We start from the raw sequence: 72,089 nt of genomic DNA on the forward strand, positions 1-72,089 counted from the left end.
CGCAGTTCAATACAAAGGGAAGTATCTCTTTCCGGCATATTTTTAAATGAAGTCGAGATCTGATTGTACAACCCTTACTTCCATTTCCAACCAACAAATGAGAGGTATGCATTGTGAATGATACAAAACCTCCAAAGTTGTCACACCAACCTCCTTGTGCCAACAATATCACAGACAAAATTCCGACAAGTGAAGTAAACACTTCCAACTGTCCATGAAAATCTAGGATATACGCCTCAAACATATCCTGTATGGTTTAATTTAATCTCTTGATTAATTCCTCCATCTATAGATATGAAGTAGAGCTGCTGCTCCAAAATCTTCATAAAGCTCATTTGAAATAGCACTTTGCATCCACTAATATGGACATCCACATGCTATAACACCACTATCACTGAACTATAGAACTACTATGAAGTTCTAAAATAAGCATTACTCAAATTTATGTCCTCAAGCGATCTTTCTCAATCCACCACTCTGATTCCATATGAAAAATTGAAATTCCAAATCAATGTCGATCCTTCCCACCGACCGTCACTCCTGTTTAGTTCAACTTCCATATTTGTTATAGGAAGTGACTAAAGATTCCTATGATATCCGATGATCAACTTTCCACATTTGTAGCAGATTTTACACTTAGGGCAATTATATACACATCCCAATCCGTACCTGTTCACCAAAACTGACATTTAATGTCGTGATGTACCTTCTAACCATTTGGGTGTACCAAGAAAAATTATAGCCCGACCGTCATATCACTATTTGCAGAAACTACTAACTCTCTTCTAGTACCTTAAACTCCTTCTCTAGGGTCAGCTCCAATATTTAAAATTGACCTCCTGAACTACCTTGGTAATAACAAGTGTTATTATTACACCTGCTATACATTCAACTAATAACTCATCAACGAACCGAAAGATTTAAATATCTTATCGATTGTTAAGAACATCCACTTCCATAATTGCTTCCACCAGTCGGAACTTGATATAAAGTGTGAATCACCACTTCTATCTATCTAAACCGTCTCGTGATCCATTCTAATCGTATGAACTAAAGTCCTACCAGTTCGAAATAGACAAGAACTAAGTTGACCTAACTTATCAGTCAACCAATATCCCATCCAGAATCATGACCCTTGTGCGAAGTCAGCAATTTCTCAACTAAATCCGTGGAAAATGTTTCTCATTTCCACTTCAATATAGGGAATAGCTGTAAATGATCTAGTGATCTCTGATGGTCCATCTCGACTATCTAATAAAAATTACAATGGGAGACAAAATCACTATGTCCCCCCTCCTGCCTGTCCTCCAAACGTCTGTTTTATACCGTGAAGCATCATGTTTCCACTAGGATAAATAAAGAACTAAGAGTTGTGAAACTCAGTCCTTGCATCCTCCATCCAATTTGTTGATAGAAAGTACCGTTAGTCTGGTACCACCAGCTTTCGTCTGTACCCAACGTTTAAATTAAAGCATCTTCAAAAGCGAATTCTGTAACTAAATCTATCCACTACTGATCCGTGATAAACTTGCCGATATTGAAAATCAATCGGTAATTCCATTTATCAATAGTCAACTATGACTTTAACTCAACAAAAGTCAACAGACTATGACCTTTCCATACATACCATGCACCTCATCTTTATATAAATGTTTGGTCTCACCATCTTGTCTTTGACACACCCTGCTTCTTTAAGACAAGTTAATAACAATCCGACTTCTTTGTCTAACTTCAAAAGAATATGAAATCTTTCCATTCTCTACATAAGTCATCAATTTCCTTGCAACAGCTAATTGTTGCAAATTGTGACTAATAAAAATAATTCCATATTATTTATGAAAATGAAAAGACTTAGTTTCCTCATTCTTGTGCAACACCGGCAAATTCCTCCTAATGACACACCCTCTTGAATAAATTCTTGATTAAGAATTTACTGATGAATATTTATTTAGTCTTCTATCCTCACTCGGTGTCATTCCAATTAGTACTTAATCCAGTACTAAATCCTCCTTCCGACTTGGTAACAACTTCTGAAATTTTCAAAAAGATGTTCAGCAAATCCAGCACCTTTGATATATCATCATGGCGTTACAGTGATCTTTATTTACCACTACCTCATGCATACCGAAACATTAACAATCACCAATATCATGGCGTTGTAATATGATATGAATCCATACCTAACGTAAAGTATATCAAACTAATCGTTCTAGATTGTTTGACTCGTAGTGATTGTTTAATTATCCCATCCCAAAACACACCATAATGACACATGTCCAGGTCCAATAGATTGGCTAGATTTATGTGTATCTACCAAATCCTACGACCGTATGCTCACAAATCTAGCGTAAATAGCGCTATTACACCATGTTATTAAAACAATAATTGGCTGATCACACACTTATGTCCCCAACTAAACCACATACGAAATCCCGAGTAATTAACAAAAAAAAAAAAAAAAAAACATGTATGATAAACACAATAAAACAAAATATATTCCTACTTAGGATATCGTTCTTTCTAGAAAAGAAAGTCTCCTTTGAAATCAATAAATAATCATCCAACCTCAAAACATATTCTTTAAAACATAGCTTAAAAATATAAATGTTTGCCTACGCAAATACCAAGGGCTCAACCCTCATCCTTCTTATATGCGGAATGTAAACTGTCTAACTTGGCTTTTTAAAGCGAATTAGAACGTCACAACATAATACCAATGCCCTCTTGTATATGATTTAAAAATTATGTATTTCATTCTGATAAGAACACATCCGATCCCCAAACTCCTGAACAATACTTCTTATATACCTCTTTTAGAGATGATAAGAAAGCTTAATTATTTGTAGATTGATCAACCCCAATTCTACTAATAACATTCGCTATACTACTAACAATTCAGATCACCTTGCAAGATCACTATCTTCAAGATTTAGTACCCTCTCTATTGGATGCACATAAATCTCCTCCATTAAGATCCTCTTCGGCTCCTACTACTCGCTTGTCTCCTTTTTGAGATCAACTGAAGTTATGTTGGCCCTGATATGCGGTGACCTATCACGTACACCTAAATCCTTCCTTGACTTATACTTTTAAAGTAACGCCAAACGAACCTAAACCATCGATTCCTAACACTGCCTTTTGGCAACGAAATCGATAACGTACTCCTTTACTCCTTTGGGTCTTTATCGCTTTCGCTTTGAACCCATCCTTTTCTTAGTGCTAACCATTCTATAACTACAGAATATAATTGACATTTGCTCCTCCTAACAAACCGTAAATAGAGTACAACAAATCCTAATACGGGTTCTAAGTTTTAAGAGACGCAACGCGGAAGTCACATGACGAAAGACATTCCTAAGGACACTTGAACCTAGAGTGCTCTGATACCAACTGTGATACCCCCGGATTTTCGAATGCGGGTTGGCTAGGCCCATGCCCAAATACTCGGGGATATCAAAACAAATCGATAATAAACGAACACAGAGTACAAAAGAATAAAGAAAAATAAATAAAATGCTGATAATAAACTAAAATGATAATCTAATAATAAATCTCAGAATATATTACCATTAATTAATAAACTCTTCTGATACAATTGATCCTCTAAAATACAACTCGGGAATCCATACTGTGTGGACCCCTAGAAAATCCAAACTAAACAAATGACAGCAATAACTGTCTAAATCAAGAAACTGAATCATAAAGGAACTCCTATGCAGCATCGGAAGAATGAAGTAGACTGATCCCCGCTCAGCACGAGCAACCTCTACTCCTGACGAACACCTGAAAAATAATGGTGAGTCAGACACACAAACAAGTTCTACTCTACTACAGTCCAAGTAGAGATCCGATACACGTATACATCCTAGTCAATCCAACAGTAACTAGTAGTCCGTATATATATATATACACACTAAAGGAACCTCACTAGACTATAGGGTTGTCTCAACCTGAATAGTAGGCAACATGCAAAACGCACATATAGTGGGCATGAGTACCTAGACCTACCAGGGTACACAGCTACACTATATCTAGCTACACATCCCTGGCGATATATGCACCCTAACCACTGATCCTGAGACTCAAACTCATATCATGGCATCATACTTATATATATAAAATCTAGTGACCATCCTATTCAGTATAAATTAATCCTCCATAAGTCATTCAACTTGTTCAGCTGACCTGACTTGAATATAAGTAGGACTTAACATTTTAGTTAATCCATTCCCTTATATAATAAATTAATCCTCCATAAGTCATTCAACTTGTTCAGCTGACCTGACTTGAATATAAGTATGACTTAACATTTTAGTTAATCCATTCCCTTATATAAAATAGGTAGGACTTAACTGATAAGTTAATCCGTTCCTAGAATGCCACCGTCCCATACTGGTGCATTAAACCACACAATCCAACAATTAATGTAACCATTAAGGAAATACATCAAACAATCCAGAAATAACTATGATAATATGATATCAAGTTATCACAAAATAAGAATGACTTATTATTTATTTAAGTTTCCTATATCATATGTCTTACATAAACTGATTCTTATACATATGATGATATTTTATTATACCGTCAAATAAGCATTCTCTATATCCAATTCATCCTACACATTTAATCTCAATTGTTAAAAAATATTAAAAGATTAAATTCATTCGTTTGTTTAAAACATTCAAATAGCAAGTATCATTATGATTGAGTCTATTTAAATTTATTTAAACCCAAACCTAGTTCCTATTTAATGTTCAGGAATCCTAGGCATGTTTCTGCATTCCATCATTCCACAGATATGAAAAATACATAATGTAAACATATAAAAATTCACACCGGAAATCAAATCAAAATCATGCATTTATTAATTCATAACACAAGAACAGATATGACCAATTTTATAAAACATGTGTTCTAATCCAATTAAACATGCATAATTATTTAATTTTATGTGTTTAATAAATCCCGAAATTTCTTAGGCATGCATAGAAACACAAATCAAAGGGAAAGAGATAAAAGAAGAACTTACCTTAAACTTTTGAATCGAAAATTAAACTTCTTCTTCCTTAATCTTATCTCTACATGATTTTTTCGAAAGTTAAACTTCTTCTTCCTTGATCTTCTCTCTACAGGGTTTTTTTTTCCTCCTTCCCTCTCTAACTCTCTTTCTCTCTCTCTAGAATATATCACGTGAATATTTCTAACACCCTTTTACAACCTATAGCTATCTTTTTATAGGCTAAATAAAATAACCCTAACCCTTTTCCCAATCCAAGTCAACTTAAAAAAAAATAAATATTAAAATATTAAAAAGGTAAGTAAAATATGTAACGTATATAATTTATGTATATGTTTATTAAATAAATAAATTATACACATCCCATTATTTATTAATGGATTATCCAATAATATTTAAGTTACCATAATATTTTAAAGTAACTTAAAATATAACACGTATCAAATCTATGTATATTTTTATTATTTAAATATAAAACATATACATCAGATTAAATATTACTACCCAAGTTACCATAAAAGTAATTAATTAATTACTTTTCCTTTTATATATATTAAAAAGGTAAGTAAAATATGTTACGTATATAATTTATGTATATGTTTATTAATTAAATAAATTATACACATTCTATTATATATTAATGGATTATCCAATAATACTTAAGTTACCATAATATTATAAAGTAACTTAAAACATAACACGTATCAAATCTATGTATATTTTTATTATTTAAATATAAAACATATACATTAGATTAAATATTACTACCTAAGTTACCATAAAAGTAATTAATAAATTACTTTCCTTTTTATATATGTATATAATATATATCTATATATATACATATACAATTATTCATAGGTAATAATCGATACACATCCAACTTCCTATCCAAGTAATCCATAGGACCCAATTGGTTGGCCCATTACTACTAACCATAACCATAAAAGAAAAATAAAATAAAATAATAAAAGAAAAGAAAACATTTAATTTACAATTAATCAAAACACCATTTAAGCACATAATCTAATTAAACAATTAACACATAGACAAATACAAATAATACCTAGACACATAATCAAATAATCAAGTAATACCTAATTCAATTAAACACATAAGCAATTAGTCAAATAATCAATTAAATAATTAAAAATACAATTAAAACAAGTAAATAAATACTGAGACTATCCTTTTAAAATTAAGGGTATTACAGGCCCCCCCAAACTTGGGATTAACTGTGGTCTTGAAATTTGGCACTCGGATAAACTCATCAGATAACAAAAAGGGATAATCAGTGCACAGTGGACATGCAAGTGTAAATGAAATAAAACAGTGAGAGGGGTATAAGGGTGGTCCTGAAAATCGGGTAGCACTCTCTCACTGAAGTTACTGTGATGCACCTGATGAAGTCAAATATACAGATATGAGAATATAATATATGACAACCATAATAAAAAGCATGCATAAATAGAAAATAAAGTACTGGAACATCAAAAGATCTAAGCCGACAGACCGGCTGTAAAAATAATAGTACTATACAGTGACAAAAGTAAAGTATCAATAGTAGAGAAGGATCATGAAAAGATAGAAGAAACTGGAATCTCAGGAAGATGAGGCAGGACGGGCAGGTCGGGCTCCGCGGATATCTTTGGATAGATCTCGGAACATAGTCGCGACATCCGTACGAAAGGTAGCAAAATCAGCTCTGTGGGCCGTAAGATCAGCTCGTATAGCAACAACAGCATACTCAAGAGTCTGCAGGCGTACTCTAAAGCCGGGGGTCTGATCTAGAGCCTCAGGTATAGAAGAGTCAGAAGAATGAAAATCCTGAGTCTGCTCCTGCTCGTGAATGGGCGACCCAGCTGGAGAATGCTGCTCTGTGTCATCTGCAGGTCGCTCCAAATCAATATCTATATGCTCGGCAGCTGGATCGACTGGTACATCGTCCGCTGCGGGATCTGCTGCTGCCGCCTCAGCTGCTGCCTCTGCCTCCTCAGTCTCTAGCTCCTCTGCAGCCACTACTGCGTGGTGCTGTAGTCTAGTAATGATGGCATTGTAGCTCTTGTCCCAGTCTTTATTCAAGAAGTGACAGGAACCTCTCTCAGGGTGCTCCCGAGGATGAATAGGGTAGCGCTGGTTAATCAGAATCTGGGTGATGAGGTGGCCAAAGGGGAGAGACTTAGCCCGTCCGGGCTTCTCCTTGCTGATATACTCGTCAAATAGCTTCCTCATCACGCTCCAAATGAGCGCGGGAATAGATACGCAGTGGCCTGTGTAGAATGCGTAGAGGGCTGTCAAATAGTCTCCTCTCCGCTGGATCTTGTGCCCGGCCATATATATATTCCGAAAAAGAACGGAATCGAAGAACCATAGGTCATCTGGAAGGAATGTGCGGGTGGCGAAAGTCTCGCCATCGGCATAGTGACCTGTAAGAAATACTGCCATGTCGGTATAAGAGGGCCTGTATAGCCTCAGATATAGCTCCTGTAGCTCTGGAGGGCATCTGTGTGGACAATGGCAAGAGCGGGCTAGCGAGTCCACAGTGATAGTGATCTGATGGCCATCTATAGTAGTGATCAGCTCTGCTGTGGTACGCGGGGATGGTCGAAGGTTCTGGAAGAACAATCGTACTAACTGCGGGTAGACTGGCTCTGTAACTGGGGCAAGAATAGCTGCAAGGCCCCTCTGAATAACGTCGTGGTAAGCTGATCGGGTCAGCACCGATCTGGAGAAAAAGTCTGTGTCGAACACCGACTCATGGTCTACTGCCATATGTGCATATCTAGGCGCGGGCCTATCACGCTCCTGAGCTGGCTTAGCTGGCTGGCATGGTGGAGATGGTACTAGTGAATGCTCAGCTCTAGCATGTGGTGGAGATGGTGATGGTGTAAATGCAGGCTGAGCTATAGAGGTGGATGGAATATGAGCATCCTCAGCCTCATGAGCAGGTGACTAAGGTGGAGTAAGCTGTACTGGCTCCTCCTGTGCATGAGAAGGCTCTGTTGGCTCCTCTATCCGTGGTCTGATATGTCTCTGAGGCCCGTGTTGCCTTTTGGCAACAGTCTTGCGCTTAGTCATAGCCTGAAATTTAAAAACTTGCAAGGGGAGTCAGTGCCAGAATTAAGAATTAAAAGCACAAACTAGAAAGATGCATGTCAAATAACATAGACAAAACATATATGACATGTATTTATGCAAGTGACAAGATATGAAACATGCTAAACAATGTAAGTATGAAATGTATCCAATGTGGAATATCACAGGCATTGAGCATATATGAGATAGTATGAACATAAGGCATGATGAATGAAGTGTGTGTATGAGATATGTAAAGTTCGATCGATCATAAAAAGGTTTGAGATCGATCTCAAAACTTCGATCGATCTAAGATATGAGTTCGATTGATCTCTCAAGATCAATCTGAGATTGAAGTTCGATCGATCGAACTGTGCGAAGGTGAAAACTCAAAGGTCACAGATCTGTGACTTTGGAAGCATAGGGGCCACACAAATAAGGTCGTGGGCCCACCAACACAACAAATCATCAATTACCATCACCCAAACAAGGCCAATACTCCCAAAATCGAATCTAAATAAACAAATATATATAAAAAGCATATACACATATATACATATATAAACTCAGTGTCTCGAAGCTCATCAATGGCAAATTTATTATGAAAATGGCATGGATTGAACATGTAAAGCATCTATGTATAAAATCTAAGCTTAAAAACCTAAATGAAGCCTCGGATCTTACCTCAACTGAAGAGAGAAGTGGAGATGAAGAGGGAGTGAGATTCGGGGTGAGCTTGAAGTCGCCGGAGGTGTCACCGGAAATGAGGAAGATGGAGAGTGCACAGTGGCGATGACAAAAGAGAGAAGGGGGGTTAGAGTTTGAGAAAGTTGGATCGATCTCTGTAATCGATCTCACAACTCTCGATTTCTATTTTAAAAAATATACCCGATAGAGTTCGATCGATCGAACCTCAACTGAGATCGATCAAACTTTGTCTTTTCTCTTTCCTTTTTTTAATTGAATAAACAATAATAATTAAAAACTAAATAAACTAAAATATTTTTGTATTTTTGAAAACTTTTTGAAAAATAAAATAAAATAAAATAAAAATGAAAATATTTTTGGATTTTTGAAATTTGAAAAGTCAAAATAAAGTCAAAATAATGAAATGAAGAACTGAGATCGATCAGAATAAGAGTTCGATCGATCAGACAGAGAGTAAGAATATGCAGGTTTACGGCTCAGAAAATTGGCTAAGTGTTGGAACTTGAGATTGATCGAACTTGAATATTCGATCGATCGAAGAACTTCAGATCGATCTTGAAATGTTTTCGATCGATGAGTTATAGAGCTGAAATATGTAGGTTGATGCAGGCTCAAAATTTTCTAAGTGTTGGATTATGAGATTGATCAAACTTTAATGTTGAATCGATCGAAGGTCTCCTGATTGATCTAAAAATAAGTTTGAACGATGGGACAGAGAAATGATTTGGATGCAGGTGGATGTATGTCGAAATTTTTTCTAAGTGTTGGATGCAGGTGGGAGTTCGATCGATCGAACTCTTATTTGAGATCGATCGAACTTATGCAAAATGCTCAATCACAACATAAAAATCATGCAATCCTAATCAAAGTTCCTATCAATGTATATAAACCAAAAACAAGTATCTAGACTTCGCAAGAAATTAAATTTAAGATAGAAATAAGGGAGGAATATGGTTTTGACACCCTACGAAATGTCGTTGCTAGTCTTTAACGTTTTTAGCAAGACGTTGGGCTCTTTTAGCCCGGATCAAAGATCTTATAATGCATCCCCTCCTTGTTGGGGTGATAGATGCTTTAAACTCCACCCAACAAATGGTTCTTTGAAGAACTTGTTGGATTAAGCTCAAAAGAAACTTTTGATCATTTGTCTATGCAATCACAACCTTTGGGCTTCCATGCCCTTTCAAAGCAAGAATTTGAAGTAACACTTTGAGAATGCAAGGTTGAAGATGATCCCTTTGAAGTTTTGGTCTTTCACAAAAGCTCACTTCCTTGACATTGAAGATCATGACATTTATCTACAACATTAACCTCTCCTTCATATTTGTCAAATGAATTAGGTGTGGGATTGAAGATATTCAACTTCACCTTCATGTGGCCAAATGAGATCTTCATTATCCCCGTCCTACAATTGATGTTGGCATTAGCGGTTGCCAAGAAAGGACGGCCAAGGATAACAGGAATTTGACTTTTAGGATTGGGGACCGGTTCCGTGTTTATGATAACGAAATCAATCGGGAAGAAGAATTTATTAATTTTAATCAACACATCCTCAATGACACCCCTAGGCTTCTTGATAGATCGGTTGGCAAGTTGTAAAACTACTGATGTCGGTTTTAATTCACCTAGGCCCAATTTGACATAAACCGAGTATGGAATAAGGTTAACACTTGCTCCTAAGTCAAGAAGCGCCCGATTAATGATATGATTACCAATGATGCATGAAGTAGTAGGTGAACCGGGGTCCTTAAACTTTGGCAAAGTGTTATGTTGCAAAATTGAGCTTACTTGCTCGGTTAAAACCACTTTCCTTGGTGCTTGGCTCTTGTTCTTCCACTTTTGGGTGCACAAGTTTTTCAAGAATTTGGCATAAGCCGGAATTTGCTTGATTGCATCTAGGATTGGAAGATTGACTTTTACTTGCCTAAACATTTCCATAATTTCATTGGTTTTTGCCTTTTGTTTTTCCTTCGAAATGGACCCTCTTAAGGCATCCGGAAATGGAACTTTTTCAAACACTTTTTCAGAATTTTCTTTGAACTCTCTTCAACACAAGAAGTTTTCAAATCACTTTGTTTCAAATCATTTTTCAGCAAAACTTTTTCAACATCATTTTTTTGCAAATCTTTCTTCAAATCATTTTGAAAATTATTCTTCAAATCACATTTCGAAGTTTTCTCATTCACAAGATCATGTATATGTAATGAATGAGGAATGGAATGTGAAACGGGACGGTTGACAACTTGAGGTTGCACCGGTTCACTCTCTTCATTGGACATTTCAACTTGATTGTCCACAATCTTACCACTCCGCAAGGTAGTCACCGCATTAACATGTTCAATGGTGTGGCCTTCCAATGAGGAATGGGTTTCCACAACACATTGTTGCTTAGGTGGGGCATTAATAGGCATCTTTCCCTTCTCTCTTGCATTAAGAGTGCTTGCTATTTGCCCTACTTGGGTTTCTAGCTTTGCAATAGATTGAGAGTGAGAATGAAGCGATTGAGTGTTAGCCTCTAAATTGCCCAAAGCATTTAAAACTTTTTCTTCAAATGTGGGACTTATAGTATTTTCTTGGGAATAAAATTGGTTGGGAAAATGTGAATTAGCAAATTGATTCCCTTGTGAATTATAAGGTCTATAACCTTGGGATCTTTGGTTTTGAAGTGGAGGTGGAATGTACTTCCCTTAAAAACCGCCTTGGGAAGGGTTTGAGCCCTCTCCTTGGTTTTTCCAAGAGAAATTCGGATGATTTTTCCAACTTGGATTATAATGAGTACCATAAGGATTGTTCCTTTGGTTCACAAAAGTTGCATTGACTTGTTCATTACGTTCATTTTGCACTTATCCATGAGGACAATGAGAAGTAGAATGAAGAACACTAGAGCAAGTCATATATGTTTCATTTGATGCACGATGAGAATGGTTAGGGAAGGAAGATACTTGGTTCGTCAAGTTTTGGTTAATCAAAAATTGATCAAACCTTTGAGATAAAGACTTCATTTTAGCGGCTATTTCATTTGAATGGTCGACTTGATGTAAGCCAACACTCTTCCTATCTTGTGAATTTCTACCATTTTTGGATGATAATGTTCTATGCAAAGAATTTTCACTCATGCTCTCATAAAGATGCTACACGTCATCCTCATGCCTATCAATGTATGAGCCACCCATGGAAGCATCAACCATACCCTTATAATTGTTCGATAAGCTCTCAAAGAAATATTGAACAAATTGCCATTTGGGCATGTCATGATGTGGACACTTCCTAAGCAACTCATTGAAGCGTTCCCATGCCTCATGAAACGTTTCTCCATCCCCATATGTAAATTCTCTAATTGAAGTTCTCATAGCATTGGTTTTTGAAATCGGATAGTACTTCTTCAAGAACTTTTGTTGCATTTCTGCCCAAGAAGTGATTGAAAAAGGCCTAAGATTGTTAAACCAATACTTTGCCTTGTCTTTTAAGGTGAATGGAAAAAGTTTGAGTCTTAAGACCTCTTTTGGCATGTCCGTATATTTTACGGTGGAACATACTTCAAGAAACTTATCCAAATGATTGTAAGGTTCTTCACTTGGAAGTCCATGATAGTTAGGAAGCATTTGAATGGTTTGTGGCTTAATTTTATAATGATGTGCTCTAAATGGAGGCAATTGGATGCATGTAGGTGCATTATACTCATTAGGCACATAATGGTCTCTTAAAGCAAGAGGTGGATTAGCTACTTGAGGTGCAACATGAACATCTTGGTTTTGAATTCCTTGATTGATGATGGAAGGTTGTGGAGCATACATTGCCCTTGGCATTCCATATGGAGCTTGGCCTTCTTGTTGTTGTGGTTGGTGAATGAATGGCCTAGGCATGCTTAATGGTGCTTGAATGTTCTCATGATGCACATTTGGGTGAAGGATACCTTGTTGGTCTATGTGACCAAGGTCCTCAACATGATCATCATTATAGTCATCCATTGATAGATTGGTTCTATTTGAACTTCCTTTTCCCCTAGGATTTCTAACGATGGATTCAAGATGCAAATCTAAAGGGACAAGAATGGGTTTCAATGAACGACGTCCATACATGCACAATGCAAAACACAACAAGCACAAAGAATGACAAACACTTCAACTTCACAACAATTTTAATGAAACTTCCTCCACAAACACTTAACCCATACTCCTATGCTTTAACAATAATGATACAAAGAACAATTAAAAGCAAGCCTCCACGTGAGTCGACGATTTAACTAAGGGATTGAGTAAAGAAAGTCTCACAAAGGTCCTTTAGCACTTCAACTCCAAATTTAAAGCTTAGCTTAGCAAATTTTTTAGATTTTTAGCATTTTTCCTTGCTTGCTTAGCTCTTTTGCCTGGATGCTTCTTTGCTTGGCTCCTAGCTCAATGTTCCCTGTCAAAGATGAACAAACACAATAAGTAATCTAAAGAAAAATAAAAACAAAGTAAAGACACGATCAAAAGAGTACTAATTCCTAATTGATTCCACAAATACGACGTTGCCAAATCAATTCAATCCTCGGCAACGGCGCCAAAAACTATGGTGTGTCGCCGCACCACAAGCTTAAGAGTGTGCATTAAGGCGAGGGCCAAGTTTTACATTTATAGAAGCCACTACTACCTTTCACTATAAATATAGCTAGGGCGAGTAGGGATCGTCCCAAGGGATTGTGAGGGTCAAACAAGGTTGTGGAATCGCTATTAGGGCTAGTAGGTCGAGTGATCAAACAATTGGTTGGTTGGTTGATTAGACTAGAGAGCAATCAAATTAAACTAAGTGATAACAAAAGAATGCTACTAAGAGCAAATAAGAGAGAAAAGAGTCTTGGGGTTTAGAGATCACCACCAAGCAATGCATTTCTATACCATTGACAAGTGACTAATGAGGGCAAATGGTGTGTTGCAATATTGTGTGTGTGTGTGTGTGTTTGGTTGATTCAACAAGCAAAGATGACTAGTTAAGCATGTATTGTCTAAACATTATGTGAAAGGCATAATATATCTAAGCAATGAAGCATATATTGTCTAAACAACATGTGAAAGGCACAATAGATCAAAACAAGTCGTTAATCCTTTCATTAAGCTCACAATCCAAATACAACACAAGGTTAGAGACATATGCAACTTGCATTCAAAAGCATGGATCATCAAACAACAAGTATGGATTGTCTTCCCATTTAACATTACACTACAACTACACTACTAGCATGAAAATAAACTAAGGCAGAGGCACAATCTATCAAGGAATAAGTATGAACCATCAAGAAAATCACAAGAGCATTCTATTAAGCACTATGTTTTGACAATCTCTAAATCTATGGCATCAATACACATAAACATGCATCAATAACACAAAATCTAGAGACAAGCACATGAATATCTATTCTGACATACATAGACATATGGATAGAATGAAATGATCAATTGAAAGCATTTAACCACATAAATCATTGAACAATTAAGATCTATATATATCAAAGTGTCAAAACATTAATTACAACACTAATCCCTCAATAATACACAAGATTAAGATATAGAAAGCATGCTTGGGGCTAACTCTAGCCCCAAGAGGATGTCTAGCCACTCATGGTGATGTTGCTCCAACTCTCAAGGGCTAACTCCATGGAAGAAATCTGCTCCTTGTTGATGAAGAACTCCAATGGTGTCTCTAGCCTCCTCCTCCTCTAAGCTTGATCTCCAAGAGATGATATGATATAATATTGGTTCCCCCTTATAAAAAGCAATCCTTATCCTTATATAGGTAGGTCAAATGACACCCAAAAATGAGCTGGGGTCGTGCACACAATATTCCCTAATGATTGGATAAAGGACAACTTTTAATGAGCTGAAAATTTAACTTTTTCGCATTGGAGGAAGTTCGATCGATCGAACCTTGGACTTGGATCGATCGAACTTTGCTGAGATCGATCGAAGCTTACTCTCCAAGAGATGATATGATATGATATTGGCTCCCCCTTGTAAAAAGCAATCCTTATCCTTATATAGGTAGGTCAAATGACACCCAAAAATGAGCTGGGGTCGTGCACATAATATTCCCTAATGATTGGATAAAGGACAACTTTCAATGAGCTGAAAATTTAACTTTTTCGCACTGGAAGAAGTTCGATTGAACGAACCTTGAACTTGGATCGATCGAAATTTGCTGAGATCCATCGAACTTAGGCTGGATCGATCTTCATTGGTGGCGCTTTTTGGATAAAGACAAATCTGAGATATTTTGAAGATATTTTTGGGAAAAGGACAAAAGTGGTTGGTAGGGTGATACAACTAGATAAGATCAATCATTTGGATAAGGACAAAACAGTTCGATCGATCGAAGAATGATGTTGGATCGATCGAACTTTTGAGATCTCGAAAAATGTCATCATGACTCTGATCCATCTTGAAGTGCTGAGATCGATCATGTTGGATCAATCGAACTTTGATCTGAGATCGATCGAAGATGTTGATTTCCACCTTTTTCTTCCTTTTGCTTCCACTTGGCTCATTTCTTTGATTCATCCCAGAATTGCTTCAATTAAGCTCTTATTTGACTGAGTTAGCTTATTTTCGGGATAAGTGTCTGACAATGGAAATAATATGAAATCAATCTAAAATGGTAAAGTAAGATAGATAAAGGTACTAGAATGTCTAAGCTTAAGGGGTTTAAATACCCACTTTTCAGCGCTCATCACCATGCATATATGCAGAACTCAATGTACCTATGCCTTGGAAAATTTTTGGAGGTTTTTGCAGAAATCGAGTAGGGCGCGACCAATGAAAACCTCACCCAGGACGCTACACTCCTATTGGATGATGTTCAGAGGCTCGAGGTTCCGGTTTCATGGCTGCGAAGACGATTATTTGGGGTTGAGAAGTGCTTGCAGCAGCGACTGCTCACACTACGCCTTCAAGAAGTACGGGCTCGTATTAGCAAATTAGAGGGGGAGCTCGCACAAGAGCGAGAGAGCTTGGAAGTATTGATAGCGTACTCACGGGAGCTCGATAATGATTACTCGTTGTTGTCATTATATAGGGATTAGACTTGTAGATTACTCTTTTGATTATTGATGTAAATGAGTCAAAGACTCCATAATTGTAATCGAACAACCTTGAATGAAAAGAAAATTTGTGATTATTCCACTCTTGGTTTTGTTATTATTGTTGTTGTTTTTTTTTTTTTTTTAAGAACTTGAGTCATGTACCAAGCTGAATAAAACCAGTAACTTTCATTCAGGATAGCCAAGTTTAACAAAAGTAAGGCTTGAGCCAAACATTATGAATGGGGCTATGATCAGAGCCCTCGAGTATGCAATAGCCACTATCACTAGATGTTTTGACAATATTTAAGCCCTGGCATCGCTCCAGGCCCTCAAACCTCGAAAGATCAAATCTCGAGCACTCTAAACCCTGGCATCGCTCCAGGCCCTCAAGCCTCGAAAGATTAAATCTCGAGCACTCTAAGCCCTGGCATCGTTCCAGGCCCTCAAGCCTCGAAAGATCAAATCTCAAGTACTCTAAGCCCTTGCATCGCTCTAGGCCCTCAAGTCTCGAAAGATCAAATCTCGAGCGCTCTAAGCCCTGACATCGCCCTAGGCCCAGTAAGACTCGAGAAGCCGATCTTCGAGCATTCCAAATCCTGGTGCCACACCAGGCCCATCAAGTCTCGAGAGATCGACTCTCGAGTATCCCGAATCCTGGTGTTAGGCCAGATGATGCTGTCCTGAAAGATCGGAGCTCCTTAGCACGAGATGAGGTAGGAACTTTGTGTTATAGGAATCCATGTTTGGGAAACTTAGGAGGATCTTGGATTGGTGGATGAGAAGTCAAGAAGTGCCTTCGCTCTCGGCAAGGCCCAATTAACAAGATGATGGGAGTATACACGTTGTGGCAGCAAACCTTAAAATCACAATTAATGTTGTGTCAGGCTTGACCAACCAACGGCCAAGCAACATTTAATGCCTCTGATTAGGGGAGAAGTGACATGGCAACATGGGACAAGGCTCGAGGAAATGATTAGACCCTTCAGCCCCCTAAATCTTCAGGATTATTCACGTAATCCGGATTGGGGGTGATGCATGCGAGGAACCATGCATAGAGGGGACCATTGGATAATGACCAATGGAATCTTGATCTATAAATGGCACTATTCTATGAAGAAAAAACAAGCTCTCCTGAACAAAAGAAAAGCTGTCATACTGTATACTCGCCCTACCACCATCTTGATCTAGTTAGTTGGTCTTCTTCTCCTCCTCCTACACTGAGCATCTCATCTGTTTTCCTTCGTATTTGTGTTCCTGATATCCCTTTTTATTGCTATTTTATTACCTAGTAAAAAAGAACCCGTACATTTTGGCGACTCCGCTGGGGATATCAGTGCAAGCAGATGGAATCACAGGATATGCCGACTCACAATTTAGAGCCCTCTGTTGGGGGTGGTGGCAGCGTTCCTTTTCAATCCCAAGCACCGTCACATGCTTCCAATGCTCGTGCACCACATATCACAATGCCGGAAAGTTCAGCGGCCCCTTCTGTTCATGAGGAGTTGTTGCAGTCCAACCGTGATCTTAACGACTGCCTTGATAGGTTGGAAGCCTTGATCATGCAGAGTGCATGAGCCAAGACTGTTTCTCCTACTAGAGTGGCCCTTCCTAAGCATGACCAGCCAGGTAGTTCGTGTATTCAAGTGTCACCGCTATGGTATCAGCCGACGCAAGCCCAAGCAGCCCCAAAGCCCACCCCAGTTCAAACAGTTCCACCGGCAAACCCCTCCCCGGAATATGTCACTGAATCTATGCTACGTGATTTTTCCATGGAACATGCCCCATCGGCTGCACGTGCGTTAGTTTTGCGTACGGAGCCTCCGTACCCAAAAAGCCTGGCTCAGACACTATAATACCCCTAGTTTTCAAATTGATAGAATTGAAAATTTAGTTTTGTTTTTCATTGATTAATTAACGTAGTTATGTGACTTAGTTGTCTTTGTTTTTTTTTTTTTTTTTTTTAAAATTGATTAATTGTGTTTGCTTAATTGATTTAATTAATATCCTGGAATTTAATTTATTTGTTTAAGTGCATTTTTAGTGTTTAACTGTTTAATTGAATGCTATTATTTGGATGCATTGATGAATTATTTTAATTGTTTTGTTTCCTTAATTGAATTAAGTGTTGCATTTATTTGTTAATTTTTTTAGTTAATTGGATTTTGTTTTATTGGTTATTTGATATAATTGTATTAATTATATTAATTAGTTAAATACGTTAGTTGGAGTTCTTGTTTAATGAATTATATGGTTGTTAAGTATTAACGTATTATTAGGGTTTTATATAGCCGACTTAGGGTTGGTGTAGAATTAAACTTAGGGTTTAATGACGCCCTATATAAATTGCATTATACGTATGATTAGGGTTACAAACAAAACCCTATTCACGCATACAATGAGATAGAGAGACACAGAGAAGCAGAGAGCGGGAACTTGAGAGCTTGCAGAGAGGTTCAAGGAGGTTGTAACGGAGTGCTTCTGGGTTAAACCAAGAGTGCCGGAGGTGTAGAACAATAGTCGACAACGTTGATGGAAAACTTAGAGACGACAGTTTCAGTTTTCTAACCGGAAATTAGAGGCAAGTCTTGCTCTTACTCTTTCCTTTTAATTCGTATTCTGTGCATGCCTAGTTAGACCCGAGGGACTTAATAAAGGCTAAAACAGTTGTAAACAAACTTATTAACATGTTTTATGTATATACAAATCTGGTTTAGTACTCGTGAATTAACTGTTTTGCTTAATTGTGATACTCTGTTTTTTCTGTAGTTTATGGTTAAGTTTAGTTTAAACTGAGGTTTGTAAATTTTATGTTGGATGCCTTGTAACTAATCCAGGAGTGAGTTTAAACCCTAAAACAAGATCTTAAAACAGTTTTGATTTTTTTTTTTTACTAAATAAATCTGTTGTAAGTTGCTTAAAGTTGCTATCGGAAATTCTGTAATCGTTGCTTCAAAACTTGTGTCTAATTCAGATCATGGTTGCATATCAGTGGGTTAGGATTAATTTAGGACAAAGATTGAACCTTAAAACAACTATTAAGAACATTACAGAGGTCTAGGAAAACACCGGAGTTGGAGAAGAAGACACAGAAGCAGTCGACGGCGTCTAAGGGAGTGAGAGCAAGCTCAAAAAGGGGAAAGAGCCGGCTCTGTAACCCTTAGAGCCGGCTCCCTAATGTTGGAGCTGGCTCTTGGCAGCCTTAGAGCCGGCTCTTAGGGCCATAGAGCCGGCTCAATCAACCAAAGAGTAGGCTCCATTTTTCTAGAGCCTGCTCTTATCCAGTTTTTGCATTTCTGTGAGGTTTTGGGGCGTGTTTGGGCTACATAGTGTTTTCAAAAGCTGTTTAAAGGCTATTGTAAGGTGTAATTAAATGTTAGGGACTTATGTTAAAGTTAAAAGCACTTAGTACAGTAGTGGATTAAGGAAATGAGTAAGGAACAGATCAAAGAAATGTCTATACGTTGCACTGTTTAACTAAGGAAATTAATTACCGGAACTTAGCAAATTGTTGGTATATGAATTAATTATATTTAATCATATTTTCCACCATGTAATGAATGTAGTGAATTATCTGTAAATTCAACTATGATTGGTTTGGAATGAATGGGTACTTAAGGGCTGTTAAAAGGTATCAGCTTATGCACTGTATGTAGAATTTAAATACTATGAAATATTTTAGCTATTTAAATTGTTAGAGTATGATAATTAGGTTCTGAAGTGAATACCTAATGTTGATATGTATGTATGAATTCATATTGGTGCATAGTTTGGAGGATGGCAGTTAATTATATAGTGTTGTTTTAGTAACTATGCTATGTTGGAGGATTTGTTAGTTTTAGATATTGGAGCTTAATAAGGTTGTTAAATATGATTTGAATATATATAATAAATCATATGTCCATAGTATTGTAAGTATAGTGAATTAACTAAAATTATCTATGCTTAGCTTGGGTGAAATTGATACTTAAAATATTTATTCACTGTATCAATTCATGGACTATGATGGAGTATGTGAATGCTTGAATTTATTGTAGCACTTTACATTATTGGAATTAGATTTTAGGCCCGTAATGAATGCCTAATATTTATGTATATGCATTAAATTATCTTGTGCATATTCTAGAGTGTGGTTGATGACTACTTAATATTGTATGGTCAACTGTGTTAACTGGAGGATTGTATGTACCGGTATGGGACGGTGACATATTAGGTATGGATTAGTTCAAACACTAAATCCTACCTAAATTGGAATGAGTTGGATTAATCATAAAAATGTTAAGTCCTACTTATACGGATGTATATATATGAACCGGTATGGGACGGTGTTATATTGGGGATGACTTAGCACAAAATACTAAGACCTATCTAAATTGGATTAAGGTATGGATTAACCATAAAGGTTAAGTCCATCACCTATATGTGTCATATCAATTGTGAATTGAAAGACTTACTACAGTTTCAGGATGGAGTGTTTACATATATCAGACCCCTACATAGATGGCTGATATTTGGTATTGGGAGTAGCGACTTTATATATATATTCTATGTGCCGTGGTATGAGCTTGAGTCTCAGGACCATGGTTAGGGCGCGTATATCGCCTAGTATGGATAACTGAACATATGTGTTGTTCCTTGGTAGGTCTAGGTACTCATGCCCACCTTAGGGTGCGTATTCGCATGTTGCCTTCTATTCAGGCTGAGATAGACCTACTGGACTAGCGAACGTCCTATAGTGTGTACTATATATACATATATGGACTACTCTAGATATTGTTGAGTCTTCCTAGGATGTATCTGTGTATCGGATTACTGTTTGGATCGTAGAAGATCAGGACTTGCATGTAAGCCTGACCCACTCTATTATTTTTTCAGGTGTTCGAAAGTACCAGGCTTAGAGCTTGATCGTGTTGATGCAGATACAGACACTCACTCTTCCGGTTACATAGGATTTCCTTTCTATTTTAATTTTTGGATTTTAATTTTGTAAATTTATTCAAGGATTTAGGATTAGGAGTCCACTAGGTGGATTCCCGAGTTGTACGGTTTTAAATTATATTAATTTATTATTTCAAGTTTGAGGATTCTTATTTTAGATTTCTTTCAGCATATTATTAATTTATTCTTAGTTCAGTTTTATTTCTGCTTGTTTACATATTAATTGTTTGGTATTCCTCAGTTATGTGCTCGGACTTGATCACCCGTGGCTCTAGAATCGAGGGGTATCACAGACACCGTACCCACAGGGGTACATCATCCCAAAATTTCCCAAGTATGACGGCGTCAAAGGGGATACCGATGAGCACTTGCAAAGATTCGTGGAATCTCTAGGCCAACATAGCCATGATGAAATCCTACGCCTACGAGAATTTTCCAAGTTTCTCACCGAGCTCGCGTATAGATGGTTTCGTAGTCTCGAGCCAGACTCGGTCACCACTTGGCAACAACTCTCCCAGAAGTTCCACGACAAGTTTGGTCAAGCCATCGAGAGGGTTACTACTCTCTCTTTCACCAAAGAAACGCAAGAATCTCACGAGGAACCCCTCAAGTTCATTTCTCGTTTCCAGACCCGTGCGAGGGAATGCTTCGAGGCTAGCAGTGAAAGGGATCTGGTTGATATTTGCATACAAGGCATGACTAAGACCTACATGATACACTTGGTCAATCTGGGTCTCAACAGCTTTAGTGATTTCACTACAGCTGTACGGAACATTTGTAAAGATCTTGTACCTCCCAAGGCAGAGGTCGCTGGACAGGTCACTCGCAAGGACACGCTGGTTGCTCCTCGCAATGACAGGGCCAAAAAGCGTCGCGAAACAGATGTTAGGGCCAAGGGATCTCGAGCTGAGCGAACAAATGATCCTCCCCCATTCCCAGTATGTATGGAAGAAGTTGCCAGTACTCTCGAACAGTGGGTCAAGCACGGTGTAGTCGTGCTACCCGTCCCTCATAAAGAGCCGACCGCACAGGATCGTGCGAGTTTAAATTTTTGTATCTTCCACCAAGCCACTTCACATCCAACAAGTGTATACAGGATTCTGAGGCAAATTTTTCGGCAACGGCTCGAGGGTGGTGATCTCGAGTTGACCGTGCCAAAGGATGTGTGGCACAATCCGTACCCTCGTCATCGCGGTGTGGCTGTGGTCACGTATTATGACGAGTTTGAAGAAACCAACCCCACGCAATCAAAGGTTCAGGCGCAATACGGCGAGGAAGAGTGTTGTGCAGCCGCTTCGTCAAGTCAACCCTCCTCTTACCAGGCTCCATTGACCATTTCTTTCTCTGAATCTGACAAAAGGGTCTCTACCCCTCAGAATCGTCCACTCTATGTCACTGAGCAACTCAATGGTAGGGAGTTCCAGCACGCTTTTCTTGATAACGGGTCTTCCATTAACATCATGCCATGGGCCACCTTTCAGAAAGCTAGTTTGCTCCAAGATCGTCTTGTCAAAGAAGCCATCGAGGTCTATGGTTTCGGCAATGAATCCCACCAAACTCTCGGCTCTGTAAATGTTGATCTCGCGGTTGGTAGATTTCGAGCTCCCACCAAATTCCATGTCGTCAAGGCTGATACATCATATCATGTGCTCCTCGGGTGGGCGTGGATGCACCGTTTCGGCATAGTAGCTTCTACCTATCATCAATGTTTCAAAGGCATCTTGGGAAACAAGGTCATCATGGTTCCGTGCTCTGATAAGCCTTTTGCCAAGCATGAGGCACACTTTACTGAGGCTCTCTTCTTTGATGAGTTGGATGATGAGGATGAAGAAGCAGAGGCGCATATAATTCGTACTCCGCTACCCAAGTGGGAGGAGGTACAGCAGGGCATTTTTTACACTCTATAGCCGTATGTTCTTCGTCGCAGTGCAGAAATCGCTACCCCGCGGGGAGCGCAAACGAGTGAGGCTGCTGGATGGGCAATATGTCTATCGCTTATGACGGTGTGCGGGCTCCGCCTTGGCGAGCCCAGTTGTTGAGCCTACGAGTGTAAAGGAGGAGCCACTGCAACTGCCGGATCTCGAGGAAGTCAATTTCGCCCCTGCAGGACGAGAACCACGGGCAACTTTCATCTCCTCGCAATTGGACCCATCGTTGCGCGATGACCTTATTTGCCTCCTGAAGGAATTCTTGGACGTCTTCGCATGGACCTTTAGCGAGATGCTAGGACTTGATCCCCAGCAGAGTTGGCAAAATGTAGGGATTCTGTTTTTACTAGGTAATAAAATAGCAATAAAAATGGATATCAGGAGCACAAATACAAAGGAAAACATAGGAGATGCTCAGTGCAGGAGGAGGAGAAGAAAACCAACTAACTAGATCAAGATGGTGGTAGGGTGAGTATACAGTATGACAACTTTTCTTTTGTTCGGGAGAGCTTGTTCTTTCTTCATAGGACAGTGCCATTTATAGATCAAGATTCCATTGGTCGTTATCCAATGGTCCCCTCTATGCATGGTTCCTTGCATTCATCACCCCCAATTTGGATTACGTGAGCAATCCTGAAGATTTAGGGGGATGAAGGGTCTAATCCTTTCCTCGAGCCTTGTCCCATGTTGCCATGTCACTTCTCCCCTAATCAGGGGCATTAAATGTTGCTTGGCCATCGGTTGGTCAAGCCTGACACATCATTAATTGTGATTTTAAGGTTTGTTGTCAATGTGTATAATCCCATCATCTTGTTAATTGGGCCTTGCCGAGAGCGAAGGCACTTCTTGACTTCTTATCCACCAATCCAAGATCCTCCTAAGTTTCCCAAACATGGATTCCTATAACACAAAGATCCTACCTCATCTCGTGCTAAGGAGCTTCGATCATTCAAGACAACATCATCTGGCGTAACACCAAGATTCAAGATACTCGAGAGTCGATCTCTCTAGACTTGATGGGCCTGGTGTGGCGCCAGGATTTGGAATACTCGAAGATCAGCTTCTCGAGGCTTACAGGGCCTGGGGCGATGCCAGGGCTTAGAGCACTCGAGATTTCATCTTTTGAGGCTTGAGGGCCAGGAGCGATGCCAGAGCTTAGAGTGCTCGAGATTTGATCTTTCGAGGCTTGAGGGCCAGGAGCGATGCCAGAGCTTAGAGTGCTCGAGATTTGATCTTTCAAGGCTTGAGGGCCTGGAGCGATGCCAGGGCTTAGAGTGCTCGAGATTTGATTTTTCGAGGCTTGAGGGCCTGGAGCGATGCCAGGGCTTAGAGTACTCGAGATTTGATCTTTTGAGGCTTGGGGGCCTTGAGTGATACCAGGGCTTAGAGTGCTCGAGATTTGATCTTTCAAGGCTTGAGGGCCTGGAGCGATGCCTGGGCTTAAAGTGCTTGAGATTTGATCTTTCGAGGCTTGAGGGCCTGGAGCGATGCCAGGGCTTAAAGTGCTCGAGATTTAATCTTTTAAGGTTTGAGAGCCTGGAGTGATGCCAGGGCTTAAAGTTTTCGAGATTTGATCTCTCGAGGCTTGAAGGCCTGGAGCGATGCCAGGGCTTTGAGTGCTCGAGATTTGATCTTTCGAGCCTTGAGGGCCTGGGTCGATGTCAGGGCTTAGAGTGCTCAAGATTTGATCTTTCGAGGCTTTTAACTTTTCAACTTGCCACGGAGGGTTTAGCTAGGGTTGTATTGACTTGTCAACGTGCCACATCAGCGTCTGATAAGTGACACCCACATAAGCCATGTCAATTCTCTTGCCGAGAGTCATTTTCTAATGACAATGTTACCAACACTAGTATGTAATGAATGGATAAAATTGATTATAAGGATTGGCCATATATATATACATCCAAAGGTATATACATCCAAAGATGGTGGTTGACCTGGTGTTGTTTGTGGTTGCACTTTTGGTGGTGGTGCAGCAAGTGGTGATTGACCTGGTGGTGTTGGTGGTTACAATTTTGGTGGTGGTGCAGCTACTAGTAGTTGACCTGGTGTTGTTGGTGGTGGTGCAGCTACTAGTAGTTGACCTGGTGTTGTTGGTGGTGGTGGTAGTGGTGGTGGTGGTGTTGCCATTTTGGTGGTGATCCACTAGTCGGTGGTGGTGGCAGTTTCCACTTTGGTGGTGGTTGACTGTTGTTGGTGTTGGTTGTGGTGCAAGTGGTGGTGGTGGTGGTTACCATTTTGGTGGTGATCTGCTAGTCGGTGGTGGTGGCAGTTTCCACTTTGGTGGTCCGCTAGTTGGTGGTGGTGTTGGTGGTGGCAAGTGATCAATGTGGTGGTGGTGGAACCGGACCATCACTAGGGTTTGGTGGCGAAGCAACGGGAGGTGGTTGGACACATGCACTGACAAGGTGGTGTTTATGGTGGCGTACTATATGCAGGTGGAGGTGGTGGTGGCGTGCATGCAGGTGGTGGTGGTGGTGGTGGTGGTTGCGCCGTGATACACGCAGGTGGAGGAGGAGAATAGTATGGATAAGCCATGTCAATTCTCTTGCAGAGAGTCATTTTCTAATGACAATGTTACCAACACTAGGATGCAATGAATGTTTACCTAAAACTTAAAATACATATGTAGAGAATTGTGAAATGTCATAAAGAGGGATGAAATTTTTTAGAAGACTGGGACTTGGTGGAATTTTTGTATATGAGAGAATTCTAGAGAAGTGGATATTGTAGAGTTTGTAAATATGAAGATATTTGGGTGGAGAATTCTAAAACGAAATTTTAATTTATCGATTGAAAAATATTATAGAATATGTAAATATGAAGATATTTGGTGAAAATTTTTAGAGGGTAAATCATAATCATTTCCAACTGCAGGGCACAATATTAATACTAACGACTTGTTTACCTGTACGCGTTATAATTTTTAAGAATGATATTCACAGTTTTATGGCAAGGAACTGGTCCATGGTGGACAATTATACGAGTGACAATATATTGCTGGCTCAGGAATTCCTTCAATTCAACAACAGTAAACTTCCCACTTATAATAATCTCTTGGATCAGAGAACGCATAACTCTAGCTCCTTAATTCTCTATATCTATCAATAGTGAGCTTCATGGTTTTTTCAGAGGTGTTAGAGGGCTTAGATAGGGAAACCCTCCCTCCCCATCTTTTTTTTTTTTTTTTGTGATTGTAATGGAAGTTTTCTTCCTCATTACACACCGAATTATTTCATTCAACCCATCATTTTGCTGTCATTGGAGGTGTAAAGACCTTAACATTACCCATCTCTGCTTTGATGATGATTTACTGCTTATCCCTCACGGTGACTACACTTCTGTGTCCATCCTAAAGCAGGCTTTTGACACCTTATCCTCATTGTCTACCTCTCATCTCTAAAGGATTGAAGGCCAGTGACTGTCAAGTTTTGGTTGAAAAAATCAATAATAGAATCAAGCGCCGGACTTCTAAGGCTCTGTCCTATGCTGGTAGGGATCAAGTCCACACTCTTTAGCATACTATATTACTGGGTAGGGTTGTTTATTCTCCCAAAGAAGACAATCAATGACATCAACAACACCTTGGTGCTTTCCTATGGTTTGGTGTGAATATGAACCACCATAAAGCTAACCGCATTAGTTTATGTAAGCCCAAGGATGAAGGGGGTATGGGCATACCCAAAATTGATCTTTGGAATTTGTTCTCTAAAAGGAATCAAAGCCTTTGGGTGGATTGGAGTCACATTAATTTACCTACTCAAGAACAAAAGCTTTTAGATAACTAGCTTACCTCAACAAGCTTTTTGGACTTGGAGGAAGATGTTGCAGCTTCGGAGCATTGATAGGCCATTTGTCGAACATCACATAGGCAATATGAGAGCCATATCCTTTTGGTATGATAACGGGTGTCATCTTACTCCTCTTGCAGACAGTTTCATAGCAGGGCAGTTTGCTACTGTCAGCAACTTCATCACAGATGGCGCTTGGTCCTTTCCCTCTTTATTAACTAGGCCATTCCCATGCTTAAGGAACACATCTTTCTTAGCCTCATTGTCTCACACAAAATATTCATGATATATGGACTATGGAGGGAACGTAACAGTAGGTTGCTCCAAGGAACGGCTTCCCATGCGAACCAGATGCTGAATTACACCATGGAAACAGTTAAGGGCAATGAAGTGGAAGCCCTCTAAAGATGCACTTTGATTGATGCAAGAGTGGGGCCTTCCTCCTCCATCTCAACCATCCCCCACTCCTAACTAGTATTGCAGATGAATGATGCTCTGGTTTTTGAATGGGTTGAAAATGGGCTGGGCTGGGCTGTTTGGGTTTGATTGTTGGGCTTAACTTCCTGTTGGCCCATTGTTTGTACAATCTCATTTCTTTCTATAAATTGATTTACCTTTAAAATAAAAAAAAAAATAAAAAAATTTGTCTATTTTGGTAAAAAAAAAAGTTTTTAAAATTTTCAAATCAAAATTCTGCAACAGTTGTATTTTGCTGATTGTTAATAGCTAATACTTCTTCAATATATATATATATATTTCCCGTTTTGCAACTACTAAAATAGGCCAGGGTGGTGATAAACTAAGTTACACAATTCTTGTCACGTTTCGTGCACGCTGTGCGCGTTTTTTGCTTCTGCTCTCACTTTGTGTAATTTAGATTTTGTCGTTTTTTTACTACCACTCTTATACCCACCGTCTCTCCCACTTTGTATAACTTATTTCAAAAATATATACACCTGTTCACCCCCCTCTTATTTGAAATTGAGCCTTTGAGTTATCCAAGTTTCATACATATGTCACGCATTTCCCTTCTATTCCCTTGTAGCAAGAACAATCAATCTACTAACCCGCCATTTTAATATAAAAGCATAATGAAGCAGCACTATTAATTAATAGCCCAGAAGCTGGATTATACAGTTTAAAAGTGTATTACCTGAATTCTCTACTCACCATTCGCATTTGTATTGCGAAGTTGGATTAGACAGTGAAAAATGAAAATGATGTATTTAGGGTAGTCCACCATCCTTTAGTTAAATGCACCAAGATTCCCAGATTTTGCCGTGGACGTAAATTTCTGCTTAACCAAATTTTGAATTAGATATTGGATCATTCCAAGATAGAGTGAAGACCCTACATTCTACCTAACCCAGTCTGACATTGTAGACTTGTTGGTGCTAACATATTGAAAATTGTTAATGTAATTTGAATGCAATTGTTTGACTTTTCAAAAAAAAAAAAAAAAATGCAAGTGAATCCCAATTACGGGAATCCACATAGTTCTTCAGCTGACATATTATGAATAATTACAATGTATGTCAATCCCAATTACAAGAATCCTCATTGTTCTTCATAGTATGCAAATCCAAATCAATTTACAATTTCTTAGACTCTGTTTTCATTGAAAAGAGAGAAAAGAAGAAGGAAAATGAGATCTTAGCCATTAATCACTAGCCACTTGACCAAGAAAGAAGAGTAGTCTTTTTTTTTTCTTTTTCTTCTTAGTTAACCTGAGTGTTCAGGAAGGCACGAACCGCTCAACAACTCAATTAATTTTTGAGGGTTCAGAAGAGCGCCTCTCTATCCAGGCTAAGTAAGTCACTATACGGACAGCGAAAGCTAGTCACAAAGAAAATCCAATGGGAATCGATTTCTAAATTTTAGACTTCTAAATATCAAAGTCCAGCTATTAAATAACTCTGTCATTTTTAAAGTGGATAAAGACGTCTTTTTTTATTTTTATTTTTTTATTAGGTAAATGTATGAAGAAGTCTTTGTTTTCAAATTCCATTTGGTTTCTTCAGCCAAAATGTCTGCATACATGACACCTAATAACCCATTATTAAAAGTATGGAAAATGATATTCCAGTCAATTTGTGGTTGTAAAATATTATCGGTTATTTTGTCAACAAATAGTACAAAATAACTTTATTATATTCATGCACCCATAGCACTTCAATAAAAATGGGAACTATTATATGCTAAAATGCAAGTCCACATGAGTAAACATAGAGTCTCTTTGTAGCAGTGTAAGCAATCCTTAATTTTCAGCACTGCTTCATGATTTAGGAGCTCTGATTTACCTTTCCATCATCACAATATTTTATATAAAACTTGTATTTTAGCTATTGATTTTCCTTGGAGGGTTCTTACCTTCGTACTAACTCAAGATATGTTTATTGAACTCTATGTGTTAACAAGGAGTTATTTGTATAAATAGGTATAATTCATGTGATTAAATAGGTATAAATTAAATAAGTACATTAAAATACAAAAAAAAAAATTCTTCGTCCTATAGATAGATATAGGATCTGTTGAACAATTAGGTAGAAGTACATTTTATGCAATAGTTATTTTTTATATTTTTAAAAGCATGGAAATTAATTCCAGGATTGGAAGTAGTAGGATTGATTCTCATAATAATAAATTAAAATACCTAGTTTAATCAGGAAAAATAAATTCCATTGCTGTTACTTTGATCACACGTGAACAAATATAATACAATACAATATTCAATCAAATGAATACAAACCCATCAGACAATATTTAATCCAGAATTTGCAGAAGAGGGTGGACAGATATGTGACATGTACTATACACTTCTATCGATCAACAAATGGTATGTGTGTGTGTGTTTTCCAATTCAAGAAAACCCTACAAGAAGCAAACAAAAAAAGACACTTCCAATAAGCAGAGCTAAAATGCAAGCAGATTGTATGATCTTTAACCACATTAATGCCGATGGCTTGATTATGCATGACTACTACTTGCAGCCCCTGCGACACCGGGTTGTGAACTACCATAACTGGAAATGCCTCCAACTTCATGAATTTGGCCATAGTCCTCCTCAACTACTACTGCCACAGCCTCAGTTTCTTCAGCACACGGCGGCGGTGGCTCCTCGGGGCAAGCAGGTTGCTCTTCGACACAAGCAGCTGCTGCTGGGACCAGTATGGGCTTCTTTTTCTTCTTAGCGAAGCAGAAGAGGCCAACTGCAAGGAATGCCAAGAAGAATAAACCACCAAGAGAGACACACACCACTATGACGGTTGTGTGGTTGTTGCCTCCTCCTCCTGGAGGCGGCGGCGGTATTAGAACGTTTGATGGTGGTGGTGGGATTGAGTAGTTTGGTGTAGGTATTGTAGGAGGTGGTGCAGCAAGTGGTGGCTGACCTGGTGGTGTTGGTGGTTGCAACTTTGGTGGTGGTGCAGCATGTGGTGGCTGACCTGGTGGTTGCCACTTTGGTGGTGGTGCAGCATGTGGTGGTTGACCTGGTAGTGTTGGTGGTTGCAACTTTGGTGGTGGTGCAGCATGTGGTGGTTGACCTGGTGGTGTTGGTGGTTGCCACTTTGGTGGTGGTGCAGCATGTGGTGGTTGACCTGGTGGTGTTGGTGGTTGCAACTTTGGTGGTGGTGCAGCATGTGGTGGTTGACCTGGTGGTGTTGGTTGCAACTTTGGTGGAGGTGCAGCAAGTGGTGGTTGACCCGGTGTTGTTGGTGGTGGTGCTGTTGGTGGTTGCCATTTTGGTGGTGGGCCGCTAATCGGTGGTGGTGGTCTGCTAGTTGGTGGTGGTATTGGTGGTGGCAAGTGATGTGGTGGCGGTGGAGTTGGTGATTGTGGTGGAACCGGACCACCACTAGGGTTTGGTGGCGAAGCAACGGGAGGTGGTTGGACGCACTGACAAGGTGGTGTTTGTGGTGGTGGCGGCGGCGTACTACATGCAGGTGGAGGTGGTGGTGGTGGCGTGCATGCAGGTGGTGGTGGTGGTGGCGGTGGTGGCGTGCATGCAGGTGGTGGTGGTGGTGGCGGTGGTGGCGGTTGCGCCGTGACACAAGCAGGTGGTGGCGGCGGCAACGCTGGTGGAGGAGGAGAATAGTATGGATAAGCCATGTCAATTCTCTTGCGGAGACTCATTTTCTAATGACAATGTTACCAACACTAGGATGCAATGAATGGATAAAACTGATCACAAGGATGGGCTATATATATATACACACACACACACACACACACACACACATCCAAAGGTGGCTTCAAATTTATTTATAATCCCAACTATATCACATAGTCCACTTGTGTTATAATTAGTGAGCTAATTCTCTTAGACTCTAACTAAGTTTTTGGTGACTTGGATTTACAACATTAATAAAATTATTGATTCAACGGTTGGAGCAAACCAGATCAAAACATTTTGGACGGTCCTTGTTTATCCCATCTTAATAAGCACATCTAATTTGTTAGGTGTAAAAGGTAACGCTACCTTTAAAAAAAATGCACATGTCTAAAAGACACAAAAGTAATGAGTACCAAACTCATCATTGGTCAAAAAAATCTTTGTTTTATGAATATAGGATCAAAACATTATCTTAAAAGCACATTAAATTGTGACAATAGTAGCACAAGTTGGGATTATAAAATTGTGTGAATGATAACACAAGTTGTGTTGTTCTTTAACTGATCCTAGTGTGTACCCACAAAAAGAATATTTGTTAGTTTGTTTGTGATGGACAAAATCTAATTAAGAACTTTCATCGAGGCTTTGAGTATAAGTAATTGAAATTAATGTCCCGTGAACCTTGTGCTTGCTTAAATTGTACGAATTACAGATTGTATTGTCCAACATGTATGTGTGTGTATATATATATTTCGTTAAATATGTCCTACATATGTTTGACTGCTTCTATGTATGATGTATCAATGTTATATTGTTTATTTGACATCATTGTCATGCATCATTCCCTATGATAGATACATTTTTAACTCATTGAATTTATAACTAATTTATCTTAATTAATTAATCTTTAAGCTTATTACAACTTGGCTTTCTCATAAACAATTTGCTTGCTTCACGCCACAAGTTCCGCGACCGGCCGAGATGGCATGCTAGTGGACTTAACAACATGCTACGTAAGCAAATGCTCTATCGGAAGTAATTTCGATTTCTCAAATTGTCCCGTCTTTAAATAATGTAGATTTTATTTTATTTTTTATTATTATCGAATCAAAATCAAAGATAGTACTTCCAAAATCTTACCAATTATGATTAACTTGTACCTCAAAAATTTGACCATATTAAAGACAATTTTAGTAAGTGGTTCTGGTACGTAATTAATGTAAGCAAAAATCATGTTAAATTGCAACTTAGATATTTGGAACTACAACTTGATTCGTTACCTATACTTAAGTGAAATATTTGGAAACAATACTTTATAGTAATTATTTGTGGTAGTTTGTTATATCTATTTTATTAGCATATTCATTGTAGTACTACTATGATTAAATGAAGTTATTGAATCTCCATATATATATATATATATATATATATATATATATATATATCATGCACATGGACAGCTACGAGTGAAGCTCATTGAAGTGTTATGCACAAATTGAAAACATGAAGAGTATACACTTCAACATATTGTTCTAAACCATGGAAGTTCTCTTTCATTGGTTGCTCTGTTGTACATATTTCTTATTTATAAAGCTTACCCTTTTAACCAAAAAAAAAAAAAAAAACAAACATGCATATTGAAAATGTTGACTTGATGTAGGTTCATGCAGGATAAGTTTCTGGTCATGATATGTATATATAGTCTTGGACGCTTAGATATTAGATGTCTTATTACTTTGTATGTACATATATGCAATTTTGTATTGATGCTAGATGTCTTATTACTTTGTATGTACATATATGCAATTTTGTATAGAAAAAAGTGTTTTAGTCTGTTTCCGTGTCTATGTTCGTGTCACTAAACTAGAAAGCACGAATATAGGAATGGATTAGAAGTTGATTTCTTGTATTGGTTCATCAATTTCTTGGGGAAAACCTCTTTTTTTACTCTTCTCCTTGCATTTCTTAGTTTGTTAGAATATATATATATATATTCTAACACTTCTTAGAATATATATATATATATATTAGTTTGTTAGGAATGGATTAGAAGTTGATTTCTTGTATTGGTTCATCAATTTCTTGGGGAAAACCTCTTTTTTTACTCTTCTCCTTGCATTTCTTAGTTTGTTAGAATATATATATATATATATATATTCTAACAAACTAAGAAATGCAAGGAGAAGAGTAAAAAAAGAGGTTTTCCCCAAGAAATTGATGAACCAATACAAGAAATATATATATATATATATATATATTAAATGCAAACTGGAAAGCTGACCAATTTGACTAATCTTAGCTTCCATTTCAAATTGATTGCGTGCAAACAAGACCATTAACCATTATATCAACTACATGCATTCATTAGTCAAATATATGATAAAGTCATCGGTGCATGTTTGAAATATATGTAATCCCTCATGAAATTTGATTGCATTACAAGGTGAAGAGATCGACAAGGGGAGAGACTAACACTTATATTCTTTAGATCATTTAACATCAGTGATCAGATTTCGAGTACAATTCATGTACATCTATTGTAATTAATTATCTGAATGATTAGGGACGGGTCAGAAAATTGTGTTAGAGAGAATAATAGTATAATATTTTAGTAATTTTAGTGGGAGCTATAGTGTAATTTTGTAGTTATATATATATATATATATATATATATATATATATATATATATATACTTGTACATACATCCGTCCCGGCCTGTGGATGAGGATATTATTTGAAAACTCGAAATATTTTGTATACAATATTATGTTTATTGCTATGTACTTTAAAAGCTTAAACTTGATTATTTATATTCACTAATAATTTTACGAGGAAGATGTTTTTTCAAAACTTTAAAAGAAAAAAAAAACAAAAGAAAAGGAAAGAAGAAGATATTTTTTCAGGATGCATTACATTAAATCAAGCATGTAAAATTAAAAGGGTCTTTTTTTTTTTTTTTCTTGTTTATAAATATACACACACGTATATAAATTATTTCTTATGATTTACAGAGAGAAGAAAAATAATGCTAACTAAGACAATTAACAACCTCATCTATTTATATTACTCCCCATCCCCTTCCCAATTTTTCTGGCTCCGCCGGTGTAGATATGGTCACACTCTCCGCAGTTGCTATATTCAAAACACGTTTACATAATTAGGAGATATTTACAAGTGTCAGCAACATTCCCCACATCACACAATTGACTATTTTCTATAAACCAATTCTTAATTATAATTGCAATCATCCCACCTTCAATCCTGGTTAATAAAAATTTTAGGCAAATTCATCCCAAACTGCCCAGTTGTCATCCCTATTCTTCACTCGGCTCATAGCTCCATCCTATCATTGTGGTGAATGGTAGTATCTCTTCAGAAACAATTAATATTTCAGTTTATAATCATTGATGTAATAGGTACGTCTACCATACGGACTACCGTTTTTCAAGCAAATCAAGGTCTGAAACCATTGGGTTATGACTTATGAGAATCCTAGTGACACCACTTGTAACATAAATATCCAATATCTCCAAGGATCATTGAAATCTAGGTGCCACGTAAGTAATATATGCATGGAAACTTTCAAAAAAAGAAAAAAAAAATTATATATATATATATAGTATCCTTGTAGCAGTGTACGCTAACCTTAATTTTCAGCGCACTGCTTCATGATTTAAGAGCTCTAATTTGCCTCTTCTTCATGTCGATCAATATTTTATACCGTATAAAACTTGAATTTTAGCTATTGATTTCTGCTATCTACTTTGATCACCAAAAATAAAACAAATACTTCTCATTACTTTTACTTTGATCACACGTGAACAAATACAAATAAAATCAATCAAATAAATATAAACCCATCATACCATCAAACTTAATTAATATTACAATTCAAAAAGACACATCCACAAAGCAGAGCTACTTGTATGATCTTTATTCACATTGCCGACGGCTTGATGATGCATGTGTAGTAATTGCAGCCCCGGTAACACCGGGTGGTTGCGAACCACTACCACTGTAAATGCCTTCAGCTTCTTGAATTTGCTCACATTCATCAACTGCTATTGCCACAGCCACAGTTTCTTCAACACACGGTGGCGGCGGAGGTGGCTCCTCGGGGCAAGCAGGTTGCGCTTCGACACAAGCAGCTGCTGCTGGGAACAGTATAGGCCTTTTCTTCTTCTTAGCTAAGCAGAAGAGGCCAACTGCAAGGAATGCCAAGAAGAACAAACCACCTAGAGAGACACACACCACCAGGACGGTTGTGTAGTTGTTGCCTCCTCCTCCTCCTGGAGGTGGCGGTGGTATTAGAACGTTTGATGGTGGTGGTGGGATTGAGTTGTTTGGTGTAGGTATTGTAGGAGTTGGGATGCTGTTAGGTGGTGCAGCAAGTGGTGGTGCTGGCGGTCCCCATTTTTGCGGTGGTGCGGCTACTGGTGGTGTTGTTGGCTGCCAATTTTGCGGTGGTGCAGCAAGTGGTGATGGTGTTTGTGGCTGCCAACTTTGGGGTGGTGCAGCAAGTGGTGGAGCTGTTGGTGGTTGCAAATTTTGTGGTGGTGCAGCAAGTGGCGGTGCTGGTGGTGGCCATTTCTGTGGTGGTGCAGCAAGTGGTGATCTTGGTGGTGGCGCTGCAAGTGGAGATGGTGTTGCTGGTTGCCATTTTTGTGGTGGTGCAGCAAGTGGTGATGTTGTTGGTGGTGTTGCTGCAACAGGAGGTGGTGATGTTGGTGGTGCTGTTGGTGGTTGCCATTTTGGTGGTGGTGCTGGAAGTGGTGGTTGCGATGTTGGTGGTGTTGCTGCAACAGGAGGTGGTGATGTTGGTGGTGTTGCTGCAACAAGAGGTGGTGATGTTGGTGGTCCGCTAGTTGGTGGTTGCCATTTTTGTGGTGGTGATGTTGGTGGTGGTTCGCTAGTTGGTGGTGCTGTTGGTGGTTGCCATTTTGGTGGGGGTGCTGGAAGTGGTGGTGGTGGTGGTGGTGGTCTACTAGTCGGTGGTGTTGTTGGTCTTGGTGGTTGCAACTTTGGTGGCGGTCCACTAGTTGGTGGTGGTGGAATAGGTGATTGTGGTGGAACCGGACCACCACTAGGGTTTGGTGGCGAAGCAACAGGAGGTGGTTGCGATGTTGGTGGTGTTGCAGCAAGTGGTGGTGATGTCGGTGGTGTTGCAGCAAGTGGTGGTGATGTTGGTGGTGGTCCGCTAGTTGGTGGTGGTGTTTGTGTTGGTGGTTGCCATTTTGATGGTGGTGCTGGAAGTGGTGATGTTGGCGGTGGTGCACTAGTCAGTGGTGGTGTTGGTGTTGGTGGTTTCCATTTCGGTGGTGGTCCACTAGTTGGTGGTGGTGTTGGTGGTGGCAAGTTATGTGGTGGCGGAGTGGGTGATTGTGGTGGAACCGGACCACCACTAGGGGTTGGTGGCGAAGCAAGGGGAGGTGGTTGGACACACTGACAAGGTGGTGATGGCGGAGGTGGTGGTTGTGCCATGATACATGCAGGTGGCGGTGGTGGCGGAGTACATGCAGGTGGAGGTGGTGGCGGCGGCGGCTGTGCCGTGATACATGCTGGTGGAGGTGGGGTCTGTGGTGGTGGTGGAGAATAGTATGGATAAGCCATGTCAATTCTCTTTCGGAGAGTCATTTTCTGATGATACTGTTGTACTCAATGTACCAAAATACTTAATGCAATGGATGGATGACATGGATTATATGGATGGGGTATTATATATATATATATACAGACACATCCAAAGGTGGCTTGAATTTTATTCATAATCTCAACTATATTACATTATTCCACTAATCTTATAATTCGTGAGCTAACTCTCTTAGACTCTTACTAAGTTTCTGGCATGAGTTGTATCAACGAAATTAAAAAAAAATTAATGATCCAACGGTTAGGGCAATACAGATCAACATTTTGGACGGTCCTTGTTTATCCCATATTCTTGTTATGCATATATAATGTGGTAGGTGTTTAAGGGCACACCACCTTAGAATATGCACATGTCTAAAAGGCCCAAAAGTAATGAATACCAAACTCATCATTGGTCAGAAAAGTGGTTTCTTTTATGAATATAGGGCCAGGACATTTACTTAAAAATCCATTGAATTGCATCAATAATAGCACAAGTTGGATTAATAAAATTGCGTCAATGATAACACAACTGGGTTGTTCTTTAGCTGGTCCTAATGCGTACCCAAAGAGGAATAATTGTTACTTAGTTGACAAATATTAAGGAGTTCGTTTGTTTATTTATTTATTTTTAAATAAAATATTTAAATAAAATATTAATATTAAGAAGTTTCACAATTCATAGTTTGGCCGTGGAGGCTTTGAGCACAAGTGATTGAAAATGTCCCTTGAACTATGTTGCTTTTTAAAATGGTGCATAATATTCCGTTTCAAATAATAATTTCTTATTGAGAATGTATTTTTTATTATATTAATAGTGAATGAATTATTAAATTTATTTATAGTGAAATTCACGGTGAGTGATGTGATAATTTACTTTTTATACATTAAATAAAAAAAAGAAGAAGTTAAATTGATAATATTATGAAAAATAATATATTGACTTTTTAAATAGGACACTTGCATTCTGACGGATAAAATAAAAAGATATGTATTTATTTTGGGACTAATATTATGATTAACTGCTTCTATGTATCAATGTCAAGGATCACGGCGTACTAGTTTGTGTATTGATATTGTCATGCATCTTGTGATGGAGTAAGTCTTTAATAAGATTGATTTAATAAGATTGATTGAGAGTTTTTATGTTTGTGCATTGATTGGCTACGCTGGTACGGTGGTTCCATTGATAGTCGTATTATAGATACAATTTTTAACTCAATGAATTTGATTTGATCTTTAGCCTTATTTTTGGTTTTATTGTAATCGATATTGATCGAGTGGAAGCTTGAATTTCGCACAACCAATCAAGTGTATGGAGTCGTCCTTTGGCTCGTCAATCCGAAGGCCAATTGGTCATCCTATGGCTTTCCTCTTAAGATTTCACTGTAAAGCCTTTACGATGAGTAGATATTGGGTGGACATGTCAAGTCATTGGTATACCTTCATCAATAAAGGGTGGGCGAAGCTCAAAAAAAAAAAATTAAAAAAACAAAATAATAAATAAAATAGTAATGGTTCCAAAATTAGCCCACTTCATTCAGAAAAGCTGGATCCACCCTTGTCCATCAATAAAAATAATCATAACAGTTTTTAAAAATAGTTAGACCAATTTCGTAAAATGGTATATTTAAAAATAGTTAGACCAATTTCGTAAAATGGTATATTTTCATTGCTCGCGGCATACTAAATATATCCGGTGCACTAAACATCTTCTCCTTGACTATTATAGGAATGTTTGGTTCAATTTTTTGATGAAAGTTTTTACATTGTTGAAAATTCAAAACTTGTAAAAAATAAAAAATAAAATTATTTAATTGATATATAATCTGTTAAAAAAGATATTTTCAGATAATTATTTTTTATAATTTTTTAAAAATATATTAATACTTTTATGAGTTATTAAGAATCATTTTCAATTAGAAAACTAATCAAATAACCTATACTTTTAGTCAAACTAGTGGAAATGCAAAGGATAAATTTTTTTTTATTTGTTATTTTTACAATTTTTAAATGGTATTGTATCAGAAGATAAGGCATTAAGTACACGAGCACAAACGGCATGAGTAAAATGGTTTGAATTGAGTAGTGAATGAACCAAAATCATGCTAAATTGCAACTCTAACTTCATTTTTTTTGGGTAATTTTTTTCAACAAAAAGTACACTTGATTTTACCAAAAGGCTAAGAAAGGTATAACTTCATTGTAATTACTTTTGCTAGTTTATTACTCCCTTCCTTTTATAATAGTTGTCCATCTTTTCCTTTTGGATATCACAAAATACTTATCCACTTATCAAGTTTAAACAACATATTTCACATCTTTTCATAAAATATCCTTAAAATTTTAAAAAGTTTCAAACTTGATGATATATATATATTTAAACTTGAAAGGGTAGTTTTGTAATTTTTGAAAAGAACAATGCAATAATTACATGTTCCTTTAAAAAGTTCTACTTCCCAAAATGAATATTTAATATGAGACGGAGGGAGTATATTCGTTCTATTTGAATCTAATTTGGAATTTCCAAGAAGTTTATTTTATGCAAACCGGGAAGGTTGACCTATTTCGCTAATCATAGTTTCCAATTAAATACTTTCCTGCGTGGCAAACAAGACTGTTACCCATTATGTCAACTACATGCATTATACAAATATATGACAAAAGTCATCGGTGCATCATGCGTGTTCTTGGTTATGTTTAATGTATATGTATTCCAAGACAAAGATATCCACATGTTTAATATATTTAGTATTGACACCCATTTTGATAATTGGGCTTGGACTATAATTGGGTTTAAAGTACAATGACGTGGCAGATGTTTGGGCTGTAAGAAGAGATTGGGATGAAGATGTGTGGTAATTAAATTGGGCTGAAGAATATTATTATTCAACATGGATCATGGGCTTGGACTACAATTGGGGTAGCGATGTTGCAATTTAAAGAATAATTGGATCTGCATGAATTGTGTTTAAAGGCGCAACAATAGAGTTGGTTTGGATGACTTGAAGTAACAAATAGATAAGAAGTATATTCCTAAATGCTAATATATATCGATTAGTTTATTTAGTTACATAATTATGTTTATCTATAGAATTAGGCTTTTATTTGAAAACAGTAATTAGTTATTTGACAGAGTTTTGATGTAATTAGAAAGCTTATGTGTAAGATTTTGTTAACGTTTTATTCTATAAATAATCAAAGAAGCATGATGTGATAGAGTGATAGAGGTCCAACACCCTCAGAACCATTTTATTATTGTGCTTGTTTTCTCAAGCCTTTCTCCTAAATAGTATCCTTGCTATTTTTATCTATCTCTATCTATCTCATTCTCTCTATCTCGTTCTAATTCTCACCCTCTATCTCTTTCTATATCCAGATTTTCTCCCCTTTCTATTCTCAATCTATTACTATAAATTATTCATTCTAAAAGTCTTTTTAATTGAGGCAATTCTGAACTCAAAGAGGAGTTTTATTGTTCCCTTTTTCCTCACATCGTCTAAAAGTCAACTTTCTCAAAGGGACTGCAGTTGACAATTTTCACTTGAACCATATAATTGGTTCTGGCACGCCAGTATTACATCAATTCAGAATCGGATCTAACCAGCCGATTTTAGCGTCAACATTTTTGGCACGCCCGGTGGGACCCCACTAGGTGAATAATTTATAACAAAGATGCCTCCCAAGAAGAATTCAAAGAATACGAATACAAACAAGGAAGAGGAAAATGAAGTCCAGCCAACTGGCCAAGCCGGATCCTATATAGCAGGAACGTCCTTCCCATCGGATGTTCCAATCATGCAAATGCTTAAAGTTATTAGGCAGGGAATGGAAATCCAGGAGACCCGTTTGGGAGCTCGAATAGATGGGATGGGTCTAAAGGTGGACTCAATATCAAATCAAATTGATGAGCGCTGAAAAGTGCGTATTTAAACCCCTTAAGCTTAGGCATTTTAGTACCTTTATCTATCTTACTTTACCGTTTTAGATTGATTTCGTATTATTTCCTTTTTCAGGTACTTATCCCGAAAATAAGCTAACTCAGCTAAATAAGAGCTTAATTGAAGCAATTCTGGAATTAAACAAAAAAAGGAGCAAAGTGGAGAAAGAAGGAAGCAAATGAAGCCAAAGGTGACAAGCAACAAAGTTCAATCGATCCAAGTTCAAGGTTCGATCAATCAAATAATGATCGATCTCAGCACTTCAAGATAGATCCAAGCCTTGACCCAAAAATATAAAGTTCCAAAAGTTCGATCGATCCAACACTATCCTTCAATCGATCGAACACTTTTGTCCCTATTCAAATGATTGATCCTATCCACAGCTGTACCACCCACTAACCACTTTTGTCCTTTTCCCATAAATATCTCCAAAAAATATCTCGGATTTGTCTTTTTCCAAAACGCTCAGCCAGTTGGATCGATCTAGCCTAAGTTCGATCGATCTCACTTACTTTCAATCGATCCAAGTTCAAGGTTCGATCGATCGAACTTCCTCCAATGCGAAAAAGTTAAAATTCCATCTCATTGAAAGTTGTCCTTTATCCAATCATTAGGGAATATTGTGTGCACGACCCCAGCTAATTTTGGGTGTCATTTTGACCTACCTATATAAGGATAAGGATTGCTTTTTACAAGGGGAGCCAACATTTTTTTCATATCATCTCTTGGAGAGCAAGCTTAGAGGAGGAAGAGGCTAGAGACACCATTGGAGTTCTTCATCAACAAGGAGCAGATTTCAACCATGGAATTAGCCCTTGAGGGTTGGAGCATCATCACCATAAGTGGCTAGACATCCTCTTGGGGCTAGAGTTAGCCCTAAGCATGCTTTCTATATCTTAATCTTGTGTATTATTAAGGGATTAGTGTTGTAATTGATGTTTTGACACTTTGATATATATAGATCTTGTTTATTCAATGATTTATGTGGTTTAATGCTTCCAATTGATCATTTCATTCTATCCATGTGTCTATGTATGCTAGAATAGATATTCATGTGCTTGTCTCTAGATTTTGTGTTATTAATGCATGTCTATGTGTATTGATGCTATAGATTTGAAGATTGTCAAAACATAGTGCTTAAAGGAATGCTTTTGTGATTCTCTTGATGGTTCATGCTTATCTCTTAATCGATTGTGCATTTCCCTTAGTTTATTTTCATGCTAGTAGTGTAGATGTAGTGTAGTTGTAGTGTAGTGTTAAATGGGAGGACAATCTATGCTTGTTGTTTGATGATCCAAGCTTTTGAATGCAATTAGCATATGTCTCTATCCTTGTCTTGTATTTGGATTGTGAGCTTAATGAAAAGATTAATGACTTGTTTTGATTTATTGTGCCTTTCACATGTTGTTTAGACAATATATGCTTCATTGCTTAGATATATTGTGCCTTTCACATGATGTTTAGACAATACATGCTTAACTAGTCATCATTGCTTGTTGAATCAACCAAACACACACACACACCAATATTGCAACACACCATTTGCCCTCATTAATCACTTGTCAATGATATAGAAATGCATTGCTTGATGGTGATCTCTAAACCCCAAGATCTCTTTCTCTCTCTTACTTATTCTTAATTGCATTTTATTTGCTATTACTTAGTTTAATCTAGTTGCTCTTTAATCAACCAACCAACCAATTGTTTGATCACTCGACCTACTAGCCCTAATTGTGATTCCACGACATTGCCCGATCCTCACAGTCCCTTGGGACGATCCCTATTCGCCCTAGTTATATTTTTAGTTAAAGGTAGTAGTGGCTTCTATAAATGTAAAACTCTTGGCCCTCGCCTAAATGCACACTCATCAACCTTGACGCTGGTGCGGCACACACCGGCCACACACCCCCAAACTTAAATATTGCTAGTCCCTAGTAATGAACTAGAAAGTAAAGGAATGAAATAAACAACTATACAAGTATGAACTAGAAAACAATAAATGGATAACGCCACTTTCGTAAGGAACACGATTGCACTTAGCACATGCAATAAGTCTTTTAAACCCCTAGGTTACCCCTAGTGGACGAGTGAAATCTCGTGAGGGTTTCCAGAAATGATACCCACAAACATTAAGCTCATTCTTTCAAAAGAGATACCAATATTGCAAACAAGCATTGGGAGAAAACTACCTCAAGTATGCAATTTTTCAACCCTTTCCAAGCAATCTCTCAAATTTCAACATCAAGCAAGCAAGTATGGTCCTCCACACATCAAGAAAATGATCATGCAAATCAAAACAACTCTAGAATTCTTTTAAGTGGACCGGCATCAAATGTGTTGCTATCTTAGCTAACTAAAGAATTAATCACATCATTACCCTCAAACTAGCACACAAATCTAGTACCGATCATCAAGACAAAAAGTTGACCTTTTATTAAAACTTTATTGTTCTAGGTTCGCTTATTCTTTTCACTCGATTTTTTATTTTTTATTTTTTATTTATTTATTTTTTTTTGAGGATCAGAGATAGAAGTATAGTGCAATGTGTTGATCTATTAAGCTTTCTAGCGATTCATGAGGTCGAGCGTTAGGTCAATGACTCCCAAACCAGACGGCTTTAGGGCATTAGGTATTCAAATACCCCTACGGACTTATAAGCTCAAATTAACTAGGTTACAAATCAAGACAATCTCCATCTAATCATTTCCCACTTCTCACCTTTTTTGGAGAAGTCCTCACTTTTTTTTCTTTTTCTTTTTTTTATTTTTTATTTATTGCTTTTGCAACTTTTTTTTTTTTTTTTTTTTCTTTTTTCTTTTTAATTCAATTATTAACCTAGAGTTTGGGCCCTCCACCTTTCGGCGCGAGAAGTTCAGTGCTTGATGAGGTTAGAATCCCGGCTACTTAGTGAAAAGGGGTTGTTATCCACCTTTATCAAGAATGAAAGTTTCAATGCACTACTAGCTCAATTGTGATATAACCAATTCAATAATTAACAAATCATGTACCCCACAAATGAATGCTAGTGTGCACCGGTGCTAGTATAGAAGACTAGAGTGAATCTTAAAACAATCACAAAATCAAGATGATGTGGACCACAAATGCAAACATGATATCAATTTTTCGAAAAATTTACTCCTAAATGACATTCATAAGGCATACAAGGAGTATTGGACTCACAAGTCAAGCAATTTTTAAATTTTAAGCAATGTAGTCCTCAAAAGATCAAAATCATAACTAGCTATGGACCAATCATAGAAATATCCCTCAAATATACAAGTCATGCTCAAATTTTGAATTTAAAACTAACACTGTAAAGTATCAGTCCCCCCAAACTTAAATGGTACAATGTAACACCCCCACATTTTCCACGCATAAGTTGATCAGGCTTATACACGAAAAACGAGGGATATCAAAAAACAATTGGCAATATACAAGCATGGAATACAAAATGATGGAAATAAAAGAATTTAGATAGGAAAGAAACATTAAATAATACAACATCCATCCATCCTTTATTTAAATACAGTCCTCCATTACAACTTGGAAATCCTATGTCAAGGATCCCTAAATATAAACCTGAGAGTTCGACGTCAAAAGTAAATAAAAACTGAAACTGAAGTAATACGTAAAACTTCTACCCTGAACTGGATCGTAAGAGTAGATGAGTTCGGATGGTGGTCCCACACTGCTAACCTCAACCTTGGAATGGGTACTGACCGTATCCTGAAATAACAACAATGGTGAGTCAACCCCACGAGCAAGTCCTCTCTACTATGACCCAAATCAGAGAATCAAATAAATTAATCATTATGAATCGGTTGAGTACTATATCTGTATACATCCTAAGGGAACTATCCAATATATAACATGACCTCAACCAGAATAGACGGTGATCACTTAGACTCACACTAGGTGGTTAAGTGTCGCCTTTCCCTACTCGGGAAATCAGCTATTATACATGGTGCACGGTACTGACAACACAGACTATAACGAACTACACAGTGATAACACCTCGCAAAGTACTGATGAATATACTGAGCATATAAGTTAGGCAACACATGCCAGCAATATTAATAAATATACTGAGTATGTTAATTAGGCAACATATGCCAATAATATTAAACCACATACCCCGACAGCCACACATCTGTCTATCGCAACGAATGCATAAGGTATAAATGAGTCTAAACTTATTAGCCAGCTCATATGGTTCTATATGGTAACACATCCATATAATATAAATGCGACATAATTAAACAGTCCATTTATTTCCTGAAATGCACACAGCATAATAATCATGGTTTATATATCAATTAACAGTATAAACATCCCATAAGATATCATGGATAATTTATCTGACTAAAACCATAGCCTTATTTAATTTAACAGTAATGTTTGATACCATTTAATACGATAATAACACTATTTATATTTACCAATGTCGTTAAATAAATCACATTAGTATCCGTACTGTGAACGAGCCAATAAATGCTTAGAAAAGATTAATCGGTCATAAGAATAAGTAACGGGTGTTAAAATAATAATTTCGTGGCCCGTTAAACCCGTAAATACCAACATAGTACCTAAAAATCCAAGTTTAAGGTTCTGGAATTTACAAAACAGGCCTTAGGGGTATTCTGGACTTTTCCAGTAGCTGTAGGGGTCCCTCACGCGCCCCCACGTGCCTCCCAGAGCTTCCCACACGCGCCTCCACTATTCCCACACGCGCACGCGCTTACACGCGCCTTCACGCGCGTCTAGAACCTCCCACGCGCGCGCACGCGCTGCCACGCGCGCACTAATACATCCTGATGACGTGGCGTGTGCTGGTTGGTCGGTTGTACCGATTCTCCGTGGGCATGCTGCATTGGATTAATCTACTTAATCCAAAGGTTCTTGATCCGGGTGTACTGCAGTATCATGGACTGCAATACACCGGATCAATCAGACTCTACCAATGGCCAGGATGCACGCGCGCACTAACCTACCATGCGCCGCATCACACCGGATCACTCCGGGCCGGAATCCTCGCCGGAGGCTCGCCGGAAATTGCAGAAAAGCCCCGGAAAAATCTAGAAAATTCTAGAAAAATCCCTAAAGCCTTATTTAATTATTTTCAGCTATATTTTAATTACATAGGCTAATAAATAAATAACTAACCTCTTTAATAATTAAAACACATTATTTTAATAAACTAAAAATAATTTATTGAAACTCCTAGCATGGTTTCTAATCTCTAAAAAAACCCGAAATAAATTAAATGAATAATTTATGGATTCAAAGGGGAAAAGTAGATAATAACTTGCCTTTTTGGATTTAAAATAAATCCGCCGGTTGCGCGTAATCGGGTAAATTCCCTACACCGGTCCAAGCTCCTTTCTTTCTCTCTCTTCCTTCCCACACTCTTACAATGGCTCACTAGAATTTATAATTTGTTTCTAACTCCCTTTTTTCATTCTAAGGTAGGCTAGCTAATTTATATACAAATTATATAATATAAATATTACAAATATCTAATTTTTACATTTACTAACCACCTTCCCAAGCATAAGGCTTCAATTCCACCCATATGATGCAATCCTATCTTAATCTCTAATTTCATCATGACATTGGTTTAATACTATTATTATTATTATAACTATTATTATTATTATTACTAATATTATTATTAATAAACTTTTATAATAATAATAATAATAATTATTATTATTATTATTACTATTACATAAGAACACATTATAACATCATCATACTTTATAACATAAATATAATGCTTTAATTAACTAATATTGCTTAATTAAACATAATCAACAAATAAAATTAATTATAATAATACATGCACAATTAAATGAATAAATTTACTATTTTAATATACACAATTAATTTACATGCACCATTAAATGAACTTAATATAACAATGCAGTATGCACAATAATAGGTAAAGGAATCCACACATAATTGAAGTTAAATAACTAAACTCTTTAATAAATTACGGGGTATTACATTCTCCCCCCCTAATAACGGAATTTCGTCCCCGAAATTCACTACATACCCGTATTAAAGAGCTCTGGATACTTGGCACGGATAATATCTTCCCGTTCCCAAGTAGACTCTGTAGCATTATGATGACTCCACTGTACACGTACTAATGGAATAGTCTTCGTGTACAGTATCTGATTCCTACGACCGAGAATACAGTAAGGTTGTTCCAAATAGGTTGCATCGGGTTGCAACTCAATCTCACCCACATCAATGTGTTGATATCGATCTTCGTCCCGTAGAAATTTTCGCAGCATAGATACATGAAAAACATTATGTACCCTATGAAGATTATCTGGTAGAGCCAGACGATAAGCTACTGCCCCAATCCGATCTGTAATCATAAAAGGACCCACAAACCGAGGCGATAACTTACCTTTTGACCCAAACCGCATTACTCCCTTCATAGGAGAAACCTTAAGCAAAACCTGATCACCAACCTTAAACTCCAAAGCACGAGTTCGACGGTCAGCATAACTTTTCTGTTTGCTTTGAGCTGTACGCATCCGATCCCTAATGATAGCGATCTTTTCTGACGTGTCCTTAATAAATTCAGGACCCAAAAAGTTGTTCTCACCAACTCCAAGCCAACAGACAGGAGACCTACACGGTCTACCGTACAAAGCCTCAAATGGTGCCATACCAATAGTTTTCTGATAACTATTGTTATAAGCAAACTCTGAAAGCGGCAAATATTCCTCCCAATTGCCCTTAAAATCAAGAACACATGCCCGCAACATGTCTTCTAAAATCTGATTAACTCGCTCAGTCTGTCCATCTGTTTGAGGATGATAAGCAGTGCTAAGATAAAGTTCTGTACCCAAAGTCTGCTGAAAGCTCCTCCAAAATCCTGATACAAACTTCGAATCTCTATCTGATACGATGGACAATGGTACGCCATGAAGTTTCACCATTTCTGCAATATACAGCTTAGCATACTGTTCTGACGTAAAGTTTGACCGAACAGGCAGAAAGTGAGCGGACTTGGTCAATCTATCAACAATGACCCAAATAGAGTTGTGATTATGCTGTGAAGTAGGTAATCCCTCTATAAAGTCCATGGAAATACTCTCCCATTTCCACTCTGGTATGGGAAGTGGCTGTAACGATCCTGGCGGTCTCTGATGATCAATCTTAATCATCTGACAGGTGCTACATTTAGAGACAAAGATAGCTATATCTCTTTTCATGCCGGCCCACCAAAACTGGCGTTTCATGTCCTGATACATCTTGTCTCCCCCTGGATGTACAGAGAACTGAGAAGTGTGTGTCTCTCTCATCACCACATTTCTCAAATTGTCAGCTGAAGGCACAATTAAACGTCCCTTGTACCTCAATCCTCCATCAGTCCCTATAGAATAAAAAGGAACATCTCCGGAGGCTAACTCCGAAACCCGATCAATACACTGTTGATCTGAGAGTTGCGCTTGAATGACCTGATGAATGATAGAAGGAGTTACTACCACACATGCCATAAAAGCGTCTGCTAACTCATCAACAGTCTTCACAGCATCCCACTCTGTTGCAAACAAAGCTGAAAGGCTGACATAGGGTCGACGGCTAAGTGCGTCTGCTACAACATTCGCTTTCCCTGGATGATACTGAATAGAGAAGTGATAGTCTTTCACGAATTCCAACCATCTGCGCTGTCTCATATTCAGTTCCCTCTGTGTGAACAAATACTGTAGACTCTTATGATCGCTAAACAATCGAAAAGTCTCCCCCAAAAGATAATGTCTCCAAATACGCAAGGCAAAAACCACTGCTGCGAGCTCTAGATCGTGAGTCGGGTAATTAAGCTCATGAGGCTTAAGCTTCCTAGACCCATAAGAAACTGGTCGCTCTTCTTGCATCAACACACAACCCAAACCCTTCAGAGAAGCGTCGGTAAATACTAAATACTCGATTCCACTCTGAGGTGTGGCTAAGACAGGTGCAGAAGTTAACTTACTCTTCAATTCAGCAAAAGCAGTCTGACAAGAATCATCCCATACAAATGGTACATTCTTCTTAGTCAGTTGAGTAAGTGGACCCGCAATTTTGGAAAATCCCTGGATGAACCTGCGATAATACCCCGCCAATCCCAGAAAACTGCGAATCTCTGTCGGTGAGGTAGGCTATCCCCACTCCATAACGGCCGCAACCTTGGCTGGATCTACTGCTAACCCTTCTTCTGACACTACATGTCCCAGAAATTTGACCTCTTTCTGCCAAAATTCACACTTCTCAAACTTCGCAAACAACTGATGTTCTCGAAGTGTCTGCAATACTGTGCGTAAATGTCTGGCATGGTCCTTCTCCGACTTAGAGTAAACCAGAATATCATCAATGAAAACAATGACAATCTGATCTAAGTATTCTCTGAATACTCTATTCATCAAGTCCATAAAGACAGCTGGAGCGTTCGTTAAACCGAAAGGCATAACACGAAACTCATAAGATCCGTTCTTTGTGAGAAATGCTGTCTTTGGAACATCTTGTTCTCTGACTCGTAGCTGATGATAACCAGACCTCAAATCGATCTTTGAGAAGTAAGTAGCTCCCTTCAACTGATCAAACAGGTCATCAATTCTAGGCAACGGGTACTTGTTGCGAACAGTGACCTTGTTCAGTTCTCTGTAATCAATACAAAGACGAAGCGATCCATCCTTCTTCTTTACAAACAGTACTGGTGCTCCCCATGGTGACGTACTCCTACGAATAAATCCCTGGCTGAGCAACTGCTGAATTTGATCTTTCAACTCTCGCATCTCCACTGGTGCCATTCGGTACGGCGCCTTAGCAATAGGCGTAGTGCCTGGAGCCAAATCAATAACGAAGTCTATCTCTCGACTCGGTGGCAAGCCTGGAATTTCCTGGAATACATCCTGGAAGTCCTGTACTACCGGGATGCTGTCAAGAGATACCGCAGTTGCTTCCTGTGAGTCCTCCTCAAGAACGAATAAATAAGTGCTAGGCCCTCTATCAGGTTGTGGTACAACAAGAAGATATATCTCCTGTCCTGGTATAGAAAATACAATAGACTTTTCGTAACAGTTAACCTGAGTATGGTACTGAGATAACCAGTCCATCCCAAGTATAACATCATACGAATGCATATCTAACACTAACAAATTTGCAAGAAATCGAAGCCGGCCCATTTCTATAAGGATATCACCGCTACACTCTCGTAAAATTGCGCCAACTCCCAATGGTGTATAAATATTAAGAGGTTGGTCACATAACTGAGTCGTCATACCAGATAAGATAACAAAAGATCTAGACACAAAAGAATGTGATGCACCAGTGTCAAACAGTATACGAGCAGTTCTACCATGTATAGAAAACATACCCTCAATAGCCTGAGGAGCTTGCGCATTATGTGGCATGAAGTTATAAACTCTGCCATGATGCAACTGCTGTGGAGGTTGTCCCGGAGGAAATGGTGGTGCTGGAAGTGCCGGAAAATTCTGAACTTGCCCACATGGCATCGGTGGGGCCGGTAGAGGTAACGGCTGATTAGGTCTCGGCTGCCCATACTGTCCCTGCTTAGCTTTGGGACACATCTTGGCCGGATGCCCAATCTCTCTACAGTGATAACAACGTCCCGTAAAAGGACCTGCCTGCCTCCTCTGTTGACTTCCCGACCACTGTTCCTGTCCGGTCTGAGGTATCCCACCTTGTCTACCCTGATTAGGGACTCCATCCCTCTGCACATCTGGGTTTCCTTTGTTTTTCTTCCAAGGTTGATGTCCTTGAAATCTGCCCCAATGATTGGACTTGGTACCACTGCTACTTCCTTTCTCCACTGTCTGGTAGTCTCGGTTAGTCCGCTTATCTCCCTTGGACTTTCGGTAATCACTCCTCATCTGGCAGTGCTGTAAGGCGGCATTAACCACCTGGATATAAGTAGTATATGCAGGACTACCTATGATCACCACTTTAGTCGGCCATATCAACCCCTTCACAAAGCGGTCTCGCTTCTTTTCTTCCGTATTGACCTCCTCTGGTGCAAATAATGACAAATTAATGAACTTCTGTTCATACTCAGCCACAGTCATATCCTCCTGTTGCAGATCTAGAAATTCAGTCTTCATCGCTGATCTTACTGACATAGGAAAATACTTGTCGTCAAAGCGAGTCTGAAATTCAGCATACGTCAATCTGGTCCTCTCATCGACAGTAGTAATAGACTCCCACCACTGCAATGCATTGCCTATCAGCATAAACGTAGCCAGCATCTGTTTCTGCACTTCGGTACAGATTACCATCCGAAGATAACGCTCGCTCTCCTGTTTCCACTGATATGCTAACAAGAAATCTGTGGACCCCGCAAATGTTGGTGGATTTCCCCGGATGAACGAGTGACGAACTTTGTCCCATGACATTGGCTGTGCCACTGGTTCAGGAACAGGTACTATCGGAGGAGGTTGCTGGTTTCGTAGAGCAGATGCTACTCCTGCTGCTACAGCTTGTGCAATAATATCAGCAACTTGAGGGGAAAATTCCTGATTCTCATTTTGAGTTGGGGAAATACTGCGATGCTGGTTCGCATTCCTTGTCCCACGCCGAGACATCCTTCTTTTAAATTCAGAAAAATCTAACGTCAGTACATTATAATGGACCGACTAAAAGAATACAAAGAACCCTAATACTTAGGCTCTAATTATCAGAATACACAACGCGGAAGTATAGTAATCACAGATCCCTAAGACACTCGAACCTGGAAGGCTCTGATACCAACTGTAACACCCCCACATTTTCCACGCATAAGTTGATCAGGCTTATACACGAAAAACGAGGGATATCAAAAAACAATTGGCAATATACAAGCATGGAATACAAAATGATGGAAATAAAAGAATTTAGACAGGAAAGAAACATTAAATAATACAACATCCATCCATCCTTTATTTAAATACAGTCCTCCATTACAACTTGGAAATCCTATGTCAAGGATCTCTAAATATAAACCTGAGAGTTCGACGTCAAAAGTAAATAAAAACTGAAACTGAAGTAATACGTAAAACTTCTACCCTGAACTGGATCGTAAGAGTAGATGAGTTCGGATGGTGGTCCCACACTGCTAACCTCAACCTTGGAACGGGTACTGACCGTATCCTGAAATAACAACAATGGTGGGTCAACCCCACGAGCAAGTCCTCTCTACTATGACCCAAATCAGAGAATCAAATAAATTAATCATTATGAATCGGTTGAGTACTATATCTGTATACATCCTAAGGGAACTATCCAATGTATAACATGACCTCAACCAGAATAGACGGTGATCACTTAGACTCACACTAGGTGGTTAAGTGTCGCCTTTCCCTACCCGGGAAATCAGCTATTATACATGGTGCACGGTACTGACAACACAGACTATAACGAACTACACAGTGATAACACCTCGCAAAGTACTGATGAATATACTGAGCATATAAGTTAGGCAACACATGCCAGCAATATTAATAAATATACTGAGTATGTTAATTAGGCAACACATGCCAATAATATTAAACCACATACCCCGACAGCCACACATCTGTCTATCGCAACGAATGCATAAGGTATAAATGAGTCTAAACTTATTAGCCAGCTCATATGGTTCTATATGGCAACACATCCATATAATATAAATGCGACATAATTAAACAGTCCATTTATTTCCTGAAATGCACACAGCATAATAATCATGGTTTATATATCAATTAACAGTATAAACATCCCATAAGATATCATGGATAATTTATCTGACTAAAACCATGGCCTTATTTAATTTAACAGTAATGTTTGATACCATTTAATACGATAATAACACTATTTATATTTACCAATGTCGTTAAATAAATCACATTAGTATCCGTACTGTGAACGAGCCAATAAATGCTTAGAAAAGATTAATCGGTCATAAGAATAAGTAACGGGTGTTAAAATAATAATTTCGTGACCCGTTAAACCCGTAAATACCAACATAGTACCTAAAAATCCAAGTTTAAGGTTCTGGAATTTACAAAACAGGCCTTAGGGGTATTCTGGGCTTTTCCAGTAGCTGTAGGGGTCCCTCACGCGCCCCCACGCGCCTCCCAGAGCTTCCCACACGCGCCTCCACTATTCCCACACGCGCACGCGCTTACACGCGCCTTCACGCGCGTCTAGAACCTCCCACGCGCGCGCACGCGCTGCCACGCGCGCACTAATGCATCCTGATGACGTGGCGTGTGCTGGTTGGTCGGTTGTACCGATTCTCCGTGGGCATGCTGCATTGGATTAATCTACTTAATCCAAAGGTTCTTGATCCGGGTGTACTGCAGTATCATGGACTGCAATACACCGGATCAATCAGACTCTACCAATGGCCAGGATGCACGCGCGCACTAACCTACCATGCGCCGCATCACACCGGATCACTCCGGTCATCTTCTTCACTGCCGGTGGCCGGAATCCTCGCCGGAGGCTCGCCGGAAATTGCAGAAAAGCCCCGGAAAAATCTAGAAAATTCTAGAAAAATCCCTAAAGCCTTATTTAATTATTTTCAGCTATATTTTAATTACATAGGCTAATAAATAAATAACTAACCTCTTTAATAATTAAAACACATTATTTTAATAAACTAAAAATAATTTATTGAAACTCCTAGCATGGTTTCTAATCTCTAAAAAAACCCGAAATAAATTAAATGAATAATTTATGGATTCAAAGGGGAAAAGTAGATAATAACTTGCCTTTTTGGATTTAAAATAAATCCGCCGGTTGCGCGTAATCGGGTAAATTCCCTACACCGGTCCAAGCTCCTTTCTTTCTCTCTCTTCCTTCCCACACTCTTACAATGGCTCACTAGAATTTATAATTTGTTTCTAACTCCCTTTTTTCATTCTAAGGTAGGCTAGCTAATTTATATACAAATTATATAATATAAATATTACAAATATCTAATTTTTACATTTACTAACCACCTTCCCAAGCATAAGGCTTCAATTCCACCCATATGATGCAATCCTATCTTAATCTCTAATTTCATCATGACATTGGTTTAATACTATTATTATTATTATAACTATTATTATTATTATTACTAATATTATTATTAATAAACTTTTATAATAATAATAATAATAATTATTATTATTATTATTACTATTACATAAGAACACATTATAACATCATCATACTTTATAACATAAATATAATGCTTTAATTAACTAATATTGCTTAATTAAACATAATCAACAAATAAAATTAATTATAATAATACATGCACAATTAAATGAATAAATTTACTATTTTAATATACACAATTAATTTACATGCACCATTAAATGAACTTAATATAACAATGCAGTATGCACAATAATAGGTAAAGGAATCCACACATAATTGAAGTTAAATAACTAAACTCTTTAATAAATTACGGGGTATTACATTCTCCCCCCCTAATAACGGAATTTCGTCCCCGAAATTCACTACATACCCGTATTAAAGAGCTCTGGATACTTGGCACGGATAATATCTTCCCGTTCCCAAGTAGACTCTGTAGCATTATGATGACTCCACTGTACACGTACTAATGGAATAGTCTTCGTGTACAGTATCTGATTCCTACGACCGAGAATACAGTAAGGTTGTTCCAAATAGGTTGCATCGGGTTGCAACTCAATCTCACCCACATCAATGTGTTGATATCGATCTTCGTCCCGTAGAAATTTTCGCAGCATAGATACATGAAAAACATTATGTACCCTATGAAGATTATCTGGTAGAGCCAGACGATAAGCTACTGCCCCAATCCGATCTGTAATCATAAAAGGACCCACAAACCGAGGCGATAACTTACCTTTTGACCCAAACCGCATTACTCCCTTCATAGGAGAAACCTTAAGCAAAACCTGATCACCAACCTTAAACTCCAAAGCACGAGTTCGACGGTCAGCATAACTTTTCTGTTTGCTTTGAGCTGTACGCATCCGATCCCTAATGATAGCGATCTTTTCTGACGTGTCCTTAATAAATTCAGGACCCAAAAAGTTGTTCTCACCAACTCCAAGCCAACAGACAGGAGACCTACACGGTCTACCGTACAAAGCCTCAAATGGTGCCATACCAATAGTTTTCTGATAACTATTGTTATAAGCAAACTCTGAAAGCGGCAAATATTCCTCCCAATTGCCCTTAAAATCAAGAACACATGCCCGCAACATGTCTTCTAAAATCTGATTAACTCGCTCAGTCTGTCCATCTGTTTGAGGATGATAAGCAGTGCTAAGATAAAGTTCTGTACCCAAAGTCTGCTGAAAGCTCCTCCAAAATCCTGATACAAACTTCGAATCTCTATCTGATACGATGGACAATGGTACGCCATGAAGTTTCACCATTTCTGCAATATACAGCTTAGCATACTGTTCTGACGTAAAGTTTGACCGAACAGGCAGAAAGTGAGCGGACTTGGTCAATCTATCAACAATGACCCAAATAGAGTTGTGATTATGCTGTGAAGTAGGTAATCCCTCTATAAAGTCCATGGAAATACTCTCCCATTTCCACTCTGGTATGGGAAGTGGCTGTAACGATCCTGGCGGTCTCTGATGATCAATCTTAATCATCTGACAGGTGCTACATTTAGAGACAAAGATAGCTATATCTCTTTTCATGCCGGCCCACCAAAACTGGCGTTTCATGTCCTGATACATCTTGTCTCCCCCTGGATGTACAGAGAACTGAGAAGTGTGTGTCTCTCTCATCACCACATTTCTCAAATTGTCAGCTGAAGGCACAATTAAACGTCCCTTGTACCTCAATCCTCCATCAGTCCCTATAGAATAAAAAGGAACATCTCCGGAGGCTAACTCCGAAACCCGATCAATACACTGTTGATCTGAGAGTTGCGCTTGAATGACCTGATGAATGATAGAAGGAGTTACTACCACACATGCCATAAAAGCGTCTGCTAACTCATCAACAGTCTTCACAGCATCCCACTCTGTTGCAAACAAAGCTGAAAGGCTGACATAGGGTCGACGGCTAAGTGCGTCTGCTACAACATTCGCTTTCCCTGGATGATACTGAATAGAGAAGTGATAGTCTTTCACGAATTCCAACCATCTGCGCTGTCTCATATTCAGTTCCCTCTGTGTGAACAAATACTGTAGACTCTTATGATCGCTAAACAATCGAAAAGTCTCCCCCAAAAGATAATGTCTCCAAATACGCAAGGCAAAAACCACTGCTGCGAGCTCTAGATCGTGAGTCGGGTAATTAAGCTCATGAGGCTTAAGCTTCCTAGACCCATAAGAAACTGGTCGCTCTTCTTGCATCAACACACAACCCAAACCCTTCAGAGAAGCGTCGGTAAATACTAAATACTCGATTCCACTCTGAGGTGTGGCTAAGACAGGTGCAGAAGTTAACTTACTCTTCAATTCAGCAAAAGCAGTCTGACAAGAATCATCCCATACAAATGGTACATTCTTCTTAGTCAGTTGAGTAAGTGGACCCGCAATTTTGGAAAATCCCTGGATGAACCTGCGATAATACCCCGCCAATCCCAGAAAACTGCGAATCTCTGTCGGTGAGGTAGGCTATCCCCACTCCATAACGGCCGCAACCTTGGCTGGATCTACTGCTAACCCTTCTTCTGACACTACATGTCCCAGAAATTTGACCTCTTTCTGCCAAAATTCACACTTCTCAAACTTCGCAAACAACTGATGTTCTCGAAGTGTCTGCAATACTGTGCGTAAATGTCTGGCATGGTCCTTCTCCGACTTAGAGTAAACCAGAATATCATCAATGAAAACAATGACAATCTGATCTAAGTATTCTCTGAATACTCTATTCATCAAGTCCATAAAGACAGCTGGAGCGTTCGTTAAACCGAAAGGCATAACACGAAACTCATAAGATCCGTTCTTTGTGAGAAATGCTGTCTTTGGAACATCTTGTTCTCTGACTCGTAGCTGATGATAACCAGACCTCAAATCGATCTTTGAGAAGTAAGTAGCTCCCTTCAACTGATCAAACAGGTCATCAATTCTAGGCAACGGGTACTTGTTGCGAACAGTGACCTTGTTCAGTTCTCTGTAATCAATACAAAGACGAAGCGATCCATCCTTCTTCTTTACAAACAGTACTGGTGCTCCCCATGGTGACGTACTCCTACGAATAAATCCCTGGCTGAGCAACTGCTGAATTTGATCTTTCAACTCTCGCATCTCCACTGGTGCCATTCGGTACGGCGCCTTAGCAATAGGCGTAGTGCCTGGAGCCAAATCAATAACGAAGTCTATCTCTCGACTCGGTGGCAAGCCTGGAATTTCCTGGAATACATCCTGGAAGTCCTGTACTACCGGGATGCTGTCAAGAGATACCGCAGTTGCTTCCTGTGAGTCCTCCTCAAGAACGAATAAATAAGTGCTAGGCCCTCTATCAGGTTGTGGTACAACAAGAAGATATATCTCCTGTCCTGGTATAGAAAATACAATAGACTTTTCGTAACAGTTAACCTGAGTATGGTACTGAGATAACCAGTCCATCCCAAGTATAACATCATACGAATGCATATCTAACACTAACAAATTTGCAAGAAATCGAAGCCGGCCCATTTCTATAAGGATATCACCGCTACACTCTCGTAAAATTGCGCCAACTCCCAATGGTGTATAAATATTAAGAGGTTGGTCACATAACTGAGTCGTCATACCAGATAAGATAACAAAAGATCTAGACACAAAAGAATGTGATGCACCAGTGTCAAACAGTATACGAGCAGTTCTACCATGTATAGAAAACATACCCTCAATAGCCTGAGGAGCTTGCGCATTATGTGGCATGAAGTTATAAACTCTGCCATGATGCAACTGCTGTGGAGGTTGTCCCGGAGGAAATGGTGGTGCTGGAAGTGCCGGAAAATTCTGAACTTGCCCACATGGCATCGGTGGGGCCGGTAGAGGTAACGGCTGATTAGGTCTCGGCTGCCCATACTGTCCCTGCTTAGCTTTGGGACACATCTTGGCCGGATGCCCAATCTCTCTACAGTGATAACAACGTCCCGTAAAAGGACCTGCCTGCCTCCTCTGTTGACTTCCCGACCACTGTTCCTGTCCGGTCTGAGGTATCCCACCTTGTCTACCCTGATTAGGGACTCCATCCCTCTGCACATCTGGGTTTCCTTTGTTTTTCTTCCAAGGTTGATGTCCTTGAAATCTGCCCCAATGATTGGACTTGGTACCACTGCTACTTCCTTTCTCCACTGTCTGGTAGTCTCGGTTAGTCCGCTTATCTCCCTTGGACTTTCGGTAATCACTCCTCATCTGGCAGTGCTGTAAGGCGGCATTAACCACCTGGATATAAGTAGTATATGCAGGACTACCTATGATCACCACTTTAGTCGGCCATATCAACCCCTTCACAAAGCGGTCTCGCTTCTTTTCTTCCGTATTGACCTCCTCTGGTGCAAATAATGACAAATTAATGAACTTCTGTTCATACTCAGCCACAGTCATATCCTCCTGTTGCAGATCTAGAAATTCAGTCTTCATCGCTGATCTTACTGACATAGGAAAATACTTGTCGTCAAAGCGAGTCTGAAATTCAGCATACGTCAATCTGGTCCTCTCATCGACAGTAGTAATAGACTCCCACCACTGCAATGCATTGCCTATCAGCATAAACGTAGCCAGCATCTGTTTCTGCACTTCGGTACAGATTACCATCCGAAGATAACGCTCGCTCTCCTGTTTCCACTGATATGCTAACAAGAAATCTGTGGACCCCGCAAATGTCGGTGGATTTCCCCGGATGAACGAGTGACGAACTTTGTCCCATGACATTGGCTGTGCCACTGGTTCAGGAACAGGTACTATCGGAGGAGGTTGCTGGTTTCGTAGAGCAGATGCTACTCCTGCTGCTACAGCTTGTGCAATAATATCAGCAACTTGAGGGGAAAATTCCTGATTCTCATTTTGAGTTGGGGAAATACTGCGATGCTGGTTCGCATTCCTTGTCCCACGCCGAGACATCCTTCTTTTAAATTCAGAAAAATCTAACGTCAGTACATTATAATGGACCGACTAAAAGAATACAAAGAACCCTAATACTTAGGCTCTAATTATCAGAATACACAACGCGGAAGTATAGTAATCACAGATCCCTAAGACACTCGAACCTGGAAGGCTCTGATACCAACTGTAACACCCCCACATTTTCCACGCATAAGTTGATCAGGCTTATACACGAAAAACGAGGGATATCAAAAAACAATTGGCAATATACAAGCATGGAATACAAAATGATGGAAATAAAAGAATTTAGACAGGAAAGAAACATTAAATAATACAACATCCATCCATCCTTTATTTAAATACAGTCCTCCATTACAACTTGGAAATCCTATGTCAAGGATCTCTAAATATAAACCTGAGAGTTCGACGTCAAAAGTAAATAAAAACTGAAACTGAAGTAATACGTAAAACTTCTACCCTGAACTGGATCGTAAGAGTAGATGAGTTCGGATGGTGGTCCCACACTGCTAACCTCAACCTTGGAACGGGTACTGACCGTATCCTGAAATAACAACAATGGTGGGTCAACCCCACGAGCAAGTCCTCTCTACTATGACCCAAATCAGAGAATCAAATAAATTAATCATTATGAATCGGTTGAGTACTATATCTGTATACATCCTAAGGGAACTATCCAATGTATAACATGACCTCAACCAGAATAGACGGTGATCACTTAGACTCACACTAGGTGGTTAAGTGTCGCCTTTCCCTACCCGGGAAATCAGCTATTATACATGGTGCACGGTACTGACAACACAGACTATAACGAACTACACAGTGATAACACCTCGCAAAGTACTGATGAATATACTGAGCATATAAGTTAGGCAACACATGCCAGCAATATTAATAAATATACTGAGTATGTTAATTAGGCAACACATGCCAATAATATTAAACCACATACCCCGACAGCCACACATCTGTCTATCGCAACGAATGCATAAGGTATAAATGAGTCTAAACTTATTAGCCAGCTCATATGGTTCTATATGGCAACACATCCATATAATATAAATGCGACATAATTAAACAGTCCATTTATTTCCTGAAATGCACACAGCATAATAATCATGGTTTATATATCAATTAACAGTATAAACATCCCATAAGATATCATGGATAATTTATCTGACTAAAACCATGGCCTTATTTAATTTAACAGTAATGTTTGATACCATTTAATACGATAATAACACTATTTATATTTACCAATGTCGTTAAATAAATCACATTAGTATCCGTACTGTGAACGAGCCAATAAATGCTTAGAAAAGATTAATCGGTCATAAGAATAAGTAACGGGTGTTAAAATAATAATTTCGTGACCCGTTAAACCCGTAAATACCAACATAGTACCTAAAAATCCAAGTTTAAGGTTCTGGAATTTACAAAACAGGCCTTAGGGGTATTCTGGGCTTTTCCAGTAGCTGTAGGGGTCCCTCACGCGCCCCCACGCGCCTCCCAGAGCTTCCCACACGCGCCTCCACTATTCCCACACGCGCACGCGCTTACACGCGCCTTCACGCGCGTCTAGAACCTCCCACGCGCGCGCACGCGCTGCCACGCGCGCACTAATGCATCCTGATGACGTGGCGTGTGCTGGTTGGTCGGTTGTACCGATTCTCCGTGGGCATGCTGCATTGGATTAATCTACTTAATCCAAAGGTTCTTGATCCGGGTGTACTGCAGTATCATGGACTGCAATACACCGGATCAATCAGACTCTACCAATGGCCAGGATGCACGCGCGCACTAACCTACCATGCGCCGCATCACACCGGATCACTCCGGTCATCTTCTTCACTGCCGGTGGCCGGAATCCTCGCCGGAGGCTCGCCGGAAATTGCAGAAAAGCCCCGGAAAAATCTAGAAAATTCTAGAAAAATCCCTAAAGCCTTATTTAATTATTTTCAGCTATATTTTAATTACATAGGCTAATAAATAAATAACTAACCTCTTTAATAATTAAAACACATTATTTTAATAAACTAAAAATAATTTATTGAAACTCCTAGCATGGTTTCTAATCTCTAAAAAAACCCGAAATAAATTAAATGAATAATTTATGGATTCAAAGGGGAAAAGTAGATAATAACTTGCCTTTTTGGATTTAAAATAAATCCGCCGGTTGCGCGTAATCGGGTAAATTCCCTACACCGGTCCAAGCTCCTTTCTTTCTCTCTCTTCCTTCCCACACTCTTACAATGGCTCACTAGAATTTATAATTTGTTTCTAACTCCCTTTTTTCATTCTAAGGTAGGCTAGCTAATTTATATACAAATTATATAATATAAATATTACAAATATCTAATTTTTACATTTACTAACCACCTTCCCAAGCATAAGGCTTCAATTCCACCCATAAACATTGATGCAATCCTATCCTAATCTCTAATTTCATCATGACATTGGTTTAATACTATTATTATTATTATAACTATTATTATTATTATTACTAATATTATTATTAATAAACTTTTATAATTATTATTATTATTATTATTATTATTATTATTACTATTACATAAGAACACATTATAACATCATCATACTTTATAACATAAATATAATGCTTTAATTAACTAATATTGCTTAATTAAACATAATCAACAAATAAAATTAATTATAATAATACATGCACAATTAAATGAATAAATTTACTATTTTAATATACACAATTAATTTACATGCACCATTAAATGAACTTAATATAACAATGCAGTATGCACAATAATAGGTAAAGGAATCCACACATAATTGAATTTAAATAACTAAACTCTTTAATAAATTACGGGGTATTACATACAATGTCCTCAATGTGCAAAGAGAACAAAGGAAGGAGTATACCAGTGCAAATAAGTAAGAATGATCGGGACTAAAGTATCCGAAGTGGGTGGCATTGCCCTCCCAAACTTGGGATGAACTGTAGTCCTAAAAATTGGCACTTGGATAAACTTATCAGATAACAAAATGGGATAATCAGTGCACAGTGGACATGCAAGTGTAAATGGGATAAACAGATAAAGAAATAAGAGAGGTATAAGGGTGGTCTTGGAAATTGGGTAGCACTCTCTCACTGAAGTCACTGTGATGCACCTGATGTAGTCAAACATACAGATATGAGAATACAATCATATGACATCCATAGTAAAAATAGATATATATAAAACGAATAAAGTGCAGGTACAACAAAAATAGCAAAGCTGACAGACCGGCTGTAATAATAATGTACAGTGACAATAGTAAAGTATCAAAAGGAGAGTGAGATCATAAGATAGAAAGGACTGGGAGCTCAGGAAGATGAGGTAGGACGGGCAAGTCTGGCTCCGTGGATATCTCTAGATAAATCTCTGAACATGGTTGCAACATCCGTGCGAAAGGCAGCAAAATCAGCTCTGTGGGCTGTGAGGTCAGCTCGGATGGAAACAACAGCATCCTCAAGCGTCTACAGACGTACTCCGAAGTTGGGGGTCATATCTGGAGTCTCAGGCATAGATAAATCAGAAGAAAGCTCCTGAGTCTGCTCCTGCTTATGAATAGGCGACCTGGCTGAAGAGTCCTACTCTGCATCGTCTGCAGGGCGCTCTAAGTCTATGTCTAAGTGCTCGGCAGCTGGATCGACTGGTGCGTCGTCCGCTGCGGGATGTGCTGCTGCTGCCTCTGCCTGTGCTTGCGCCTGGGCCTGTACCTGTGCCTCCTCCAGCTCCAACTCCGCTGCAGCCAGTACCGCGTGGTCCTGCAGCCTGGTAATCATGGAGCGGTAAGTCTTGTTCCAGTCCTTTTTGAGGTAGTGACAGGAACCTCTCTCAGGGTGCTCCCAAGGATGGATGGGGTAGTGCTGGTCGATGAGGATCTAGGTGATAAGGTGGCTGAAAGGAAGAGACTTAGCTTGTTCGGGCGTCTCCTTGCTGATGTACTTGTCATACAGCTTCTTCATCACGCTCCAGATGAGCACGGGAATGGACACCCAGTGCTCGGTGTAAAAGGCGTAGAGGGCTGTCAGATAATTGCCCCTCCTCTGAATCTTGTGTCCTGCCATGTATATATTCCGATAGAGAATGGAATCGATAAACCAAAGGTCGTCAGGAAGGAATGTCCGGGTGGCAAAGGTCTCGCTACTAGTATGGTGACCTCTGAGGAAAACTGCCATGTCGGTATATGAAGGCCTAAATAGCCTTGAATATGTGTCCTGAAGCTCTGGAGGACATCTGTGTGGACAGTGGCAAGAGCTGGCTAAAGTGTCCACTGTAATGGTGATCGAATAGCCATTGATAGAAGTGACCATCTCGGCTGTGGTACGTGGTGATGGTCGGAGATTCTGATAGAACAACCGAACCAGCCGTGGGTAGACCGGCTCTGTAATGGGGGCAAGAATAGCGGCTAGGCCCCTCTGAATAATATCCTGGTAGGTGGATCGGGTCAGCACCGATCAAGAGAAGAAGGCCGTGTCAAACTCGGACTCATGGTCGAGTGTCATGTGCGCATATCGAGGTGTGGGCCTATCACGCCCAAGATGAACTGGCTGAGCAGGCTGAGGTGGTATATGTGAATGCTCAGCTCCAGTATGCGGTGGAGATGGTGATGGAGTGAAAGCAGGATGAGCCGCAGAAGTGGATGGTATGTGGTCATCCTCAGGCTCATGAGATGGTGACTGAGGTGGGGTAGCCTGTGCTGGCTCCCGCTGTGCATAAGAGGGTTCTGCTGGCTCCTCTGTCCATGGCCTAGTATGTCGGGTGGGCCCGTGTTGCCTGTTGGCAACGGTCTTCCTCTTTACCATGGCCTGTAAAAAGAAAAAGAAAAACTTACAATGGGAGTTAGTGCCAGAATAAGAAATTTAAAAGCACGAAATAGAATCATGTATGTCAAGTAAAATAGACAAAACAAATATGATATGAATCTATGCAAGTGGTAGAATATGAAACATGCTAAACAATGTAAGTATGAAATGCATCAAATGTGAAATATCACAGGCATTGGGCATAGATATGATAGCATGAACATAAGATATGATGAATGAAGTATGTGTGTGAGATCTGTGAAGTTCGATCGATCATAAAAAGAAGTGAGATCGATCACAAAAGTTGGATCGATTGAAAGTAAGTGAGATCGATCTCACTACTTCAATCGATCGAAGACATGAGTTCGATCGATCTCTCAAGATCGATCGGAGATACTAGTTCGATCGATTGAACTGTGTGACATTGAAAACTCAAAGGTCACAGATCTGTGACCTTAGAAGCATGGGGCCCATACGAACGTGTTCGTGGGCCCAACAACACAACAAATCATCCAATCCCATCACCCAATCATGGCCCATACTCCCAAATCGAATCAAATCATCAAAAATATATACACATATATATACATATATATACAAATGCTTCAAGCTTCAACAATGGAGGATTTTGTCATGTACATAGCGTGTATTCAACATATAAAACATGTATGCACAAAATTGAAGCTTAAATCATGAGGGACATTCTCGGATCTTACCTCAAACAATGAGAGAAGTGGAGATGTGGAAGCGTGAAGATGAATCCGAGAAGGAAAAGAGAGATTGATGCTTAGATGCTCGTCGGAAAGCTTCGCCGGAGATGGTGAAATGGTTGGACAGTGACGGCAACGAAGAGAGGTTAAGGTTTTGAGGATGAGGGTGAGTTAGATTGATCTTTGTAATCGATCTTGCAAACCCTCAGTTCTATTTTTAAAAACATTCACGACAGAGTTCGATCAATCGAACTCAACTATGATCGATCGAACTTTGATGAACTCTCTTCAAAGTGTTTTTTTTTTTTTTTTTTTTTTTTGATTTTTTGAAATTTTTGAAAATTGCAAAATGAAAATTAAAAATTGGGATTAAAATTAAAAATTGGAAAATAAAATAAAACATTTTTGGTTTTTTTTTTATTTTAAATTGAATAAACACTAATAATTAAAAATTAATTAAAATATAATATTTTTGAATTTTTTTTAAAAACTTTTTGAAAAATAAAATAAAATAAAATGAAAATAAAATGAAATACAAATGCAAATATTTTTAGATTTTTGGAAATTTGAAAAGTCAAAACAAAGTGAAAATAATGAAATAAAGATTGAGATCGATCGAAACAAGAGTTCGATCGATCAGACAGAGAGCAAAAATATGCAGGTTTTTGGCTCAGAAAATTGGCTAAGTGTTGGAACATGAGATCGATAGAATTGGAAAGTTGGATCGATCGAAGAACTTTCAGATCGATCTTGGAATGTTTCGAACGATCAGACAGAGAGCTGAAATATGCAGGTGGATGCAGGCTCAAAATTTTTCTAAGTGTTGAGTCATGAGATCGATCGAACTTGGAAGTTTGATCGATCGAAGACCTCTTGATCGATCTTGGAGTTGGTTCGAACGATGGGACAGAGAGGTGTTTTGGATGCAGGTTTCTGCAGGTCGAAAAAATTTCTAAGTGTTGGATGCAGAATGGAGTTCGATCAATCGAACTCAAGTTTGAGATCGATCGAACTTTACAGAATGCTCAATAATGACATGAAAGTTTATGCAATCCTCACCAAAGTTCCTTGAAATGCATATGAACCAAAAACAAGTATCTAGACTTCGCAAGAAATGAAATGAAAGATAGAAATGGGGGAGGAATAGGGTTTTGACACTCTACGAATGGTTTTACTAGTCTTTAACGTCTCTAGCAAGACATTGGGCTCTTGTACCCAGGATCCAAGATCTTATAATGCATCCCCTCCTTGTTGGGGTGATAGATGCTTTGAACTCCTCCCAACAAATGGTTCTTTGAAGAACTTGTTGGATTAAGCTCAAAAGAAATCTTTAGTCCCTTGTCTATGCAATTACAACCTTTGGGCTTCCATGCCCTTTGAAAGCAAGAGTTTGAAACAAGACTTTTAGAATGCAAGGTTGAAGATGATCCTTTGGAAGTTTTAGTTTTACACAAAAGCTCATTTCCTTGACATTGAAGATCATGACATTCATCTACAACATTAACTTCTCCTTCATATTTGTCAAATGAATTGGGTGTGGGATTAAAGATATTCAACTTCACCTTCATGTGGCCAAATGAGATCTTCATTATCCCCGTCCTACAATTGATGTTGGCATTAGCGGTTGCCAAGAAAGGACGTCCAAGGATAACAGGAATTTGGCTCTTAGGATTGGGAACCGGTTCCGTGTCTATGACAACGAAATCAACTGGGAAGAAGAATTTGTCAATCTTGATCAAAACATCCTTAATTATACCCTTAGGCTTCTTAATGGATCGGTCGGCAAGTTGCAAAACTACCGACGTCAGTTTCAATTCATCTAGGCCCAATTTGACATAAACCGAGTATGGAAGAAGGTTAACAATTGCTCCTAAGTCAAGAAGCGCCCGATTAATGATATGATCACCAATAATGCATGATGTAGTGGGTGAACTGGGGTCCTTAAACTTTGGAAGAGTGTTATGTTGCAAAATTGAGCTTACTTGCTCGGTCAAAACCACTTTTCTTGGTGTTTGGCTCTTGTTCTTCCGTTTTTGGGTACACAAGTCTTTTAAGAATTTGGAATAAGACAGAATTTGCTTGATTGCATCCAATAGTGGAAGATTAACTTTCACTTGCCTAAACATTTCCATGATTTCATTGGTTTTTGCCTTTTGCTTGTCTTTTGAAATGGATACTTTTAAGGCATCCGGAAATGGAACCTTTGGTTCAAACACTTTTTCAAAAAAAAATTTTGAACTCTCTTCAACACAAGAAATTTTCAAATCATTTTTCAACAAAACATTTTCAACATCATTTTTCAAAACTTCTTTTTTAAACACATCTTTCAAGACTTTCTCATTCACAAGGTCATGTATATGCAATGAAGGAGAAATGGGATATGAAACAGGATGGGTGACAACTTGAGGTTGAAACGGTTCACTCTCTTCATTGGACATTCCAACTTGGTTGTCCACAATCCTACCACTCCGCAAGGTAGTCACTGTAGTAACATGTTCAATGGTGTGGCCTTCCGATGAGGAATGGGTTTCCACAACACATTGTTGCTTAAGTGGGGCATTAATAGGCATCTTTAGCCTTCTCTTTTGCATTAAGAGTGCTTGCTATTTGCCCTACTTGGGTTTCTAGCTTCACAATAGATTGAGAGTGAGAATGAATCAATTGAGTGTTAGCCTCTAAAGTGCCCCAAGCATTTAAAACTTTTTCTTTAAAGGCGGGACTCCTAGTATTACCTTGGGAATAAGATTGGTTGGGAAAATGATAATTAGCAAATTGATTCCCTTGTGATTGATAAGGTCTATAACCTTGGGATCCTTGGTTTTTAAGTGGAGGTGGAATGTATTTCCCTTGAAAACCGCCTTGGGAAGGGTTTAAGCCCTCTCCTTGGTTTTTCCAAGAGAAATTCGGACGATTCTTCCAACTTGGATTATGGTGAATACCATGAGGATTGTTCCATTGGTTCACAAAAGCTGCATTGACTTGTTCATTAGGTTCATTTTTCACTTGTCCGTGAGGACAATGAGAAGTAGAATGAAGAACACTAGAACAAGTCATACATGTTTCATTTGATGCACGATGAGAATGGTTAGGGAAGGAAGATACTTGGTTCACCGAGTTTTGGTTAATCAAAAATTGATCAAACCTTTGAGATAAAAACTTCATTTCGGCGGCTATTTCATTTAAATGGTTGACTTGATGTAAGCTAACACTCTTCCTACCTTGTGAATTTTTACCATTCTTGGATGATAATGTTCTATGCAAGGAATTTTCACTCATGCTCTCATAGAGACGCCACACGTCATCCTCATGCCTATCAATGTATGAGCCACCCATGGACGCATTAACCATACCCTTATAGTTGTCCGATAAGCTCTCAAAGAAGTATTGAACTAATTGCTATTTGGGCATGTCATGATGTGGACACTTCCTAAGCAATTCATTGAAGCGTTCCCATGCCTCATGAAACGTTTCTCTATCCCCATGTGAAAATTCAATAATTGAGGTCCTCATGGCATTGGTCTTAAAAACCGGATAGTACTTCTTCAAGAACTCTTGTTGCATTTCTGCCCAAGAAGTGATTGAAAAAGGCCTAAGATTGTTAAACCAATACTTTGCCTTGTCTTTTAAGGTGAATGGAAAAAGTTTAAGTCTTAAAACCTCTTCCGGCATGTCCGTATATTTTACGGTGGAACATACTTCAAGAAACTCATCTAAATGCTTGTAAGGTTCTTCACTTGGAAGTCCATAATAGTTAGGAAGCATTTGAATAGTTTGTGGCTTAATTTCATAATGATGTGCTCTAAATGGAGGCAATTGGATGCATGTAGGTGCATTATACTCATTAGGCACATAATGGTCTCTTAAAGCAAGAGGTGGATTAGCTGCTTGAGGTGCAACATGAACACCTTAGTTTTGAATTCCTTGATTGTTGATGGGAGGTTGTGGAGCATACATTGGCCTTGGCATTCCATATGGAACTTGGCCTTGTTGTTATGGTGGTTGGTGAATGAATGGCCTAGGCATGCCTAATGGTACTTGTATGTTCTCATTGTGCACATTGGGATGAAGGATACCTTGTTGGTCTATGTGACCAATGTCCTCAACATGATTATCATTATGGTCATCCATTGAATGATTGGCTTTATTTGAACGTCCTCTTCCCCTAGGATTTCTAACGATAGATTCAAGGTGCAAATCAAGAGGGATAAGAGTTGGTCTCAATGAACGACATCCATGCATGCACAATGCAAAACACAACAAACACAAAGAATGACAAACACTAGGCCTTCACAACAATGCAATTAGACTTCTTCCACAAACATTTAATTCATACTCCCATGCTTTAACAACAATGATGCAAGATAATTAAAAATAAGCCTCCACGTGGGCCGACGATTTACTAAGGGATTAAGTAAAGAAAGTCTCACAAAGGTCCTTTAACACTTCAACTCCAAATTTTAAAGCTTAGCTTAGAAAATTTTGAGAATTTTTAGCTTTTTGCTTTCTTTGCTTGCTTGAATTGAATGCTTGATGGCTCCTTTGCTTGCTTTCTCTCCAACAATGCACCTAGTTAAGTAATCAACACAATAAGTAACCAAAAAGAAAAATAAAAATAAAGTAAAGACACGATCAAAAGAGTACTAATCCTAATCAATTCCACAAATCCGACATTGCCAAATTTAATCAACAAATCCCCGGCAACAGCGCCAAAAACTGGCCGGTGTGTGCCGCACCAGCGTCAAGGTTGATGAGTGTGCATTTAGGCGAGGGCCAAGAGTTTTACTTTTATAGAAGCCACTACTACCTTTCACTAAAAATATAGCTAGGGCGAGTAGGGATAGTCCCAAGGGACTGTGAGGATCTGGCAATGTCGTGGAATCACAATTAGGGCTAGTAGGTCGAGTGATCAAACAATTGGTTGGTTGGTTGATTAAAGAGCAACTAGATTAAACTAAGTAATAGCAAAGAAAATGCAATTAAGAGTAAGTAAGAGAGAGAGAGATCTTGGGGTTTAGAGATCACTACCAAGCAATGCATTTCTATATCATTGACAAGTGATTAATGAGGGCAAATTGTGTGTTACAATATTGGTGTATGTGTGTTTGGTTGATTCAACAAGCAAGGATGACTAGTTAAGCATGTATTGTCTAAACATCATGTGAAAGGCACAATATATCTAAGTAATGAAGCATATATTGTCTAAGCAAGATGTGAAAGGCACAATAAATCAACAATAAGTCATTAATCCTTTCATTAAGCTCACAATTCAAATACAACACAAGGATAGAGACATATGCTAATTGCACTCAAAAGCTTGGATCATCAAACAACAAGCATAGATTGTCCTCCCATTTAACACTACACTACAACTATACTACATCTATACTACTAGCATGAAAATAAACTAAGGGAGAGGCACAATCCATCAAAAGATAAGCATGAACCATCAAGAGAATCACAAAAGAATTCCTTTAAGCACTATGTTTTGACAGTTTCCAAATCTATAGCATCAATACACATAGACATGCATTAATAACACAAAATCTAGAGACAAGCACATGAACATTTATTCTAGCATACATAGACACATGGATAGAATGAAATGATCAATTGGAAGCATTAAATCACATAAATCATTGAATAAACAAGATCTATATATATCAAAGTATCAAAACATCAATTACAACACTAATCCCTCAATAATACACAAGATTAAGATATAGAAAGCATGCTTGGGGCTAACTCTAGCCCCAAGAGGATGTCTAGCCACTCATGGTGATGATACTCTAACCCTCAAGGGCTAATTCCATGGTTGAAATCTGCTCCTTGTTGATGAATAACTCCAATGGTGTCTCTAGCCTCTTTCTCCTCTAAGCTTGCTCTCCAAGAGATGATATGAAAAAAATGTTGGCTCCCTTTGTAAAAAGCAATCCTTATCCTTATATAGGTAGGTCAAAATGACACCCAAAATTAGCTGGGGTCGTGCACACAATATTCCCTAATGATTGAATAAAGGACAACTTTCAATGAGATGGAATTTTAACTTTTTCGCATTGGAGGAAGTTCGATCAATCGAACCTTGAACTTGGATCGATCGAAAGTAAGTGAGATCGATCAAACTTAGGCTGGATCAATCCAACTGGCTGAGCTTTTTGGAAAAAGACAAATCTGAGATATTTTTGGGAGATATTTATGGGAAAAGGACAAAAGTGGTTAGTGGGTGGTACAGTTGTGGATAGGATCAATCATTTGAATAAGGACAAAAGTGTTCGATCGATCGAACTTTTGGAACTTTATGTTTTTGGGTCAAGGCTTGGATCTATCTTGAAGTGCTGAGATCGATCACTGTTTGATCGATCGAACCTTGAACTTGGATCGATCGAACTTTGCTGCTTGTCACATTTGGCTTCATTTGCTTCCTTCTTTCTCCACTTTGCTCCTTTCTTTGTTTAATCCTAGAATTGCTTCAATTAAGCTCTTATTTGGCTGAGTTAGCTTATTTTCGAGATAAGTGCCTGAAAAAGGAAATAATACGAAATCAATCTAAAATGGTAAAGTAAGATAAATAAAGGTACTAGAATGCCTAAGCTTAAGAGGTTTAAATACGCACTTTTCAGCATTCATCACAAATATCGGTTGTTCAAAGCCGATCTGATCAAGCTAAAGCTTTAAATATCCATGAGTCATTAGTTCAACATATTTCTTCATCAAAAGTGATCATTCCTGAAGAACCAAGAACAACGATGACAGGATTTATGCTGCCAAATCCAACTCTCGGAATGCCAATCGACAATGTGCCGAATCCAACTCTCGGCATGTCGATTAGTAATCCACTGATACTATCAGATCTGCTAGCAATAACTACTGTGCCGATATATCAGCCGCCAGTAAATCACCAGTAGAATCAGAATGTGCAATGCCCACTGATGCAGCCGATTCCTCCTTTAAGCGATCAGTAAGAGGTGGGTAATCAGAACCAAGGTAGGATTATTAATCCCATCGGCAGCTGCCTGGGGGCAAGTAAATACAAATCCACAACGAGAATGGGTTAACCTATTTGTTCCACTTCACCTGAATGACCCTCTAGGACAAAATGCGAGGATCTACAGGGTTCAAATTTTAGTCTTAATTCAAGCCGAGGTAGCACAGGGACGCAGACGTGCTTGGCCAGTATACAAGAAGCCTCATCCTGATCATGTTGATGCCCATGAGTTACCCATAAATTATCGGTATCCCGGTTTTTCTATGTACAGTGGTGAGGAAATCTTTTCTACAGTGTAGCATATTGCAAAGATTCACAGCATAATGTGGGGAAGCAGGTCCTAATTCTTGGCTAAGGATGAGGTTATTTTCTAGTTCCCTTGCTGGGGTAGCATTTGAATGGTACAGTAATCTAGTGGTCAACTCTATTCAAACATGGGATGAAATGGAAGAAGCTTTCCATACCCAATTTTACCGAACAGAGACAGAAGCTACGCTGGTAGATATATCTCGATTATCTCAATTACCGAGCGAATCGGTTGAAACATTTGTGGCCAGGTGTGATACCCCTCGGATCCGAGACACTGGTTGATCAGGCCCAGGCCCAAACCCGAGGGAATATCAAACAATTAATATTTTAAAAAAACGAACATAGATGACAAAATGAAATAAGAATAAATATTATAAGCTGGAAGAAACTAAAATAAAATCTTTTAAAGATAAATAATTAAATCCCAATAATACAAAACCTCCAATAGATTAAACAACTCGGGAATCCATCTCTAGTGAACCCCTAATAATAATCCGAACTGTAATAAAAATAACTGAAAGAACATCCCAAAATAAGTTATGGAGAGAAGTCCTACGTCGTTGGTAGAGTGAGTAGAAATCTCTGCTCAGCACGATCTCGTCTAAGCCTAGAACTATCGTGTACCTGAAAAATAGAAATGGGTCAGGCCTATGCGCAAGTTCTATACTACTACAATCCAAGCAGAGACCCGATACGCATGTATATCCTAACCAATCCAACAATAACTAAATAGTCCGTAGATATATATATATTCACACTACAAGACTCTCACTGGACTACAGGCCTGTGTCAACCTGACTAGTAGGCACCATGCAAAGCGCACCAGGGGTGGGCATGACTACTTAGACCTAGTAGGGTACACATCCAACCACCATAGCCAGCTATGCATCCAAATACATATACTCTCCCTAACCAACGACTCTGAGACTCAGGCTCATATCGTGGCACCATAAAAATATATTGAAAATCCATTCCAAACCAAAAGTGTCACTCAACTATTTAGTGATCTAACACAAAATACAAGTAGGACTTAACT

General features: G+C 38.7%; 4 protein-coding genes and 2 pseudogenes across 4 annotated transcripts; 4 read left to right on the forward strand and 2 right to left on the reverse strand.

Moving 5' to 3' along the window:
• Positions 1-6,459: 6,459 nt before the first annotated feature.
• Positions 6,460-26,965, reverse strand: LOC132279513 (uncharacterized). The gene is made up of 2 exons (XM_059781506.1): positions 26,514-26,965; positions 6,460-13,207 (listed from the first exon to the last, which is right to left on the reverse strand). Exon 2 carries the CDS (start codon positions 7,790-7,792, stop codon positions 6,623-6,625), a length of 1,170 nt encoding a protein of 389 aa, XP_059637489.1. The 5' UTR covers positions 7,793-13,207; positions 26,514-26,965; the 3' UTR covers positions 6,460-6,622.
• On the forward strand, positions 12,050-12,148 carry LOC132280421 (small nucleolar RNA R71; annotated as a pseudogene).
• LOC132277678 (uncharacterized) lies at positions 17,472-22,699 on the forward strand. Its single transcript, XM_059779519.1, has 2 exons — positions 17,472-17,651; positions 21,068-22,699. Exons 1-2 carry the CDS (start codon positions 17,472-17,474, stop codon positions 22,697-22,699), a joined length of 1,812 nt encoding a protein of 603 aa, XP_059635502.1.
• A 2,249-nt stretch (positions 26,966-29,214) lies between the features above and the next one.
• Positions 29,215-30,685, reverse strand: LOC132278946 (extensin-like). The gene has a single exon (XM_059780853.1). The coding sequence runs from the start codon at positions 30,640-30,642 to the stop codon at positions 29,479-29,481; it is 1,164 nt and encodes a 387-aa protein (XP_059636836.1). The 5' UTR covers positions 30,643-30,685; the 3' UTR covers positions 29,215-29,478.
• Positions 30,686-33,981: 3,296 nt separating this feature from the next.
• LOC132277679 (glycine-rich cell wall structural protein-like) lies at positions 33,982-36,219 on the forward strand. Its single transcript, XM_059779521.1, has 4 exons — positions 33,982-34,039; positions 34,697-34,786; positions 34,976-36,052; positions 36,116-36,219. The coding sequence occupies exons 1-4, from the start codon at positions 33,982-33,984 to the stop codon at positions 36,217-36,219; spliced, it is 1,329 nt and encodes a 442-aa protein (XP_059635504.1).
• Positions 36,220-67,168: 30,949 nt separating this feature from the next.
• On the forward strand, positions 67,169-67,267 carry LOC132280429 (small nucleolar RNA R71; annotated as a pseudogene).
• Positions 67,268-72,089: the final 4,822 nt, after the last annotated feature.

Source organism: Cornus florida, unplaced genomic scaffold (assembly GCF_030987335.1).
Source record: "Cornus florida cultivar Cherokee Brave unplaced genomic scaffold, ASM3098733v1 CherokeeBrave_3.0.0_Hap2_Chr10, whole genome shotgun sequence".
In the NCBI taxonomy this organism is placed as follows: domain Eukaryota; kingdom Viridiplantae; phylum Streptophyta; class Magnoliopsida; order Cornales; family Cornaceae; genus Cornus; species Cornus florida.

Coding starts and splice junctions, on each gene's coding strand:
- LOC132279513 (XM_059781506.1), bottom strand. CDS start 7,792: ATGGCAGTAGACCATGAGTCGGTGTTCGACACAGACTTTTTCTCCAGA.
- LOC132277678 (XM_059779519.1), top strand. CDS start 17,472: ATGACCAGCCAGGTAGTTCGTGTATTCAAGTGTCACCGCTATGGTATC. Junction 17,652..21,067: donor ACATGCCCCATCGGCTGCAC/GTGCGTTAGTTT, acceptor CCGTGGCTCTAG/AATCGAGGGGTATCACAGAC.
- LOC132278946 (XM_059780853.1), bottom strand. CDS start 30,642: ATGAGTCTCCGCAAGAGAATTGACATGGCTTATCCATACTATTCTCCT.
- LOC132277679 (XM_059779521.1), top strand. CDS start 33,982: ATGGTAGTATCTCTTCAGAAACAATTAATATTTCAGTTTATAATCATT. Junction 34,040..34,696: donor TATAATCATTGATGTAATAG/GTACGTCTACCA, acceptor CTATTGCCACAG/CCACAGTTTCTTCAACACAC. Junction 36,053..36,115: donor TGGTGGCGAAGCAAGGGGAG/GTGGTTGGACAC, acceptor TGATACATGCAG/GTGGCGGTGGTGGCGGAGTA.